This window comes from Salvia hispanica, chromosome 4 (genome assembly GCF_029641045.1).
Source record: "Salvia hispanica isolate PSC_SH4W2 chromosome 4, Shi_PSC_v1, whole genome shotgun sequence".
Lineage (NCBI taxonomy): Eukaryota > Viridiplantae > Streptophyta > Magnoliopsida > Lamiales > Lamiaceae > Salvia > Salvia hispanica.
The window spans coordinates 37,447,206-37,508,153 of NC_142695.1; the positions used below are offsets into that span (position 1 = coordinate 37,447,206).

The window sequence follows — 60,948 nt, forward strand, 5'->3', positions numbered from 1 at the left end:
GTAATGAGAGAAAGAAAATACAAAGCACTTAGAATATCATAATGAGAAGAAAATTTCAGCCAAATTGTGCCGTCATGGTCTCCAATGTAAAGATCTGTAGAATAACTTATTTAAAAAATTGTTATTCTTCTCTTAACATTGTTTGTTTGGTGGATGGCCTCCGAACTTGTACTTCTTCCGTCTCATTAAAGATGATCCACTTTCTTTTTTAATAATTTGTTCCAACTAAGATGACTCATTACTTAAAAATGAAAATTCCTTTATCTTTATTTTATATCATCTCTCTCTTACTTTACTCTCTTCATTTAACACACAAAATAAAGTTACATAAAATCAATGTCACCTAAGAAAGGGGTCATCTTCCTTGGAATGGAGGGAGTATTACTTAAAAGTTAAAACAGGCCTAGTGATACCACGTGGAGCTAATTAACTCGATTTCTTTAGGAGTATTAGATTTTAAAAATTGGTGGCTGAAATTAATTGTACTAAGAATTTGTTGACAAATTAATGGAAATCCACATGGGAAACCACTAACTTGTCCATATATTTAAATTGGACCCAATCAGATTAATTAGCGGCACTGAAGTCGCACAATACCCTGTATGAGTATTTAACAATTTCTTGGCGTGTGTATTACTCCCTATTAATGAATATTACTATAATGAGAAAAGTTCTGCTTTATAATAAACTAGTATCACGCCCGTGCGATGCACGGATTGATTTAATTTCATCACTGTAACTTCATATTTTGAACTAATTAATTACTTAAAATCAGATACAACTATATGATCTCATGGTTAAAAAATCACAGATGTGTAATACAATTTAAATGAACCATCCTAAAACATATAATTAAACAACTTTATAAATCAACCAAATGCTTTAAAAATCATAGATGTATAAAGCAATTTAAATGACCATTTTATTCTATATCAAAAAACAATAATCATAATTTTATATTGTATTAATGTCTACCACAAAACAACAAACATAATTTTATATTGTATTAATAGACAATATAAATGCTTCAATACCATACACATCAATAAAAGTAGAGATAATCATCAATACTAAAGAGTCAATAAAATATAGAGATAAAGTAGTTAAGTATGGGGGACATAAAAAAATTTACAATACGAAGTTCATAAGGTTTGGAAAATTTATTTGCATCAATCTCCTATATACAAATTAAATTTTTCAAAACATTCACACAATCTCTCTCATGAAAAAAAAGACATGTTGCTTATAATAATTATGCATGAAAATTATTTCCAAAGTCAAACATAAAAATAGTTATAAATTAAACAAACAAACAAATAAATAAAACATTAATCTAACGTAAACACATTGTCAAATCTTCATCTTCACTCAGATGTTAATTTCTTTTGCAATATACTTCTGCCGCAGCTTATGTATCCATCCCATTTTCTTCTTATTCTCGATCAATTGGAGATTCGACATTAAATTCATTATCTCAAAAGATATAGTGTTACTTTAAGTTTTAGATTAATAATTAAATAAAGAAAATATTGGTAGCTCAATATCAATTATCGAAATAAACTACAAATCTCAAACTTACATGAAATGATTTAAAATTTATGCTTAAACAATTACCACTAACACCGCAATCCACGTAGTATGTATATTCCCTGCATTTACATAAATAATGATAATTAATCAAATCTATCCAATCGAAAGATGAATCCAAAGAATAAAGTTTATCGAAAATTCAGTGACATGTAATAGAAAATAAAGAGTGAGTGAATTTATAACACCACATGTCATATTTTTATAGTTCAAAAAAAGAATACGGATCTTAATTTAAATGAAAAAAAAAATATCAAAAAAGACGTTATAGATATAACTAATCACAAGATGTTATTTTTTGTTGATTACTTTTTCCACCCAAGCTTCCTTGAACTCGACGATGAACTATAGCCAAGCAATTAGGATCATCTACACACCCAAAGACCATCATAATAAGCTCTCCATTTACATTTTACATACAAAATTCACCCTCCAACGTATCAAAAAATATGAAATGTAGGGGTTGCTTGAAAATTCTTGTCACACAATTACAATACTCAACTATTGCAATGAGGACAACTTCAACGACCATTCTCTTTTCCTAAACTTGTGGTAAGAATTTTGCTGAATACAATATGGTATTTGCACCTATGGACCATATATTTATAGCCATGAATTTAAATAGGATAGGTTAATTCTCTAATTATGTAACGGTGCTAAATTTACATTATTCAATGCTAGTTAATTTCTAAAATTAAACGCTAGTTATTTGTATGCAATTTAATATTTTAATTAGTGGAAAATCGTTACAATAATCATTGAGAATTTGAATGAAAATTAGTATTACTTTATTTTATGGTGATTACAATTACGTTGATATCAAATTCATAAGAAACGTTCAATAACAATGAGTATTTAAAATTTCACCCAAAACTTTTAAATATTCAATATTTAACCCAAAACTCGCATTTTATATATGTATAGATAGATAGATGCGAAATGAAGGTGATTAAATAATGTCCTCACACCATATATTAAGGTCTACAATCGGCAGTTACATGATTTTTTCAATTATGGATTTGAATTAGGTGTAAAACGGTTGTAATTTAATTATTTTTCAACACCAAATATTAAGGTAATTCAATGGAGAACGATTTCCATAATCATTAAGAAAAGAGACTATTGAGTGCACGACCTCTTCAATTTTTTTTGTTCTGTAGAGCGGTTACATCATTTAAAGATAATAAAATCAAGGAAAAAATGTTACCAAAACTTATAAATATTAAAATCTATACTCAAAACTTATAAATATTTCAAAAGAAGGCTGAAACTCGCTTTTTATGTCATTTATTTATTTAGATTTTTGAGGGGACATTTTTTGCCACACTATCATTTTTGGTCCTTAACACTTGAATTTTTTTTTTAGGTGGAACTTTGGACGTTTTTTAAAAATAACTCACAAATTATTCTCTTTGGTGTGGTGACAATGTAACGTAAATATACATATATACAATACGGTGATAACTATGTGTTTCTGCATGTAATAGTCATTGGAAGGAATTAGTTATTCCATAAATATTCAAATTGATCCCATAACTTATTAATATTCCTAAATGAGGACAAAACTTATAAATATTTCAAAAAAAAAGCCAAAACTCGCCTTTTATATATGTATAGATTGTGAGTGTGTGTGAGCGACTAATCTCACCTAGCCTAATTTCCATAATTTTAGACGTTTGTTAAGAAACCCACAATTATCTTTCATTTATTTCCATTTCATCAATATCATTTATTTTCCTTTTTATCTCTCCCTTTTCCTTTATTTATTCATAATACATGTGTTTCCCTAGGTTTTTATTATAATTTTCATATATGCTTGTTTGAGGTTAGTTTTTTTAGCCTTTGTTCATATATGCTTAGAAAGAGTCCCATTATCCACAAATCCATTCTTAAAGACCGAATCACCGAACCCTACTAAATTAGGGCTTTTAGATCTAGTTTTTTATGGATAAGATACATAAATTTATAAATTATTTTCGCCTTCATCACGAGCCTATTTTAATTCATCCGAAGGTAAATAAGTCATACTAACATGTTACGAAGATTTAACTTCGTCCAGAATATATTACTTCATTCTAGTAGGCTTTTACTTCATTCTAGTACGTAAATGTGGTTTCGCCGTCGCGTGCCGTTCTTTCTCTCTACGATATCTATCACCACCGCCATGGTGCTAATATGGTTTAATAAACACATGGAATAATATAATAAATTATTGGAATGAAGTATGTGTAGAAACATTTGAAGTCCTACTGGAATGAAGTAAAAATCTTATCCAATGAAGTAATAACGTTTCTGAATGAAGTAATAAACTTATTTGAATAAATTGCATATTTAAATGTTAATCAAGCAAAAACCCACGTCAATGAATTTGAATGAAGCATATGTTGAATCATTTCAAAACCTACTGGAAGCAAGTAAAAACATGTTGTAGTTTCAATGTATTACGTACAGAATGAAGTAATAAACCTATACAATGAAGTAAAATGGGCTAGTAATGAAGCAGAAATTTTTTTCACAGCAGCACATCTCATCAAAAAAACTAGATCTAATGGCCCAGATTTGGTCTCTAGTTCGGTCTTTAAAATTGGTTCGACATTGATCACAACTCCGTTTGGAAATGCTTATACAATTTACATATATTTTTTTTCTACTTTGTTTATTTCATTATGCTTGATTCACTTTTTTACATAGTACTATATGTAATAATTTGTTTCTTCGCATTTTAGTTGTCTCTTGATTAAATCTATGCTTTTAATTTTACCAATTAAAAACCTCTGCTTTATTATAAAATTCTCAATTTTTTTATTATTATTTTACACTATTTTATAATCAAAAGTATAGAAAATAATGCTATTTTACTTTATCAGAAACTAACAATGAAATAGTGTAATTTAGACGAAGAGAGAGAAAATTAATAAGAAGTATTGATATTGGGGTAGAAAAGCTTATTTACAAGAAGTAAGATAACAAGAGGCAGAAAATCCAAAAAGAAAAGATAAAAAAGAAATTTAATAAAATTGATGACTTGGAAAATAATATACGATAATTGGTTTTATGTTAACAAGCATCTAAAATTAAGGATAATTGGCTTTCTATTAACAAACATCTAAAATTAAGGAAATTAGCCTACATGGGATTATTAGTCGCTCACAAATGCTCATAATTGTTATGCAGCAGATCTTTTCTCATAAAATATATATAAGTCTATGTTTTTGTTGAAGTATGGATCCCACGTAAATTCGAACTTTTGTAAATAAAGAAGGCAGATATAGTACCGAACAAGATTAACGATCATAAGAAATACCTAGAGAATCGTGTAATAACCCGTCAGCCAAAGAGCCCCGAAAGACGAACCTCTGGAGCATGAACTATGAACACCTTTATTGTCACACTCCAATCCCTTTAACATATATACTTATAATAAATTTATTCCAAAATTTGAAACAAAGAAGACACAACTCAGTACATAATCGCATCTTTTATTTCACATCACAAATATCAAATATATTCTTTGGGCAATACATAGTTTAACAATGGGTAAATATCATACACAATTCCATATACATAAGCATGTCACTTTGACCAGTTTATTATTCTGTGACAAATCAAGTTTGGTATCTGCCCGGGATTCCATTGCACATGACCTGAAGGTCCCATTGTCTTTGTACATATATATATATAGGTTTGTGTTAAAATAATAACCATTCTTAAAGTGACACCGTGACACCACTTATACAACAATATTATAAACGTTACACAGCAATATTACAAACACTACACAACAATCTATAGATTGCTGTATAGCGTGTCGGATATTGCCGGACAAGAAAAATTGCTGGATAAAGACCAGCAAATTGCTGACCGAGTTTTTCAGATTTTTTTTTCTTTTTTTACCACGTGGCAGCTTATTATTCGTCCACGTGTACAAATGATTGGCTAGGATTGGTGGTATGGTGTTATTTTAAGGGGTGGTGGCACCCCAACATGCCCCTATATATATATATATATATATGTATATATGACCCGAAGATCCATTGTCATTGTATATATGACCCGTAGGTCCATTGTCATTGTATATATAACTCGTAGGTCCATTGCCATTGATATCAGACCCATGACATGACTGTCACAGATCATATTTAATCCAATGATTCAAGTATTCCATTACCATATAAAAACATATCAAAAGCACCACTCACATATCTATTGCACCAATCGCATATCCATATCATATTCCACTATCAATATCAAATAACACATAATCATTTTAGTCTCACATCATATCATTCAAATATTCACTCCAATCTAACACATAGATCAATCACATAAAATATGTAAAATTAAAAGTGTGATTTATACCCACCTAATTATTGTAAGTGTTCTAACCGAACCCCTAACTCCTCTTCTTTTCAACCTTGATCCTTTCCACCTTCGGACTTTTTTTTCTTCCTCTCGACTCCAGATTCTCGTTTCTTATTATATTTTTTTAACAAAATACACTAACGGCTTATAGAATTTTCTACTTGGTTACAAGAATAGGATTTACACCTATTCATTTTCTTTAGCCTATGCTAACTCCAAAATTTCTACACGTATCAACTAAAACTAAAACATTATAATATATGCTAGTATTAGATAAAATTCTAAGTAAATATATAATATAAAATTGCAATCCAGTTGATTGGAATTACACGTCTTTACGTATACATAAATAGACATATGCATGTGACTTAAGTAAATATTATGTGTATAACTTAGTAATTAGAAAATCACTCATAGTCTAACACGTACATGTACATAAACACCTAACACATAATTCAATTATTCTAATTTAAAACTCAATTACATGTAATTATGTGATACAAAATTGCTAATATAATGAAAGTATATTTCTAAACACCATATTATATAGCAACCCACTCATATAATTTTAATAAAAAATGTATATCATGTAATTATAAAAAATATATAATTATGAAATATGACGTATGATTTGGATTACGGATGTCACATTTATAATAAGAATAAGAATGTATAAAAAAAAAGTGTTAGCAACAAAATTGACATGGTTTGCGCCATTAGCATAATATTATTCACTAAAGTAAGAACCATTAGCTTACAAGGAGGTTTGCGCCATGGTTGATACTCCCTCCGTTCCATTTTAGGAGTCCCGATTTTCTATTTTTGGATGTCTCACTTTAGGAGTCTCGATTGGAATATTCCATAAATGATATTAGGCCTCACATTTCACTAACCTTTTCCTACTCACATATTATTATAAAACTAATATAAAATAGTATGATCCACATTCCACTATCTTTTTTCACCAACTTTCCTTTACATTTCTTAATACCCGTGCCGAACTCAACCGGGACTCCTAAAGTGGGACGGAGGGTGTCACACCTCAACCAATCCCTTTTTGTCACATATTCTATAATTATATAAACAATGAAATTTTTAAGCAAATAACCTACATGTAAAATTCGTAAAATACCAATATAAGATAAACTCAGAAACCAACATTTATCTGTTACATATTTTAAAACATTTTGAACTGTATTGAGATTCTCTCGCCACTCTATATGTTATACATTGGTCTACATGCAAAATGACAAGGAAGAGGAGGTTGCTATAATGCATCAGCCGCTAACCCTGATAACACGTGGACTTTCTAAAACTCATATCAACCAAAACATCAACGATATCTTTGCCTGAAAAATATTAGTGGTTTATATGAGCCACAACTCAGTGTATATAAAATTCACCTTTAATTTCACGTCACAGGAATATCAAGCATATTCTTTAATTATAATATATATGTAACCAAAAACAATAAATATCATAAACAATTTCATATCCATATGCATATGCATATGCCTCTGTTCTTTTCATTATTCTGTGATAAATCAAGCCTGTGTATCTGCCCGGGATTTTCATTGTATACGACCTGCAGGTCCCTTTTAATTATTTGACCTTTCCACGAAGGCCCCTATTTGCATTTTGACCTTTCCACGAAGACCCCTCTTTGCATTTCGACCTTTCCATGAATGCCCCTCTTTGCATTTTGACCTTTCCACGAAGACTCCTCTTTGATTTGACCTTTCCATGAAAGTCCCTCTTTGCATTTTGACCTTTCCACGAAAGCCCCTCTTTGCATTTTGACCTTTCCACGAAGGCCCGTCTTTGCATATTTTCTTTGACCCGTAGGTCCATTATTATCGTATATGACCCGTAGGTCTATTGTCATTGATATCAGACTCAGGGCAAGACTGTCACATATCTTCTTTAATCCCATGATTCAAGTAATTCTAATGCCATATAAAATTTATCAATTGCACCACTCTTATATTCATTTCTAATGCCATATGAAAATATATCAATTGCACTACTCACATATTCCACCATCAATATCAAATAATACATAATCATTTAGTCTCACATATGATGCATAAAATATGTAAAATTAAAAGTGTGATTTATACACACCTGAAGAAAGATGATAGATAATCTAACTAAGCATCCATTTCAGTTTTCCAATCCACAGTCCTTGATCCTTTGACTATTTTCCTCCCTTCTATGTTTTCTTGTCATTCTCTTTGTTTTTCTATTGACTCTCTCTTTCGTTTTCTTTTTTATTTTTTTCTTTTTTTTTCTCTCTTTGCAATACAATGACAAATATTTATATATATATATATATATATATATATATATAGGGGTGCGTTAGGCTCCTTTGCACCCTAAGTGTCCTATTTCCTTCTTAATCTCAGCCCTTGGATCCTTGAATTGGATGGTTGTGATCAATGCATTATTAGTCTATAATGTTGCATTATTAGCCGTTGTGCATTATTAGAATGAAAATGTGCATTATTAGTCTATAATGTTGCATTATTAGCCGCTGTGCATTATTAGAATGAAAATGTGCATTATTAAATGACACATGACATTAATCTAACCGTCAGATGACAAAATCGTGGGGCTAGGATTAAGAAGGAAAAGGGACAAAAGATATGAAAAGGATTTGAATACATCCCTATATATATATACCTACAACTAAATTTAAAGTCGGCTAAGCCATCGTAAATGGATTAAATTCATCCACCTAACCAAGGCATATGATGCATTACTTCCTTTATTTATACGTGTCATTCCCTTTCCAAATACACAAAGAAAACATTTACTCGAATTTAAATTAAATGATATTCCTTTCGTCCGTGAATAGAAGTCCCTTATTTTTATTTTAGTCCGTCCGCGAATAAGAGTCCCAGTTCACTTTTACCATAAATGGTAATAGAGTCCCACTCTTCCACTAACTCATTTTTAAAACTAATATATACAAGTGGGACCCCTATTCCACTAACTTTTTCCACCTACTTTTCATAACATTTCTTAAAACTCGTGTCGTCTATGAATGAGACTCCTAATGGCGGACGGAGGGAATAGATACTATAAAAGCTAAAGTTTTGTTGACAACTTAAATGTTACTCCCCTCGTCCCCCAAATTTTGACACAGTTTACCATTTCGGCCCGTCCTCGAAAACTTGACAAACACTTTTACCATTTTTGGTAGTGGACCCCATATTCCACTAACTCATTCATACTCACATTTTATAATAAAACTAATACTTTAAAAAGAGGACTCACATTCCACCAACTTTTTCAACTCACTTTCCATTACATTTCTTAAAACCCGTGCCGAGTCAAAGTGTGTCAAAAATTAGGGCACGGAGTAGTATTTTATAATAATCATTCAAATAGAATAATGCGTCCATTATGCATATTCATGCACAACTTATATACTACGTAGATACGTATTTTAGAAATTTATGAAGTATCAATTTCTAGTTCATGCATACATATATTTGTAGGTGTCACGTGGATATGCACACACATATAATTATTTACAAATACTTATATTCAACTACCATTACTGTAATTATCAACTTTATCTTTTATAATACACATATGGTATATAAGGGTCCTGTTAGGTTGAGATTTTTTAGCCTAATTGAGAATTGAAATGCAATCACAGCCACCAATTCACAATTTTCATGTGATGTCAACAGAGTCTGGTTTGTGTCAACAGGGGGGGTATTTTTGTCATTTAAATTCTAAAATGTTTCAGTTGTATTCAGAACATTTTGTAAAACTCTTGAACGTTTCTCTGAGTTCTCTCCCAAGTTTCTGATACAATTCTGCATCTTCTCTTCTCTTCGTCGCGATTCATCCCCTAATCTTAGACTTCGTTCAGTTTTCTACATCAATTATTTTCCAAAAATGAGGATCGAAGAAATAGTTGAAGCTGAAGCACCGATTGTAGCCAGAAAAGGCATTCCAAATTGACGCATTTGAAGCTCACGCTAGACGACACTAGTGTGTGGGTGGTCACTGTGTGCACAGAAAGAATATAACAGGTTCCCTAGGTCCAGCAAATCCGCTAGATCACACGGTCTAGGAACTCGTTGGTCGTCGGAAATCCTGGTCGTCGGACACACAGAGCACTCCTTCAAAAACCCTCAACCACTTTACTAAAACCTAGCACAGAGAAGTAGGGATCGATCCCACAAAGATGGATGCGTAATAATCATGCTCAAGGATTTGGGGATTGTTTTTGGGTTGAGGAAATTTAACTTGACTTGGGATTTAAACTGCTACGCTAACAGCTAGATCTAGGTGGAACAACAAAAGCATGCACGGAAACTAAACCGAACAATCACTAGGTCTAAGAAACTACTCTAATTACCTAGATCTGGGAAACAAACTGACGGTGGGGACCATAACTGAAAAAAAAAAAGCAGAATACGGACGAAAAGCTGAAAAAAAACAACTAACTAAGGTACTAACTAACAACGACATCATCTTCTCCAACCAATTTGCATAAAAAAAAAACTCAGAAGAAAGCAGCATGAACGAAATCGAAACAGAGCAGACTGGATTTAAACAATTTTAATGAGTAACAATTAAGAACTAAACAGATCTACGGAAGCTAGACGAAGTAAAACAGAAAGCAAGCATAAAACTCAAAATCCATGCATAACTCGACTTCCCCTGTTCAGATCCAACTTCGAACGCTAAATCCACTCCGGATCCAAGCGTCCGACACAAACTCCAGCCAAAAGAAACATTTCATAACTTCAGATTCAAACAGCAACCTCCGATCAACAACAACACCGCAAATCTACAACCAAATTCCCAGATCGAACACCAAAGCAACAAAAAAAAAACAGAGATCAACATGTAACTTGCCGAAATAAAACTCTCAACAGCAGGCTCAACGTAAATCAACTTGAAATAATACAAATAATACGAAAACTAACAGAAGTGCATAGATAATCAGTAACATCAACAGCCCAATCGACATCCAAAAGTGAAGTTCGAACGAAAAGAGTGCAAAACAAACTGAAAATAAAGAGATTGTATCTTCGCCCTCACGCGGACGGTGTTACGACTGAAACTTTCTGAAGAATTTACCCCTTGAAACCGAAACTACCCCAGAACTCCCATTTCCCAAGTGTGTGTTGTGTGTGAGCTAAGAGTGAGCGGAAAAGAGTGATATCTTGTGTGTTGCATGCTCCTCTATTTATAGGCATTGAAGTGGGGCCCAGCGAGGTATAGATAGACTTTGTTGCCCTCAGCTATTGACTCCCTTCTTCAAGCCTTCTTTTTCCTTAGATTCTGCTCATTTCTACTTCATTCCTTTGCTAGACTATTTCCTCCAGCATCTCCTGGATCTAGCGATTCTGTCACACACCTGGCCTAGAAACCGTGTTAGACCCAGCAAAATGTAATGTTTTTCACTATATAACCGATGCATGAAATTAGCCTTATCAAACTGCCCACACTTAAACCATACTTGTCCTCAAGTATAAAGACAAGAAAAGAAAAAGAATAAGGCGAATTTCAAGCAAGGTTATCCCCTGACCGACTCTGTAGACTCTAGACAGACTCCTAGACCTAGACACAATTTGAAACTAAACACTTAAAGAAAGAAAAAAAATCTACAAACACATAAACACACAAACACATATGCATGAGCTAGCTTCAACTTTTAGGCAGCCGTCCCCACAAGATTAAGGTCAATCCAACAGGTTGCATTCACTCGATCACTCATTCCTCATCAGGGATGTTAGGATCGATTCTCTCTTAAGTTATTGCCACACCACTGAAGCGTCGGGTTATGAGAGTTCCTCCTTTTTTCCTGGGTCAGGTTATTATTGTTCCTACCCTTTAAATGACTCCCTCTGGACTTCGTCCAGCTTATTCCTCCTATATATATATATATATATATATAGGGATGTGATCAGGTCCATAAGTGAAATTCTGTCAAAAATCAAAGCAAATCTCAACCATTGGATCTTGTAATGTAATTATTAGATTAATGCCACGTGTCACCTAATAATGTAGATTGTGTAGTCTAATAATGTAGCTTGGCTAATAATGTAACAGTTGTAGTCTAATAATGTAGATTGTGCAGTCTAATAATGTAGCCTAGTTAATAATGTAACGCTTTTAGTGTAATAATGTATCTCGGGTATTATGATCACAACCATCTAATCTGAGGATCCAAGGGCTGAGATTTGCTTTGATTTTTGACAGAATTTGCCTTATGGACAATAATGCGCCCCTATATATATATATATATATATAGAGAGAGAGAGAGAGAGAGAGTCCCATTATCCACAAATCCACTCTTAAAGACCGAACCACCGAACCCTACCAAATTAGGGCTTTTAGATCTAGTTTTTTATGGATAAGATACAGAAATTTATAAATTATTTTTGCCTTCATCACGAGCTTATTTTCATTCATCCGAAGGTAAATAAGTCATACTAACATGTTACGAAGATTTAACTTCGTTCCAGAATATATTACTTCATTCTAGTAGGTTTTTACTTCATTCCAGTAGGTTTTTACTTCATTCTAGTACGTAAATGTGGTTTCGACGTCGCGTGCCGTTCTTTCTCTCTACAATATCTATCACCACTGCCATGGCGCTAATATTGGTTTAATAAACACATGGAATAATGTAATAAATTATTGAAATAAAGTATGTGTAGAAGCATTTGAAGTCCTACTGGAATGAAGTAAAAATCTTATCCAGTGAAATAATAACGTTCCTGAATGAAGTAATAAACCCACTTGAATAAATTGCATTTTTAAATGTTAATCAAGCAAAAACCCACGTCAATGAATTTGAATGAAACATATGTTGAATCATTTCAAAACCTACTGGAAGCAAGTAAAAACATGTTGTAGTTTCAAGGTATTAGGTACAGAATGAAGTAATAAACCTATACGATGAAGTAAAATGGGCTAGTAATGAAGCAGAAAAAATTTTCACAGCAGCACATCTCATCAAAAAAACTAGATCTAATGGCCCAGATTTGGTCTCTAGTTCGGTCTTTAAAATTGGTTCGACATTGATCACAACTCTATATATATATATATATATATATATATATATATATGGATGTATTCAAATCCTTTTCATATCTTTTGTTCTTTTTCCTTCTTAATCCTAGCCCCACGATTTTGTCATCTGACGGTTAGATTAATGCCACATGTCATTTAATAATGCACAACGGCTAATAATGCAACATTATAGACTAATAATGCACATTTTCATTCTAATAATGCACAACGGCTAATAATGCAACATTATAAACTAATAATGCATTGATCACAACCATCCAATTTAAGGATCCAAGGGCTGAGATTAAGAAGGAAATAGGACACTTAGGGTGCAAAGGAGCCTAACGCACCCGTATATATATATATATATATATATATATATATATATATATAGAGAGAGAGAGAGAGAGAGAGAGAGAGAGTCCCATTATCCACAAATCCACTCTTAAAGACCGAACCACCGAACCCTACCAAATTAGGGCTTTTAGATCTAGTTTTTTATGGATAAGATACAGAAATTTATAAATTATTTTCGCTTTCATCACGAGCCTATTTTAATTCATCTGAAGGTAAATAAGTCATACTAACATGTTACGAAGATTTAACTTCGTTCCAGAATATATTACTTCATTCTAGTAGGTTTTTACTTCATTCTGGTAGGTTTTTACTTCATTCCAGTAGGTTTTTACTTCATTCCAGTACGTAAATGTGGTTTCGCCGTCGCGTGCCGTTCTTTCTCTCTACAATATCTATCACCAACGCCATGGCGCTAATATGGTTTAATAAACACATGGAATAATGTAATAAATTATTGGTATGAAGTATGTGTAGAAGCATTTGAAGTACAGAATGAAGTAATAAACCTATATAATGAAGTAAAATGGGCTTGTAATGAAGCCGAACAAATTTTCACAGCAGCACATCTCATCAAAAAAACTAGATCTAATGGCCCAGATTTGGTCTCTAGTTCGGTCTTTAAAATTGGTTCGACATTGATCACAACTATATATATATATATATATATATATATATATATATATTTTCTCTGGACTTTGTCCAGCTTATTCCTCCATTTTTCTCCTCTCTTCTAGACTTCGTCCAGCTTATAACACCTTACCCTGGACTTCGTCTAGCTTATACCTTCATAACCCAATTTCCCTATTTTTTCTCCTTCACAACTCTTTTCCCTAAGCATTCAGTGGCGGCCCTTTAACATGTGTTAGCTCGATGTTATTTAAGGCTTATAACTCGCTATTATAGTAGGGCTTCACAACTAAGTAAGTAAAGGCATCCTCTATCGTTCTCGCTTCACTCAGATTGACTTGGCTTATTAAAGGAAAAAGCTTCTAAGTTGAAATACCTCCTATTTTCAATTACTTTCACTAAGGGGATCATGCCGTATTATATTCACTGGCTCATGCGACACAACAAAACTAGACCTAAAAAAAACTCTTATCATGCAGACAAATTCATGCATTGACTCCTCTCCCCCTCCCACTTCACTTAAGCTTGTCCTCAAGCCATCGTCGTGAAGGGGGGAAACAGAGAGATCAATGCAACAACAACAACAGTTTATATAAAACAAAAGCTTCTCACACTTAGACCAACCAGTGGGCTAAGTGGGAGAAGACACAAACAAAACGGAAAATACAAACTTCTCACACTTAGACCACGCAGTGGGCTAAGTGAGAGAAAACATAGACAATATAAAACACAAATAGTCAACAAAAACAAAAACATATAACTGAAAGCAAGAAAAATAAAAGTTACTTGGTCATGGGGGTGATTCACTTCTGGGGCTGGCTCCCTCGAGAGCCAGACTGGGGTGGGATTCCGGGTCGGTTCATCTTCACTTTCTTTGTTGCTGGCTGCTCCAGCTCTTCTTCTTCCTGTTCGGGTACTGGCTTCTTCATTAGAGACTTTGATTTGGTTGGGGCTGAAACTTGCTTGGGAACGGGTGGGGAGATCAACTGCTTGAGCTATTGCTGCGGTCGCTTGACGGAGGGACTGCTCTGGATGGGCTGCTTGACCTCACTGCTGGACCCAGGAGTTACCTTCGACTGGGTCAAGGGGAGTGTCTGCTGCAACCAATTCAACATCTTCATTGAAAGCTCCACCGCTTTCGTCATCCGCTCATTTTGTTTGGCGCACTTCACCACCAAATCTGCAATATTGCCCCTCAGGGTCTTCACTTCCTCCCGATTCTCGTTCAATTCCTTTCTGATCCCACCAAGTTCCTTCATCATTTCCTTCCTCAGCAACTGCATCTCCTTCCTCACATCCTGGACATCCTTACGTAGCTCTTCAACCTCTTCACTTGGCATGGCTTCCTCGGCTTCTCCAGGCTCCGCTTTTACCTTGTCTCCTAACGAGTAGAAGAGGGTCTTGGTGCCATGAGTTTGTAGCAACCCCTTGTTGAAAAAATAATCAACACTGAAAACCTCCGAGGGGTCGCACATGACTACCAAAGGAGCGGCCTTGGCAATCTTCATTTCTATGTTCCGTTGGAGGTAAGCGACGAGGAGGTGGCAGGTATACATATGACGCGCAGGGTTGCTCGCCATTTGGTGGCATGCCTGAGCCAACCAATAACCTAGGTGCACCTTCACGCCCTTTTCCATGCACCAAGTGAAGTAAAGGTCGGTAGTTGTAAGAGCTGAATTAGTGGTTCCCATCAAGTTGTAGATGATAAACGTCTGAGCAAAGCGGAGGACTCGGTCTTCGATGTGAGAGGCTTTGGAGTAGCTGGACTTAAACGTTCCCGCCTTGGAGTGGGTGATCAGTTCCCATGCTGTCTGCACTTTGAAACCCGGTGTATTCTTCGGCACACCGATCATTCTCTCATTCCATACCCCCTCATCATCCTCGGCTTGGGTGAACAATCCCATTCGCAAAGACCATTCACGGATGCTCATCTCATACTCTTCATTAAAAAGCCTGAACGTTATGGAGTCCGCGTCAAGATCAGTGGTGTTTTTCAATCGAAAAGTGGAGAAAAACTCCCTTGGTAGGTCCACCGGCACCCTCTCCTGGCTGTGCTTCATTAACCACTCAAATCCGATCGAATAGATACAAGCGCGGAAGTCCTTGTCACATGCAATCATTTTGAGCTCTCTGGGGCTGTACTGCTTCCCAGACTTAGCCATCTTCCCGGCGCTACATCTTTCCTTGTACACCGTGGTTCTCTTCTGATCGTCGAACTGCCTCATCTCCTCTAGCAGCTCTTTAGTCAGCCAGACTTCCGGACGTCCTGGAATAGGCTCTTCTTCAACTTCTTCAGATTCGTAGTCGGGCTCAGGGGTAGGCTCGTCTTTTTCCTCGGCAGAGGGATCCTCGGTCACTGGGGAAAGGGTCTCCTCAACCTCCTTGACGGAGGGAGATTTCCTTGACCGGGTAGATGGGGTCGCCGCCGCCTTTCCTTTTCTCGCCCTCTCCTTGGCCAGGCGACGGTCCTCTGCCTCCGCAGCATCAGGAATTAAGTCATCAACTTCATCGAGGAGACTCCTCCTGGTTCGTCTCCTTTCTGCCCTCTCGTCTATCTTGGGTTCGGCTTCCTCCTGGTCATCCACCAGGTCCACAATCAAGTTCAGCCCTTCCTTGGCGGGCTCCGGTACTCCAGTCGCAGGTAGATCTGTTTCTTCCATCAAATTTTTCGGGGTTTCCCCCTCGTTATCCACTATCGGGGTTGCCCCCTCAATATAAACGGGGTTCTCCCCCCAGACACCACTTGGGGTCGCCCCCTCTTCCATGAGTTCAGGGGTCGCACCCCTGAAATCAGTTGGGGTCTCATCCCCAGTTTCCATAGGGATATCCCCCTCAGCAACATCTTTCACAATAGGGGTTTCTCCCTCAATCGTATTGTCCACAATAGGGGTTTCCCCCTCCACAACGTCATCCAAAACAGGGGTTTCCCCCTCACCATCTTCCTTACCCTCAGAACTAGGGTTTTCGTCATCTTTCTTCTCGGTTTCCACCTCTGTTCCGATGTTCGTCGGTCCACCATCCTCCGGCCGTTCGTGCACCGCCTCTTCTTTCTCCGCCTCCTGTGAAGCGGTTTCTGCATGTTGAGATCCAGAGTCTCGCGGCCCTTCTTCACGAAGAACTGTCGGTTGTGCCGCCGGATCTGCCGGAATCGTCAGTGGTGGTATGACCGGCGCGGACGTCATTATGCTAGCGGAGAACAGGGCGTACACTTCCTTTGCTTTCTCGATGCTCCCCAATCTCTGCGTCAATTCTGCCAACAGGGCTGGGTCGTATACTATTTGCTGCGAACTTCCGGTGAGTTGGTTCGAATCCATCACTGCAGATCTGAAATTAGACAAAAAAACTGGCCAAATTTTTGGTTAGGGTTTGTATTCTAGAGAGAGAGAACGAAAGTAGAGAGAAGGGAGAGTAAATTCGGGTTTTTTTTCGTCGATTTGGGATTATTGGAGAGAGAGAAGCGACGGTTGCTTTTCTGATGAAAGGATGGTCCGGTTGCAGGCGTGATGTAAGCAACCGTACAACTCCTATAAATATCGGCCAGATTTTGAAATTCAAATTATCTCCATCCCTCCTTGACCTCTTCCTCCAAGCTTTCCTTGACTTCTTCCTTCAGCTTCTTCTCTAGCTGATTTCCCTGACCATGAACCTATACTACAAAAAATTGAAGGTTCCAGACTCCCAGGTCAAGGTTAGAGTATAAGGCATCGGTTTCCCTCGGAGTCTGGTGCTTCGAAAATATTTTTGAATTTTCTTTAGTTTGAAAAACAATTAAACTATTTACACATTTCTTTAGAGTATTCCCGAGATTCCCTGGTTCAGTTCGTATTTTCAAAAATGTCAACCTACCACCTGACCCAGGAATTCATCGAGAATACCTCCTCGTTCGTCTAGGCGATAGTAGAGAGGGCGTGTAGTGGAACTTCGTCCACCACACACAACTCGGAATTATCCCTATAGACCTTCACTCTATGACCATTGACAAGAAAATGGATAGAGTTAGAAGCACTTCCCTGGATCTCCACTGCTCCGTTTGCGCGGATGCCGACGATGGTATATGGGCCGATCCATTTAGACTTCAATTTTCCTGGCATTAGCTTGACCCGGGATTGGAAAAGGAGCACCTTCTGTCCCACATGAAGTTCCTTGACCCGAAGATTCTTGTCATGCCATAATTTCGTTCTTTCTTTGTACCACATAGCAGACTCAAAAGATTCCAGCCTAAGTTCCTCCAGCTCTTGTAATTGTAACTTCCTCTCTTCTTCGCAAGCTGTAGGTTTCATGTTCAACTCTTTCACTGCCCAGTACGGCTTGTGCTCAATACCCACAGGTAAGTGGCACATCTTGCTAAACAAGCTTGTAAGGCGACATTCCAATAGGCGTTTTGAAAACAGTTCTGTAGGCCCACAATGCGTCACCGAGCCTCTTGCTCCAGTCCTTCCTTGACGGATTAACTGTCTTCTCCAATATCGCCTTGATCTCGCGATTAGAAATCTCCGCTTGGCCATTAGACTGAGGGTGGTACGGAGTCGACACTCTATGGTGAACACCATATTTCTTCATCAGAGCCTCGATGGTACGATTACAGAAATGAGTTCCTTGATCTGAGACGATGGCCCGGGGAACTCCATATCCGTAAAAATTATTGGCCTTCAAAAATATTGGCCTTCAAAAAGTAATATTTGGCTTCGCTTTTAATCTTCATCCTCTGGGCTCGGGAAACTTCGTCTGGACTTGGCACCTCTCCCGTGACCAAGTAGTTGGCTAAGTCAGCAAACCACGGTTCTGTGTTCATTGCGCGCTTCCCTTTATCCAATTCCCCTGGACCGGTTAAAGCCAAAACTGCTTCCCAGTTAATTGGTCTAGGAAATTTCTCCAGAAAATACAAATGTTCCTCAGGGAAGGCATCGGGTATGGCCTCTTCTGTTTCCCCTTGATATATTCTGCTCAAGTGATCGGCTACTCTATTCTTTGTTCCTCTTTTATCTCTTACTTCCCAATCAAACTCCTGCAAGAGTAACACCCAACAGATTAATCTTGGCTTAGACTCCTTCTTAGCCAGCAAGTACTTTATTGCTGCGTGATCCGTGAAGACTATAACCCTCGACCCAAGGAGGTAGGGTCGGAATTTTTCAAACGAGTATACGACAGCCAACATTTCCTTCTCCGTGGTGTCATAATTCTTCTGAGCCTGATTCAGCGTCTTGGAAGCATAGAAGATCACATAACTTTTTCCATCAATTTTCTGTCCTAGGACAGCTCCTACAGCAAAATCACTCGCGTTGCACATTATCTCAAAAGGATGATTCCAGTCTGGCGCCCTGATAATTGGTGCTGACACTAACCTGTCCTTAAGCAACTGAAATGTCTTTTTGCATCCTTCGTCAAAGAAGAATTCCACATCATTGTGTAAGAAACAAGTGAGTGGTTGCGCGATTTTCGCGAAATCCTTGATAAACCTCCTATAAAACCCTGCATGACCTAGGAAGCCTCTCACCTCTTTTTGGTTCGTAGGGTACGTTAACTTTGATATCACATCTACCTTGGCTTTGTCTACTTGTATCTCCCTCTCAGAAACCACGTGACCCAGGACAATGCCTTCAGTCACCATGAAGTGGCATTTCTTGAAATTCAATACTAAATGCTTCTCTTGGCATCTCTGTAACACTAGATCAAGGCTGGCCAAACAAGTATCAAATGAGTTCCCGTATACGGTGAAATCGTCCATAAATATCTCAATGCATACTTACAGCAGATCCGAAAAAATGCTCATCATACACCGCTGGAAAGTTCCTGGTGCATTACACAATCCAAACGGCATTCTTCGGTATGCATAGGTACCAAAGGGGCACGTGAACGTGGTTTTCCCTTGGTCCTCTGGGTTAACGTAGATTTGGAAATAGCCACTGTATCCATCAAGGAAACAAAAGTACTGCTTGCCAGCCAGTCTTTCTAGCATCTGATCAATGAAAGGTAGGGGGAAATGATCCTTCTTCGTGGCTTCGTTCAGCTTCTTGTAGTCGATGCACATCCTCCACCCCGTCACTAGTCTAGTGGGCACCAGCTCATTCTTTTCATTCTTAACAACCTGTATTCCAGATTTTTTTGGTACCATATGGACAGGACTGACCCACTCGCTGTCCGGAATGGAGTAGATGATTCCTAGAGCAAGCAATTTTAATACCTCCTTTAGGACCTCCTCTCGCATGTTCGGATTCAGTTTCCGTTGTGCATCTCGATGAGCCTTCGCACCTTCTTCCAGACGAATGTGGTGCATACAAAGATCCGGAATTATTCCTACCAAATCCGAGAGAGTCCACCCTATTGCTTTCTTGTTTCTTTTGATGACTTCCAACAACCCCTTCTCTTGCTCCTTGGTCAGGTTACTGTTGACTATCACCGGGAATGTCTCATTCTCCTCTAAGTAAGCGTACTTGAGGTCTGGTGGAAGTGTCTTCAGTTCCTTCTTTGTTCCATTCGTCTCCTGGGGCAAGGGATTATTGTCTGCAATTTCTGGTAATGCCTCCTTCCCAGACCCAGGAGAATTCTCCAGACTAGCCACGTGAGCCGATCCCTTAGATTTGGCTGACTGGGGACTTCTGCAAAACTCCATAATGGCCTCCGTGAGCTCCTCATCTGTCAATTCTATTGTGTTCATTACTGCACACCATCCTACAACTTCTCTGTCAACTGAATGGCTCAACTCCGAGTTGTCAATTTGTTCATGTATCAATTCCGTCTCAAGATATTCTTGGACCAGGGGGTTAATAACATCAATAGCATAGAGATTTCCTCCACATCTAAAGGCCTTTTCATCCCCTCATCTATGCTAAAAGTATATTTTTCCCTATTATAATCCAAGCAAATTGTTCCATCGAAGACATCGATAATGGTCTTAGCAGTACGCAAAAATGGTCTCCCTAAAAGTACACCACTAGACTCAGCAGACTCATTATCATTCATCTTGATCACATAAAAGTCAGCAGGATATAGAAAATCATGCACTTTGACTATAACATTTTCCAACACACCTTCAGGACAAATGCAAGTTCTATCTGCTAACTGGATCACTACCTTGGTAGCAACCATCCTTACTCCAGTCAATTTCTTATATATCGAAAGCGGTAAAACATTAATGGACGCCCCTAGATCACACATAGCATGCTCGACCTTGATGTCCCCTAGAGAGATGGGTAATGTGAACATACCTGGGCCGGTGCATTTTGAGGGCATCCTTCTCTTTTGTATCACAGCAGACACACTCTCCCCGATCACAATCTTTCCGTCTGGCTTGGTCTTCCCTGCAATGAATTCCTTGATGAACTTGCTGAAAGCAGGCATTTTTAGGGCTTGCAAAAATGGCAGGTTGATTTCCAACTTGCTAAAAATCTCCATGAGATCCTCCGTATCATCCTTTTTTTTCTTTGCTTCCCCTGGTATGGAAATGGCTTTGCTCGCTTTACTGCATTTGTGGAAGTCCCAGCCTGGGTTTCATCAACTCCCTTGTTTCCTTCCTTGTTCACTTCTTCAGGTTCTGGGTCTAGGAAGAATGGGTCTCTTGGTCGAGGTAGGGATCCCCCTAAATCTCCCTTCTGGAGGTCATCCTGAACAAGGATTTCCCTGGGTCTAGGGCTATCCCCTTGATTCATCTGACTTTTCTTTCCTTCACTAACCTGCATAGGTACCTCCTCGTCAATTTCCAAACTCGGTCCTTCATAACCCCGCCCAGATCTCAAGGTGATTTGACTAATGTTTGCTCGGTCTGGTGGTTTGACAGTTGCAGGAAGTTTCCCTTCATTTCCCCGCATTTCATTCAAGGAAACTGCGATCTGGGACAGTTGCTTTGCCATCATGTCCATGGCGGCTTTATGTTCAGACTGAGCGTCCTGCAATTTGTGCACCATGTCATTATTGGAGTGCAGGTTATTCTGCATGAATTGTTGTGAATTGACTAGGTCGTGGACCATGTCATCCAAACTCCTCTGTGGCCTGGAGTTGAATTGATTAGAATTTGGTCCTTGACCTTGGTTCTGACGATAGTTCCCTTGATGATTGTTGTACTGGTTACTAGACCCTTGATTCCCCTGATGGTTGTTGTACTGGTTACCAGACCCTTGATTCCCTTGATGATTCGATTGGGAATTCTGGTAGTTCCCCTGGTTATTTCTCTGATGAGGTGGCACATAGGAGCTTCCTGGATTGTTCTGATTCCTATTTCCCCAATTAGTATGGTCCTGATTCCTGTACCCCAGTTGCAATTATCCCTCTTGACTTTTCTCTAACCAGTTGGACTGCCTCTCCGGAGGGTGTGCATAATTCGTGAGCTGAAATGGGGGTGGCTGGCCTTGATCATGGTCAGTCCACCTAAAGTTTGGGTGAGTCCTCCATGAAGCATCCCTCTGTCTTCCTTGGTTCCAACATCCGTCGGGATTCCAACTTCCCATCGAATTTGCCTGAGCTTGGCACTCCCCTTCACAGGGCTGACTGTAATACGGCTGAAGTTGTCTTTCCTCTGGACCAGGGGGTTTCTCAATTTCTACTGGAGCATGCTGATTGTATTTCTCAATTGCATTCAGCAATGCTTTCTCCAGTTTATCGATCTTCTACCTTCTTGTCATCTTGTTCCGTTACTGCATTGGCTGACCCTCTCCTCAATATGCTTCGCGGGTTATCATAGGCCTTCTTCGCTTCTATCATCCTGTGGTTCGGACAAGCATCCAGCAACCCCTTGAACCGGGACCAATAAGAACTCAGAGACTCATCATATTCCTGCTTGCACTCCTGAATCTCTTTCTTCAAGGCATTCGTCTTGTTGGAAGGGAAAAAATAATCCAAGAATTCCAGCTTGAAATCTTTCCATGTGTTAATCGAGTCTGGTGGAAGCCTTAGTAACCAAGTATTGGCTTCCCCTTTGAGGACAAACGGAACTGCACGTAAACGGTAGTCCTCCTCAGTCGCCTCGTTAGGTCTCTTTTGAATGCTGCACAACTTACTGAACTCGTTTAGGAATTCGTAAGGACATTCGTTCCTTCGTCCAGAGAATATGGGCAAAACTCCGAGCACATTTGCCTTGATATCAATAGACCTCCTACGCGGGTTTGAGACTATGGCATGGGCCGGCTCGCCGTCTAGATGCGCGGTGAGCGAACCTATTTCCGGATCGGGGTCCACAATGTGTGCTATATTCACGTCCTCCTCTTCCTCAGTCTCGGATTGCTCTGTTTCGGTGGACGACTTCGGGTCCTCTTCTCCTGATGAGTTCCACTCCTTCTCACTTTCTGATTCGAACGGAAATGGGTCCCTCGTCCTTAAACCTGACCTGGTGGTGATGGTAGACGTAGATTCCTTGACTCGCCACTTGTATTGGCCGCTCCCTGACCCAGATAAGCTCGCCCAACTTCCAGAATGGAAGCCTGTGTTCATAAACTGTCAAGGAGAAAGAGAATAACAGAAATTAAAATATTTACACCAAATCCTTAAACGCAATAACAATAAACGCCATCCTTCCCTAGCAACGGCGCCATTTGAAGCTCACGCTAGACGACACTAGTGTGTGGGTGGTCACTGTGTGCACAGAAAGAAAATAACAGGTTCCCTAGGTCCAGCAAATCCGCTAGATCACACGGTCTAGGAACTCGTTGGTCGTTGGAAATCCTGGTCGTCGGACACACAGAGCACTCCTTCAAAAACTCTCAACCACTTTACTAAAACCTAGCACAGAGAAGTAGGGATCGATCCCACAGAGATGGATACGTAATAATCGTGCTCAAGGATTTGGGGATTATTTTTGGGTTGAGGAAATTTAACTTGACTTGGGATTTAAACTGCTACGCTAACAGCAAGATCTAGGCGGAACAACAAAAGCATGCACGGAAACTAAACCGAACAATCACTAGGTCTAAGAAACTACTCTAATTACCTAGATCTGGGAAACAAACTGACGGTGGGGACCATAACTGGATAAAAAAAAAGAAGCAGAATACGGACGAAAAGCTGAAAAAAAACAACTAACTAAGGTACTAACTAACAGCGACATCATCTTCTCCAACCAATTTGCGTAAAAAAAAACTCAGAAGAAAGCAGCATGAACGAAATCGGAACAGAGCAGACTGGATTTAAACAATTTTAATGAGTAACAATTAAGAACTAAACAGATCTACGGAAGCTAGACGAAGTAAAACAGAAAGCAAGCAGAAAACTCAAAATCCATGCATAACTCGACTTCCCCTGTTCAGATCCAACCTCGAACGCTAAATCCACTCTGGATCCAAGCGTCCGACACAAACTCCAGCCAAAAGAAACATTTCATAACTTCAGATTCAAACAACAACCTCCGATCAACAACAACACCGCAGATCTACAACCAAATTCTTAGATCGAGCACCAAAGCAACAAAAAAAAAACAGAGATCAACATTTAACTTGCCGAAATAAAACTCTCAACAATAGGCTCAACGTAAATCAACTTGAAATAACACAAATAATACGATAACTAACAGAAGTGCATAGATAATCAGTAACATCAACAGCCCAATCGACTTTCAAAAGTGAAGTTCGAACGAAAAGAGTGCAAAACAAACTAAAAATAAAGAGATTGTACCTTCGCCCTCACGTGGACGGTGTTACGACTGAAACTTTCTGAAGAATTTACCCCTTGAAACCGAAACTACCCTAGAACTCCCATTTCTCAAGTGTGTGTTGTGTGTGAGCTAAGAGTGAGCGAAAAAGAGTGATATCATGTGTGTTGCATGCTCCTCTATTTATAGGCGTTGAAGTGGGGCCCAGCGAGGTATAGATAGACTTTGTTGCCCTCAGCTATTGACTCCCTTCTTCAAGCCTTCTTTTTCCTTAGATTCTGCTCATTTCTACTTCATTCCTTCGCTAGACTGTTTCCTCCAGCATCTCCTGGATCTAGCGATTCTGTCACACACCTGGCTTAGAAACCGTGTTAGACCCAGCAAAATGTAATGTTTTTCACTATATAACCGATGCATGAAATTAGCCTTATCAGCGGTTAAAACAGATCTTAGTGTATTGCTTCGATTTTAGTGTATTAAAACAGATCTGGATTTGTTTTCTTATGAATTCGATTTTTGCTGATTTTTTTTGTTGATTAGCGATGGTAGAATCAGAAGAGATGGAAAGAACAATGTTGCTGGAAAAAACGGAAGAGAACATGCATCTGCTTCCAGTTAAGGATTTGTTTAAATTTTTAAGATTATTGACATTTCATATAATAGCTATTGACATAGTTCTGATAATAGACTTGTGTTTCTATAAACAACATATACTTGTCATTGAGATGATATTGTATACTGTTGACATAGTGTATGCTTGTTTGGATTGTTGTTGACATTATAAACTATAACAATTGATATAATAGTAATAAGATAATTGTGCTTGTTTTAAACAGGACAATAACAGGGTATACTTGTTATTGTATGATTGCGATTGTTGTTTGTATACTTGCTGTTGACAGGGTATACTTGTTATTGACTTAATATTGTGCATAATTGATATTGATTTATTATGTTTGATTATAAACCAGAGAAAAGAAAAATATCAAAGCAAACTAGGAGTGATATTGACATTAGCAGTGTAGACCAATTTAAAAAATTGTAAAAACAATAGAAAAGTATAGAGGAAATACGAATAAACAATGAAGATGAAGAGATGAACAATGAGAATAAAGAACAGACTCACGTAAAGAGGAATGACCTCCTTGTTAGCAGAGTTCACCTTAAGGACAAGGCCACTGTTCGAGGCCTTCGCCCCAATGTCGTTTATGGCAAATTTCTCGGTATTATTACTCACTTTTAGTATTTTCTATGATATTCTCTTTTTTTTTCTTGATTTTGTATTTTCATGTCACAGTTTTTAAGAGGCCATTTTGCACTGATTTTCTCAAGTTCTGCTTTGAAGGATTTGAGGTTGTTCTGTGGTCTTCTGCAAGAGAGTAATTCTGATCTTCATTTATTTTTTTATTTTCCATTCATGTTTAGTTATTTATGAAAAATGTTTTACGATTTTGAATGCATGATTGCTCAGGCATAACATATAAGGTGTTTTAACCAATATTACTGGTGGGAGTGCAAACAGAAACAAGTTGCTATTCGTATGGGCAAGTAATGTAGTCACAGACCAACTTTGCATCACAAAAAATGATTATAACAATTTATTAACTTTCCTTAATTACATGAACATGACCAAATGTATCTCTGTCGTGGGCTACTAGGCTAAAAGTGGCACAGGATGCTGCAAAAGGACTAGCATATCTTCATGTTCATGAGGCATGGAAATTCAGGGATAACTACTTTATCTCTGTCGAAATTCGCCTCAACGTACCTTAAGCGTAACTTTATATAAAGATATGGCTTTTCGTGTAGATTATATTCAGAGATTTCAAGTCTTTAAACATTCTTTTGGATGAGCAGTGGAATGCTAAGCTCTCGGATTTTGGTTTGACCAAATTAGGCCATGCTGACAGATTAAGTCATGTCTCTACTGCTGAGGGGGAGATCACCCAGACATTGGAGGAAGCGGATGAATATCAGGTGTTATTGTACAGGACAAAGGAGCGTCTTTCCTTCACCCCCTCGCAGTTGAGGCCTCACCGCGAGTGGGTCAACAAGAGGTGGGTTCTCCCTTTGGATCCCTCTAAAGGGACTGGCAGCGGAAGCGTGCGCCGGATTATCATAATATAATAATTATTAATCGAACAAATAAATCACATAATAATTAGATCTATTTAGCAGATTATTTAGACAAAATCTATTCGCGTAATTTTCACATGTATCATGCTCATAACTTGAATTAATCATGCTTTAAGAATATTGAAACCTAAAACATGCTTTTCTACGGAGCATAAATAATACCTAATTAATTCTCCAAAGAATTGATGATGGCTAGGGACTTCACCCCGTGACGCTTTGAATACTAGATCACGGATCTTCTCTCTGGTTCCCGAACTGTACTCCAATATCAGTGTGGGCTGTTCTCACCGGAATACTAGAACTTAAATAAAGAAGACAGAAATTCTACTCCACGGAGGAGAAGGAAAAAACGCCCAGCTCCTATTAGGGGGGGACAAAATTTTTAAGAGAAACATAAAGTGTTGTGTTATTTTTCTGTCTCATTTATTCTCCTATTTATATTAAGCTCCTTTTGGGCCCAGACAGGGATCTATGGAAAGTTTTGGATATGGGCTCATCCAATTTACTTTTTACTAATTAAATTGAACCCACAATTTAATATAAGCTTTAATTGGAATATTACGAGCAGCCACAACAGAAGTAATATTGAACTCTCCTCCATCCAAATTCAAAATTATAAGTAATCCGGGTTTCCATTTTAACTTTCATTATAAGATAAAAATGTCCATTAATTAATTAATGTCTGCTATGGACTTAATTGATTAATTTCTTATTAATTCCAAGAGTGGACTTAGCATGAAACGCTTATTTATTATTCATAGAGTGATCAAACTCCAACTAGCTAGGTTCCGAATAATAAAACCTTGTTTCGCGCTCCTCTTGAGGACATTATCAAACGAGACTCACCTCGTGCACGATTCAATATAATAGCAATCCTAGCACTGCTAGATATTAATCACCACTACCCAATATATCAGGATTATTGGGTTACGAAAAACCCGCACCATTTGATAAGTCAAAGTAACGCATAATCAATAGAGTATGCTCAATGCTAACCTACATTGATTAAGAAACAAATATATATCAAGACCTCGTCTTTCAGTAGATAGCCCAAGGACGAGTCTTGCTGTTAGATCCGTTCAATGCTTTACCACACTAATGTCATCTTATTTCAGTAAGGCTTAGAAATATGCGGACTGACATTGCAACCTTTCACGATGGATAGTCTAATTCCATCTAGGTTATGAAATTCTTCTTTTTCTTTGTTTAGGACTGACCGCTAATGCCTTCATTATGGCTCTCAAACGGCTTGACCGCTAATGCCTTCGTGAAAGGATCTTTCAGGTTGTTTTCTGACTCAATCGTGACAACTTGTATGTCTCCTCTCTGCACTATATCTCGAATGATATGATACTTTCTCTCTATGTGCTTGCTCGCTTTATGAGCCCGTGGTTCCCTCGAATTTGCTACAGCACCAGAATTGTCACAATAAATGTTGATGCTCTTGGGCAAATTCGTAACCACACCTAAGTCCAGAAGGAAGTTCTTAAGCCATACAGCCTCTTTTGCAGCCTCCGAAGCAGCCACATATTCGGCTTCCATGGTAGAGTCTGCAATGCGTTTCTGCTTTACACTCTTCCAAATTACAGCTCCACCTCCTAAGGTAAACACATATCCGGAAGTTGATTTTCTCGAATCTACATCAGCTTGAAAGTCTTAATCTGTATATCCTAAAGGACAGAGCTCGGCTGCATTGTAAAATAGAACATAGTCCTTAGTCCGATTAAGGTACTTGAGTATGTTCTTTACGGCAGTCCAATGTCCTTGGCCCGGATTTGATTGATATCTTGCTACCATGCCAACAGCAAAGCAGATATCAGGTCTAGTACAAAGCATAGCATACATGAGACTACCAACAGCCGAGGCATATGGTATCCTTCTCATCTCTGCTATCTCAGATGCTGTCTTTGGACAAATCTCTTGAGATAGATGGATGCCATGTCTAAAAGGTAAGAAACCTTTCTTGGCATCTTTCATGCTAATGCGTCTAAGTACCGTATCGATGTAAGATTCTTGGGATAAGCACAACGTTCTCTTTGCACGGTTGGGAAGAACCTTGATACTGAGAATGTGTCCCGCATCACCCATATCTTTCATCTCGAACTGGCTGGACAACCAAGTTCGTACTGATGGCAACATCTTTTTATTGTTTCCAATTAGAAGAATGTCATCCGCATATAAAACTAAGAACACAAAATTTCATTTTTCAACCTTCTTATACACGCAGCTTTCATTAGGGCACTTTTCAAATCCAAACTTTTGAACAGTTTGATCAAAACACTGGTTCCATGATCTAGATGCTTGCTTGAGGCCATAAATGGTCTTCTTAAGCATCCAAACCATGTGTTCCTTTCCCTTTACCACATAGCCTTCGGGTTGTTTCATGTAGATGGTCTCCTCAAGACTCCCGTTTAAAAACGCAGTCTTAACGTCCATCTGCCATACTTTCCAATCCATGTAAGCTGCTATAGACAAAAGAATACGGATCGATTTGAGCATAGCTACTGGGGAGAAGGTCTCATCTTAATCGATGTCTTCCCTTTGGGTATACCCCTTAGCCACTAGTCTTGCCTTAAAGACTTTAACTCGTCCATCGGGTCCACGTTTACGTTTGTATATCCACTTGCTCCCAACGGCGGTACAACCTTCGGGTAGGATAGAAAAATCATAGACGTCTTTGTCTACCATTGATTGTAGTTCCGAATCCATTGCTTTCACTCATTTGCAATGATCGACATCTGCATGCGCCTCTGCAAGATTCCAGGGCTCAAGTACATTGCTGCCCGAGGAGTGATCCATGCACTCACCCAAACCAATGTATCTTTCGGGCTCATGAGACCCTCCCACTGCGACGCGACACTACAATATTTGGAGTAGTAGTTGAAGTTTCTGGAATTGTTGTTACACTAGGTAATTGTTCTTGGATAATGGAACTTGTGACTGAAGTTAGCTCTTCTAGAGCTATCTCACTGCTGGACTTATGATTCATTACAAAGTCTTCCTCTAAGAATGTGGCATGTGTGCTCACAATGACTTTCTTATCTCGGAAACTATAGAATTCATAAGCTTTCGATCCTTTAGGGTAACCTATAAACACACATACCTCCGTCCTAGGTTCCAACTTAGTTGGATCCTTTTCCAATACATGAGCCGGACACCCCCACACTCTGAGATGTTCCAGATTGGGCTTTCGCCCAGTCCGCAACTCATATGGAGTAGTAGGAACTGATTTAGAAGGTAAGTTGTCTAATATATAGCTTATTGATAGCAAGGCATGCCCCCAAAATGAAATTGGTAACCGTGCATAACTCATCATCGATCGGACCATGTTTAACAAAGTCCTATTCCTTCTTTCAGCTATGCCATTCTGCGGGGGTGTACCCGGCGCAGTCAATTGGGATTGAATTTCCGACGCTGATAAGTAGTCCAACTCGGCACTTAGGTACTCGCCTCTGCGATCAGATCGCAAGCATTTGATACTCTTACCATGACGTGTCTCTACTTTAGCCTTAAACTCCTTGAACTTGTCAAAAGTTTCAGACTTGTAGCGCATCAAATAGACGTATCCAATTTTCGAGAAGTCATCAATAAAGGTGATAAAATATCGAAAACCGCCCCTTGCCTCGGTTGACATTGGACCACACACATCAGTATGAACGAGCTCAAGTACTTCCTTGGCCCTATTACCCTTTGACCTAAAAGGTCTCTTGGCCATCTTGTCTTCCAAACAGGATTTACACTTTGAAAACGGTTCCTTCTCAAGACCTTAAATAAGATCTTGATCAACCATCGCATGAATCCTTCTCTCGTTGGCATGACCAAGTCTAAGGTTCCATAAGTATATTTCGTTCATTGAAATTGAAGGTTCTTTTCTTTTCTTAGAAACTTCCGATGTAGTATTGAGTTCTGATTTACGTTGATTAACCTGTGTAGAAGTGATTGTGTACAGATTGTTTTCCATGATACCACGACAGATATAAGAACCATCTTTCTTAATAACACAATTGTCATTAAAAGAAATCGAATATCTATCAAAAGACAATTTAGAAACTGAACTTAAATTTCTTCTAAAAGAAGGTATCAACAAAACATTCTTCAAAATAAAAAATCTATCACTAGAAAAACGCAAATAAACGTCTCCCACTGCAACGGCCGCCACTTTAGTGGCGTCGCCCAGCTGGACTTCGATCTCACGATCATGTAACCATCTTGTCACCTACATTAAGTCAGGATCAAAACATATATGATTAGTTGCTCCAGTATCAATAACCCACGTATGAGTAGATGTCGAAGCCAAACATGACTCGACTACTAGAGCATGGTGCATACCTGTAGCCTTACCCTTTTTAGGACAGTCTGGCTTCCAATGACCTTTCTCTCCACACTTGAAGCATTTTCCAGTAGGCTTCTTATCGGCCTTCTTCTTCTTCTTTCCCTTAGCATTCTTAGCTGCCACTAGGTTCGGTGCCTTTTCCTTTCCTGCGCGAGGGTTAGAGCCAGAGGAATTAGGTGCCAAACTCAGCATAGCTACCTTAGCTTGAACCATAAGGTCCTCCACCGACTGAAGTTCGGTCAACAGCTCAGCCAAAGTTTAATCCCGCTTGTTTATCTCGAAATTGAGCTTGAACTACTGGAAGCTAGGGGGAAGACTCTGAAGGATTATAGTAATCTGGGACTCGGGATCGATCGTCCCTCCCAAAACCTCAATCTGGTTGAGATGGCTCATCATCTCGAGGACATGTTGCCTCACAAATGTGCCTTCCTTCATAGTCTTCGTCATGATACTCTGAAAGGCTTGAGACTTAGCCGTTCGATTCTGAGTACCAAAAAGATTTGCAAGATTTTGCATAATCTCGGCGGCAGTCGCCATGGCAGAATGCTGATGCTTGAGTACTGAAGACATAGATGCCAACATATAGCACTTAGCCATCTCATTCGTCTTATGCCACCGTTTATGCGCATCCTGTACTCCCACCGATGCGTTAGCAGCGGGAACTGGAGGCTGTGGAGTAGTGAGCACAAACTTGTACTCTTCTACTGTGAGAACGATATCCAAATTTTGTTTCCATTCTATGTAATTTTGGCCCTCGAGTTTGTTTTATTTGAGAATTGCAGAAAGAGGATTAAAAGACATCTTGACGGATTTTATTGCACTGCAAACAGAAAAATTTACTATTTGTCATAAACTTATGTAAGGAAATTGAGTAGATTAACTATAAAACTTTTCAAAATATTACAACAGAAAAATTAAGAAATTGTACCCTCCAAAGGAGGTTTATACGCATTAAAATTTTGACAATTTTACTGGTCACAACACCGACGAATAGTCCAGAGACCACAAAACATGGCATGGCCGCCTAATGTTGCCTAAGCACGACCATCAGATTTAGCATTACAAAATTTTATTTCTAACACACTCCCATGACAATGTTTATGTGCTGATAACAAAATCAAGCTATCTCATAAATTTTGATTGAGCCCTGAAACTCGTAGTTCCTTAGGATTATCGTCCCCACAAGGTGGGTGGCGATAATATTGGGAACCACTTTCTAGTTCATTCTATTTATTGTGTGAGAAGTCCGCCCTTATGAACTTACTGTTTCGTAGGATTATTGTCCCCACAAAGTGGGTGGTGATAAAATTAGAAACTAGCTTCACAAAATTTGGCAGTCCAACTGATGGAGACCATATATAAAGTTTAAGTTCATAATTATCGCTTAGATATTTGGGTTATGGTTTTTCATTAATTATCCTTTAGCCTTAAGGAAGATTAAGACTAATTAAATTCTGTTGGTATTTAATTGACTAGATAATTAAAGCTTTTATTATTTTTAGTATCTTAGTTTAGGAATTAATTAATCTAGAATTTAATTCTTATTCATGTCATATTATAAGATATATCTAAAATAAAGTACATTATTTAAATCTTAATTAGACATGAAAAATTAAATTCATATATTATCCTTGTTCAAGATTAGGATGAAAATAATTATATTATTTAATGTAATCTTACATATCTATCCTATTTAGGATTCTAGATATATATAATATTTAGGAAACTATTAAATTATTCTTATCTATATCATCTTGGATATAAAATATTCCATAGATATAGAAAATAATCAAAATATTCCTAAAATTTAGGAAAATCTCCCCAAAATATTTTATTACATTAAATAATATTATTTTTTTAATTTGGGAATTAAATAATCATTAAAATAATCTTTCATCAATATCTCGTTGTTCGAGGTTAGCACGAATCAACTCGACGAAGATTCACCGGCGATACGCTCGCCGGAATGGCGAGTTCGCCGTCCAGCGTCGCCGGCAGCCCGCGCCCGAAGGCGCACCGCTTCCTCTTCCTTTTCCGGCGTGGAAACGCCGCGATCCCCCCCCCCCCCCCCCCCCCGCCGAGACCAACCAGCCGGCGGCTATTGCTGCGATGTTGACTTATCTCTGGATGTTCTTGCCTTTTAACACAGCAGTTGTCACCTGAAGTGAAAGCAATGATTGGACATGTCTTTAACTCAGGAGACCATGTTGAAGCCATGATTGTGGAAATGGTTTTTATGGTTCTTGGTTCCCTGCAATTGTTCTTATAAAAACAGAGGCTCACAACTACTATATGATTGAGTACAAAAATTTGATGATGGCTAATAATTGTTGTTGACATGACTAGTATGTTTAGTTGAAGAACATACATCAATGATTTGAAAGTGTAGTTGACATGGCTTATAATTATTGTTGACATGGCTTGTACGTGTAATTGACATGGTTTGAAAGTGTAGCTGACATGACTTATATAATTGTTGTTGACATGGCTTGTATGTGTAGTTGACATGACTTATAATTGTTGTTGACATGGTTTGAAAGTGTAGTTGACATGACTTGTAATTGCTGTTGACATGGCTTTGTACGTGTAGTTGACATGGTTTGAAAGTGTAGTTGACATGACTTATAATTGTTGTTGACATGGCTTTGTACGTGTAGTTGACATGGTTTGAAAATGTAGTTGACATGACTTATAATTGTTGTTGACATCGCTTGTATGTTTAGTTGACATATTATGTACCGTAGTTGACATGACTTGTATGTGTAGTTGACACGATATGTACCGTAGTTGACATGACTTGTATGTGCAGTTGACACGATATGTACCATAGTTGACATAATTATATTAGTTGTTGACATGACTAGTATATGTAGCTGACATGATTTTTAATTGTAACTAACCTTAAAGAAGAACTTGGTAGATATTTTAGAAAATATTAACAAGTCTACAATCAATGTTCTGCCTTTGGAGTGGGCCACAAACTCCAACAAAAAGGACTATGGTGTCTATTTGATGAGACACTTGAAACTTATGTTGGTAAAAAGGGCAGTGAATGGATTATTGGCTTCTTTCCACGCAGCATAAAGATTCTCCAGGTACTCCGTGGAAGGTATTGCTACAACTTGATAGCATCAAGTTACAACAACCAGAGGTTGCCAATGTTACAACTAGCTGATGCATGGATTGAAGAAATCAAGGATAGTTTGCTTGACCTAAACAACAAGTACAACAAGTGGTTTACTCGTAGAAACAAGAAGTGAAACAAATTGTGGATTTAATGTTTGATGTTAACTTTTTTTTGGATGGATTTCAAAACAACTACAATTAAGGTTTCTGACTTTTGAACTTATCAGAATGTGGATTTTGTCTTAATTTTATTATTTGAAACAAGTTCTTGTATCATGATCATACAATACATGTTAATGGCATGCATATCAAATATCAACAACTTATAGCAAAAATGTCAACAACTTGTATATCAAATGTCAACAGTTTGTCATCCACTTGTATATAATGTCAACAACTCAAAAACAATTCTTGTAATTAAAAAATAACAACTATTTTATCTTAATTTTTTTATTTGACAGAAATTCTGGCATCATGATCATATAATACAAGTCAATAGCATTCATATCAAAATGTCAACAACTTATAGCGAAATGTCAACAGCTTGTCAATACATGTCAATAGAGAGCAAAATCAAATATCAACAAGTAATAAGAATATGTCAATAACTTGTAGTGTATGTCAGCAACTAAAAAACAACTCTGATTATAAAAAAGAACAATCATATCTTCTTTTTGCCACAACTTCTGGCATTATGATCAATCACTTTATGACACTTTCCACAACCCCTATGAGGTTTACTTGCTTTTTCAATTGCTTTCTCTATGCCCGACTTAATTCTGCTTTTCTTGTCACTTGCACCTCCCTTTGTACTAACCACATCTGGAGCATGTGCAAATATTTCTTCAGGTACAACAACACCGTATATGTTCATGATTGAATCATTTTTATCAATTGACGACGATCCAATAGTTTCATCAGTAAAAATTTGAGGACCAATACCCGCAAGCAAATTATCCAAAGCAATCAGATGATCTTTATTCCTAAAAGCACGTTGATAGAGACCAAAGTAACGTCCATGACACCTGTTACCAATCTGTACTTTGTCATCTTTGTTAAAACCTGCAAAACATATAACATGTCAATAGCCTATATAAGTTGTATGAACAATAAATATGTAACATGTCAACAGCCTATATAGTTTATGTCAACAACCTATATAAGATATGTCAACAGCTTATACAACATATGCCAAAATAAACTAAAATATCTGTTGAAAATAGTTCATATACCTTTGTCAGACGCACTTTCATCACTCGTGAGACCATGAACTGCCTTTAGTAATTCACTTTTCAGCCACCGGTACCTGTTAGAGTTTGTATACTAGAAATCACCTTTCGAGTGATTGAATACTGTTAAAACTCTTATTTTATTTTCCAAAGGAATAAAAAGATTATTTTTGTCATAATGTTGTTATGTTTTACATTTAATGGATGTTTATTACATGTTTAAATGTATAAGTAACTTAACAAAGTCTAAGTCTTTGTTTTAGTAGACCGGTTGTGGGCGTCGTTCACTTTAAGGTAACATGATCAGTACTGAACAAAGAAAAAGAAGAATTTCACAACCTAGATAGGCTTAGACTACCTATCGTGAAAGTTTGCAATGTCAGTCCGATTATTTCTAAGCCTTACTGAAATAAGATGACGTTGGTGTGGTATAGCACTGAATTGGATCTAACAGTGAGACATGTCTTTATGCTATCTACTGAAAGATGAGGTCTCGTAAATTATTGTTTCTTAATCAATGTACGTTAGCATTGAGCATACGATATTGATTATGCACTACTTTGACTTACCAAATGGTGCGGGTTTTTCGCAACCCAATAAGCCTGGTATATTGGGTAGTGGTGATTAATATCTAGCGGTGCTAGGACTGCTATTATGTTGAATCGTGCACGAGGTGAGTCTCATTTGATAACATCCTCAAGAGGAGCTTGAAATAAGGTTTTATTATTCGGAACCTAGCTAGTTGGAGTTTGATTACTCTATGAATAATAAATAAGTTTTTCTTGTTGAATCCACTCTTGGAATAAATAAGATATTAATTAATTAAGTCTATAGCAGACAATAATTAATTAATGGATGTTTCTATCTTAAGCGCGGGAAATAAATATCAAGTAATGGAAACCCGGAGTACTTATAATTTCGGATTTGGATGAGGAGGGCAATATTACTTCTGTAGTGGCTGCTCGTAATATTCCAATTATAAGCTTATATTAAATTGAGTTTAATTTAATTAGTAAAAATCTAATTGGAGGAGATCATATCCAAAACCTTCCATAGATCCCTGTCTGGGCCCAATATGTGACTTATTATAAATAGGAGAATAAAGGAGACATAAAATACACATTATTTTCTTCCAAAAATTTCGACCCCCTCTCTACATAGATAAGGGGCGATTTTCTCTCCTTCGAGGGATATATTTTCCGTCTTCTTTATTTAAGTCCTAGTATACTGGTGAGATCAGCTCACCCTGATATCAGTTTACAGTCCGGGAACCAGACAGAAGATCCGTGGTTTAGTACTAAAGATCTTCACGTGGAGAAGGCGCTAGCTATCTTCGATTCTTTGGAGAATCATCAAGGTAAAATAGCTAAACCGTAGAAAAGCATGTTTTAGGTTTTAATTAATTTAAAGCATGATACATGTGATAATTACGTGAATAGAATTTATCTAAATAATCTGCTAAATAGATCAGGATTATTATGTAATTGATTTATGTGAGCACTTCCGCTGCCAACCCCTTCATTACCAACATATTTCTCTGGAATATTGTTAACATCTTTGTTTTTGAGGACGAAGAAAAGGTGGCTGCATAGATAACCACAACTTGCAAATAGTTTACACTCACACTCATATGACTCAGTCTCTATATCATGTGTAACTGTGAAAGTCTTCTTTCTAGCATCAGAAACTTTAAAGACCTCGATGTTCTCCAAAGTGGACATGATAATCATCCGACAACTCTTATCAGCCTCAGAAATTAACTCTCGAACTACTCTAAACATCCTATCCACCAAAAAACTCCTTTAATAAGTTGAAAGTTGAAGTAAGGCCAATGTTATATTTGGTGCAATCTTCAACAAACTTGTGATGAACATCATTCATACTGCAATTTCCTTTCATAAATCGCTTATGACCTTTGTCAACCATAGCATGATTGCGTCCCTCAATGAATTGATGCACAACATAATAGTTAACACCAAAATCAGAATAAAACCTGAAACTGATCCTCGCTCGATACCACACCTTTTTTGGACCACGTTTGTGTTTCTTCTTTGAAGAAACTTCATCATCATCTGACACATACCCTTCCTCAGATACACTTCTAGCGACATCCAACGGATCAACTGTATGAAAACCTTATCTGTTGCAAACAACATACTGAAAAACAACAACACCACCACTAGACCTATTTCCAAATCTTCGACAATCAAAACAAGCCTCCTGAGCATACTTTTCATAAAGAAAATTCCCTCCTCAAGTGAAGAAAATGTTTGACCTTCATAAGGCCTCAACTTAGCATTGCAAATTGGAATAACAGATCCTACAACATAATGGGAAAATATGACAACAAGCTGAAACAAATAATGTCAACTAGCATATCTTAACTGACAACATACAGAGTTTCCAAAATCCAGGATCAAAATCTCAACACTATATCTCAAAATATGCAACAGCATATCAACTAGCATAATGTCAACTAACATATCTTAAATGACAACATATCAACTAGTATAGTGTCAACACAGCATGATATAAACTAACATCCAAATATGTCAACCATATATCTTAACTGACAGCATAAAGAATTTCCAAAATCTCAAAACAACATCTCAAAATATGCAGCACCAAAACACCAGCACCAACATCTCACACACCGTACCATGGACTCTCAAACATATCCAAAACCCCTTCCTCCACCCAGCAGAGGCTTTTGATTATTTTGTATGTCAACAAAATGTCAACAAAGAGCATAGCTAAATAGAATATTTAACAGGTAACATACAACATGTCAACATATTTGCATTTATGTCAACAGAACATCAATTCAAATATCAACAGATTTGCATTTAAGTAAACAAGAAATGAACATCATAGTAGCAGAGAGTATACATGATATTAATAGAATGTCAACAAATCTACATTTATGTCAACAGAGTATAATTCACCAACAAAGTACAAAAAAAGTCATGTTAATGAAAATCAAACCAAAATACCTTCAACATTCGTCAACGTCGACTCTGAATATGATGAAGAATCCATCAGATAACACCTTAGGCTTTGATTATGAACTGACCTCGAAGCTTAAGATGAAAAGGCAAAAAAATTTGATTAGGAACAAATTTGACTGGGCATCAACAAATAAAGCATAAAAACAGAATTAAAGTCGATAAAATCAACATAAAAACTTCAGATTCAACCAAACTTCGTCGAATTACTAGACTTTTTTTTAAAAATTTATCAATTTTCAGAATCAACGATGTTAACAATAATAAACAAATGAGATTCCTTCATAAATACATCACAAAAACCTAAAACTTAGAAGAAATAGGAGAGATTTTGATTTGAATCGAGAAAATCGCGTGAATGCTGAGATCTCACAGAAATCGCCAAACGCTGAAGAACATTGACGCCAAACGCTGAAGAAAGCAGTCGAAATTACCATTCTGCCCTTTCGTATTTAATTAATCTGAAAATATTTTCCATGTGGCAAATTCTGGGCCCCTCATTTAATAAAAATGAGTGGCTGATATTGCATCTCATTTCTCAATTACCCTAAAAAATCTCAATTGATCATGAACCTATAGTATAATATATCTATAATGCTAATGGAAACGCATATATATTAGTACATAATAACAATTAATTATGCAAATATGAAATTAATGCATATTTCGGGATAGGGATGTCACATAGGGAGTACTATACATTAAATCAAATGATGTTCGTTAAGTTAATATTTTTAGTTTTTCAATTTACTTCTTTTACAGACCAAAATGAAAAAAAAGGGATGATGCACTAATAGAGGCTTTTTCTCGAGTTATTTAGCTTATGCATTAATAGAGTTGACACAATGAATTCCACCTGAAGCAGACCTAATCCTATACCTCTAAACCAAAAATGTAATTATTTCGTGTTATTACTAAAAACCAAATTCATATATGTCATTTCTTCTCTAAAGGATCAGCCAAAACAATGAAATATTAATTGAGGATCGGACCTAAATTGATTCCTTCCATTGTTATAACTCAATCAACAATTTCATAGCAAAATTTTTAAAAAAAAATAGATACAACTGATTTCATTCTACAATGTCGATAGCATACCCCATCAAATATCTCCAAACTGGAACCAAAAAGATAAACTAAAAATGCAGAAATTGTTTACCTATCAACTTTTCCTAAATTGTGCTATTTAAGAATGTGGATATTTTGAGTGAGATGAGGAGAGTGCTAATTAAACTGAAGCTATTAAAACTGATTTATGTGAGCAAACACAATCTATATCTATACTCATATAGGGAGACTTGTTTGAAAAATTTACAAGAGTGCCACTGGGCCCACATTTGGGCAGCACCTTGGCTTAATTTTTATTATCTTATTGTAAAAGTCTGTTTGTTTAATGTAAATCTTATGTTTGTTTAGTTTTGTGTGGACCAATAAAACTCTGTAGGTTTGCAGCCTATTTCTGTTAGCCTTCCATAGCTATTTTATTACAATAATCTATTTTTTCATTTCTTCCAAAGCTAAAGTTGTGACTGATTACACAACAATTAAAGAAGTCTTCAATGATTCCAATGTTGTTATCGAATATTTTTTTTTTTAATCTATTTGTACCTAAAATAAATTTAATTTGGTCACTGCTATAATGTTGAAATAATTCTGGAATTATTACAATAGAAATTTACTAAATTGAAAAAAAAGATAATACTAAATTTTTCAGTATTAAGTCAGATTTATAGGGAACTAATATAATTAATTAAGAAGTATAATATAATTAACACTAAAACATGGTTTATCTTTGAATCTTAGAATTTATCTTTCATTATTTAAAATCTTACTCCCTCCGTCCCGGAGTATTAGACTCACTTCTTTTGGGCATATGTTTTAAGGAATTGATATTTAAATAGTTAAAGTGGAGAGAGTAAAGTATGAGAGAGGGAAAAAGTAGAGGAGAGAAGAGAGAAAAAAGTAGGTGGAGAATAAAATAAGATAGATGCTTTTTGCTAAAAAAGGAAATGAGTCTAATATGTTGGGACATCCCAAAAAGGAAAGTTGGTCTAATACCTTGGGACGGAGGGAGTATGTTTTTAATCTACTTTTAGAATTTATCTCCATTATTTGAATCTTAAAATTTATCTTTATTATTTAAAAATATTATGTCCCGTGCATAGCACGGATGATAACACTAGAAATGCTAAATACGATTAATTTCATTAGTTGTAAACTCTCATTAATTTAAGCAGCTACAAAGTGTAATTATTTTAATTGTTTAAATGGACTAATGTTTTGGGCCATTTGTATGTATAATGTTTGACCCATGAGTATTATTTATTTGGGCTGTTGTGTGTTCTTATATTTTTTGGGCAGGCATGTTTTCTTTTATTGGGCTCTTTTTTGGAGCTTTTTGGATTTCTAATTCTAATATAATTAAAATTAAATTCTTATATTAATTATTTTATTTTTGTAAAATATATTTCTATTTTGCTTTAATTTACATAAATTAAAATTTGAATTATATTTTATTTATTTCGGTAGTACTAATAATTGTTTATTTCGGTCGTACTAATATTTCTAAGTTTTTGTACCTATTTATGAATATCTATGTTTTGTTGAACAAAATTGTTGAACTATTTATTTATTCAAATTATATGTTTTTTTTCCTTTTGGTCCTTAGTCGCACATTTTCCTTTATTTGGTCCTTAGTCGCACATTTTCCTTTATATCTTATTCTAACTAGTAGGCCTGTCAAAATGGATATCGGGTATTGGATACCCGATATCCAAACCCGAAAAAGTCGGATAATTGGATACCCGAAATCCAATTTTTCGGATATCGGATCGGGATCGGGTAGTGAGAATTTTAGATTATCGGGTATCGGGTTACCCGATATCCGATCGGGTATACCCGAATTACCCGATTTATCCGATTTATTTTCTAAAATTAATAAATTATATTTTTATTATAATTAAATATAATTTAATTTCTTAACTATAATTTAATTAATACTTAATAGTTAGCATATAAGATATGTAATTTAATTTTTTTAATTATATTTTAATTTCATTGACTTGTGATATTTTGAATTTTTGATGATATTATTGTTAGATCTTGATTCTTATGAATTATTGAATTGTGTATTTATAAAGGATGAATGTTTGAACTTATGAATTTTGACGGTTATTGACTTATTGTGGATGGATAAAAGATGTTAATATGGTTATAACTTATGAATTTTGTATTTTTCAATGTTTTTAGTTATTTTCTTTTAAATTCGAACTACTACAAGAATTTTGTATTTCTAAAAATTTGTAGTTATTTTCTCTTAAATTCGAGCTACTATAAGAATTTTGTATTTCTAAAAGTTTGTAGTTATTTTTACTTGAATACTAGTACTTCAACTTTGTATTAAATTTGAATTAAAATAATATTAAATAAATTCTAAAAGTTTGTAGTTAATTTTCAAAAATAAAATAAAATAAATTCAAAATCACAATTGGGATTGGATACCCGATTTTTCGGGACTGGATACCCGAGTCGGGTATCCGGGTACCCGAAATCAAATTCGGGTCGGGTATCGGGTATTGGATTTTTGGAATTTCGGGATCGGGTACCCGAAAATTTCGGATCGGGTATCCGCGGGTATCCAATTTGACAGGCCTACTAACTAGCACATACCATTTAATCTTTAGTTGTACATCTCTCTCTTTGTAATTTGTTTTATTTTATTTTACTCCACTCATATCATAAATTAAAATTGTATAAAATCGTTTGCCGAATTTGCAATGTTTCATTTAGAATCCGGATTTGCAATGTGTCATTTAGAGTGAGTTGAGAGAAGTGCATTTCTTTTTTTGTTATTGTTTATAATATTTTTAATTATTTATAGTGTTTCTGGATCCGAATTTGCAATGTGTCATTTAATTTAACACATATTTTTTATCTATAAATATCATTATATTTTCTTTATATCTCTTTTTTTATCTACTTACCTTAGAATTTATATTCATTATTTGAATCTTAGAATTTATCTTTCATTATTTAAAATCTTAAGTTTTTAATCTATTTTTATAATTTATTTCCATTATTTGAATCTTAAAATTTATCTTCATTATTTGAAAATATTATGTCCTGTGTTATGCACGTGTGTTATGCAGGGTGATAACACTAGTTAGGTTTAATCTCAATCTTCACTAGACACAACAAACGCAATCAACACTAAGAGCATCGCTTCTCCACCTGAACCAATAGGGCTTAAGCTTGGGCTCCTCATATTTATGCAAGCACTTTCGTACTATTCCCGGCCCAATCAAATACTATTGTCAAATAGTTTGGGGTTTAAAAACAGAATGAAATTTATGAATCTATTTAAACAATAATGCACAGTAATCGGAAGGCTATCTCCTCACTTTTGTAAATTAATTAAATATTAAAAAAAGTCAGTGATTGCGAATTTCTAAATTATTAAAGAAGATCCCCTCCAAAAGAATTTGGATGTTTGTACGCATAACAAATTCCATATTATAGTCAGTGGCGAAGCTAGGATTTTTATGTTGGGAGGCTCACATCACGATTAATAGATATAGGGTTTGTTCGATGTAGGTGACGCCAGAAACTTGAAATAATTAATATTTTTCGATTTCAAGTATAATGGATGGAAAAAACAAATTTTTTATAATGTTTAAATATTCATCTGAAGTCGGGGCATCCAAATATAAGACGGCGCTTACAACCAATTGAACCATTGAAATAACATGTAAAGGGTAGTTTGCATTTATAACATAAATTAGTTGGGGGACTATGGGCCCCCCGCCCCAACGTGGCTTCGCCACTGACTATAGTACTTACTACTCTCTCCGTTTGTGAAATATTATCCACTTTTGTCATTCGGTTTTTCATTCGTGAAATGTTATCCACTTTGTTTGTTTTTTTCATTTTTGGTAAATGGAGTCCACTCTTCACTAACTCATTACACTCACACTCTATTATAAAACTAATATATAAATGTGAAATCCACATTCTGCTAACTTTTTCTACTCATTTTTCTCAAAACACACGCCGAATCAAATACGGACAACATTTCGCAGACGGGAGGAGAGAGAGTATTTAAAAAGGCAGAAAGGATTAACCACCATCAGGTCTTAATACTTGCCTCCTTCAAAATATATTAGACATTTCATATTGTTGGTTGGTTTGCTTTCCTTACTAAAATTTTTAAAAAAAAAAGTAGTAGAAAAAATAAAAAAAGGTAGAAAGGCAGTGGTCCAGATCACATAATTCTTTTCCTACATTATCTCCTGCTCCACTCCTCACAAACATAAGTAATGGGTCCATGGTCCATCATTATATTTTATGTTTGTAAGGAGTGGAATAGGAGATGGTGTAGGAAAAGAATTAAGTGATTCGGACTAGGTAGAGAAAGAAGGAACTAAAGAAAAAAGTTCTTGAGGACATTTACGTCATTATATATGAGTTAAAGCCACGCGACATAAGATTTGGGAATGGATGGCTCACAATCGTTACACTGGAATTACCAATACAACATCATCATCATCATCCTTCTCTGCGCTTATCCGATTGGCCCCCAAAATCCCTTCTTCTTTCCTTAAATCTCTCTCTCGATTACTCCTAAATTCACTAATAATTTTCTCCGCCCAGCTCGGCAATCATTTTAATTTCATCTCTCGCAAGGGGATATGTTGCATTTGTGCTTCGTTCTTAAATCCGTTTGACCTCGTTGGAGCTGCGAATCTTTGTTTATTGGAGGCTTCAAGTCTCGTTTCGATAAGGTAAATTTCATGAAATTCAATCTCTTTTACACTGCTTCTCTCTGCTCTTATTATTTTTTTTTCTTCTTAACAGATTCTTTGCGTACTAAATGATTCTGCTTCGAATTTTTGAATATTTTGATTGCTGCTAGTATTGTTACTGTTAATCAGTTGTTTCAATACTTTGCCAATATTGTTAATTTGAGCTACTTCTTTTCTTCTCTAACAACTATTTAGATTCCTAATAATTATGTGATTGATGAAAGGAAAATAGGAACCAGTCACTAATATTTACATTATCTAATTGAACCACTTATATGTGAAGTTGTAGTTATTTACAATTACAATGGGATTGGATTGCACTTTGCCAATTCATAAGGGTCATGCAGCTGCTGAATAGAACATAGGAAAGGATTAATAGTTAGCCAATAAGCTAGAATACTAACCAGAGCAAACATTGGACCTCCACACTCAATGAAAGGTTTATGAACTTTCATTATATTTGGTTTTTCTAAAGATCCAGTAGAGGCAGAGGTTGGAGATTCATACAGAGACGCTTAATAAGTATCCGTTCTCACCAAAATTGTGGACAGATTGTTAAGGTGCTTGTGAAGTGGAAAGAGGTCCAGATGATATTAGCAGTGGAATGTGCAATAGATTATTTCTTTAACAAATGGTGTTTTGTGCTTCAAGTAGGCCAAATTTGATATTTTTAACTACTACTGGATTTGTCTCCTTCAACAAGTAAATAACAGTAGCCCTTTACATGCTTTGGTATTTGAATTAAATTTATTTAAAATTGGTGTGTTGTTAGTTTACAGTTTTAAGTGGTCAAGCCTTTCTGAACATTTTGTGACCCTGTCCTTCATTTATGGTTCTCTTTGCCGCTTTTGACTGAAGTTTATCTAAAGAATTCATTTGTACTCACATGCAGTTATCATGACAAGCATTAAGGATTGGGTTTTCTCTCAAGTGATATCCAAGTCAGTAGGTGCCACCAGACCACTGTCAGCATCTGAAAGTTTTTTGTCACAGGACTCGCAAAATGAATTGTCACAGGACGCTCAGGATGAAGAGCTTGCTAGTAGAGGTTCCGCATGTCATTTCATTATATAATCTCCAATTTTTGCGTGTTTCACACATGATAAATAAAATAGTTACAGTGAATATCCTTTTTCGTCTATCTTGTACAGTTGTGCTACTACAATTTTTATAGGTTTTGTGCTAGCTAATAGAGTTGTTGTCTAACAGCAGCCGCTTGCTATTTCATGCATCAGGTTTTACTCGAACCAATGCCAATTTTATTTCACGTCCAGTTTCAACTGAAACATCTCAGCCATCTAGTGATCTTGAGATGGAACGGAATAACATGCTCCCACAAGTGGAAAGTTCTTCTGGATCTTATCGCAGCAGTAGTGAGGAGAAGAAGAGTTTAGACCCTGTCGCCAAGGTTGAAGCTCTGAAAGTTAAATTTTTACGTCTTGTTCGACGGCTTGGCCCATCAGTAGATAATCTTACAGTGGCAAAAGTTTTATATCGGATCCACCTGGCAACTTTGATACGTGCTGGGGAATCTGATCTAGAAAGAGCTAACCTTAAAAGTGACAGTGCTCGGATTATAGCTGCTGAGCAAGAAGAAATAGGTCAACCAGAACTGGACTTCTCTCTTAAGATTCTTGTTTTGGGTAAAACTGGTGTTGGTAAGAGTTCCACAATAAATTCCATACTTGGTGAATCAAAGGTAGCCACGGATGCATTTCAGCCTGCAACAGATCAGGTTCGTGAGATTGTGGGAAATGTATATGGCATGAAGATATCATTTATTGACACTCCTGGCCTGTTGCCTTCTTCAACAAATTCTGACACAAAAAATCGGAAAATCCTGCACTCTGTGAAGCGGTTTATTCGTAAATCACGCCCAGATGTAATCTTGTACTTTGAACGCTTTGATTTGATTCACATGGGTGATAGTGATTTTCCATTACTGAAGCTTGTTACAGAAATTCTTGGTCCTGCAATTTGGTTCAGCACCCAAATTGTTATGACTCATTCCTGTGCAGCACTTCCTGAAGGTCAAAACGGGTTTCCTGTAAGCTATGATTCATACGTCAGTTACTGCAAACAGGTGGTGCAACACCACATTCATCGGGCAACATTGGATACGAAGCTTGAAAATCCTGTAATTTTGGTGGAGAATCATCCTTACTGTAAAGTGGATAACACTGGGAAAAAGGTTCTTCCTAATGGACAGGCATGGATGTCCCAGTTCATGTTATTGTGTATATGCACCAAAATACTTGGTGATGTTAATGCTCTTTTGCAATTTGAAGACAGCATACAGTTGGGACCATTGGGTAATACCCGATTGCCTTCTTTACCTCATCTGCTCTCATCTTTACTTAAACATCGTCTCAAACTGAGCCTGGATGGAGCAGATTGTGAACTTGATGAACTCTCTCTCTCCGACATGGAGGATGAAGATGAGTACGATCAGTTACCTCCTATCCGTATTCTGACTCATGCTCAGTTCCAAAAGTTAGAACCTTCTCAGAAAAAGGATTATCTTGATGAGTTGGATTACAGGGAGACCCTTTACATGAAGAAACAGCTGAAAGAAGAATGCATCAGAAGAAAGCAGAAAGGTGATGTTGTAGCCTCTGATGATAACCCCGACGATCAACCTGGATCTCCCGAGGCATTTGAGCTACCAGAAATGGCTATCCCACTGAGTTTTGATTCGGATTCCCCCGTGCATCGATTCCGCTGTGTTGTCACGAGGGACCAGTCATTGGCGAGGCCGGTTCTGGATCCTCATGGATGGGACCATGATGTAGGCTTTGATGGAATCAACATTGAGATGGCTTCGGAAGTAAATAAGAATGTGATTACCTGTGTTGCAGGACAGATGAGCAAGGACAAACAAGACTTCAACGTGCAGTGTGAATCAACGGCGGCTTTCTTAGACCCTAGAGGGCCCATCTATGCCATAGGTCTTGATGTCCAATCCGCCAATAAGGAATTGATATATACACTTCGAAGCAACGCAAAGCTAAAGAGTTCCAACTGCAACGTTGCTGAATGTGGCGTCTCTGTGATGTCTTTTGGGGACAAGTATTACTACGGTGCCAAGATTGAAGACAGTATCTTCACCAAAAAGAGGCTGAACTTGAAGATGAACGTTGGTGGGATGACGAATGTTGGGCAAGTGGCTTATGGTGGAACGATTGAAGCCACTTTGAAGGGGAAGGACTACCCTGTGAGAGACGAGAAAGTGATTCTATCCATGTCGATTCTCTCTTCCGGAAAAGAGATGGTGCTGGGTGGGAATGTACAATCCGACTTTAGAGTGAGCCGTGGCACAAGAATGTCAGTGAACGCCAATATGAACAGCCGAAAAATGGGTCAGGTAAGTGTGAAGGTAAATAGCTCCGAGCATATGGAAGTAGCTTTGATTGCTCTTATCTCGGTGCTAAGAAGCCTGATGAAGAAAAAGTCATGTAAAGAACCTCGGGAAATAGGGTGATATTTGTAGCTAACATCGATGATCGATGTTTTTGGCAAGCATCTTTGAGACTAACTTTCGCCATGCATAGATGAAAAAGAGAAAAAAAAGAAAGAAAAAGAAACTGCAAATGTGATGTTGACAGGCGATAGAGATGATCTCTGTGCAGAAGTTATTCAATTTTGTTAGCTGTGATGAGAAGATTTTGTTGGAGAAAATCGTTGTACGAAATACAATAGGAAAACTTTGATGTATCTTTTGTTTTCCTTTGTTTATGGAGTGGGCATCATTCGCAAAAATGGACAGAGGAAATTTAGGAGTTTATATAAAATAAAAATGTTTCTTTGCATGTTTATGGGTTTTGAATTTCTTTATCTGTGATGCTTACGTTTGATATTTTCATAAATTCGTCTCATTCATTTGGTTTACGATAAACATAGAACGATTTAACTCTTTTCTTTTGAGATACTACACTACTAGTAGTAAACAAGTTAACTGTGACTCGGTTAAATTTTTGTATGCTTGTGTTAGTTGTTGACCTGTTGGGCATCTTCAAATCATGTCATATATTCGGGATTAGACCTGATTTGATAATAATTCATTCATCAAAAATACTTCATTCATTTCATGTCTATATCTATTTATGAACAAAAATTTCTCTCTCTTTACTTCATATGTCTGCGAAGGAGTCTCGTTTTTCCATTTTGGTCCGTCCACGAATAGGAGTCCCGGTTCATAATTACCATAAATAGTAAAGGGCCGAGGTCCCACATTCCACTAACTCACTCCATTCACATATCATTTAAAACTAATATATACAAGTGAGACTCATATTCCACTAACTTTCTTCCATTCACTTTTCTTAATATTTCCTAAAATCCGTGCCGGATAGGAATGAGACTCCCATTCGCGGATGGAGGGAGTACTTTACTATCATTTTTCTCTCTATATAAATGACTAAATGAGCAACCATATAAGTATAGATATTTAGTTTGACGCGAATTTTAATGGATAACTAGTAAAGTAAGAGAGATAAAAAAAAATATAATAAATTATTTTAATAAACAATATAACCTATTTTAAATTTTTTTTAAAAAGTTAATAAAATTAAAAATTTCATATTGTCCGCGACGACTAACAAGTGGACCAACAACTGGATCATTAAAGAAAAAACTCGGCCGACAAGTGGGCCGTTAAAGAAAAAACTCGAAAAAAAGGTGACATCTTTTATTGAATGTGGTTCAGTAATTGGTCGTCCACTAGGACACACAGAATATACTCCTACTACTCCACAGTATTATTACTCCTACGTTGATTTGATATAAGTATACAGCTTTTCTGGCGAATTCAAGTTTGTACAACAATGAATTCATTGCCAACTTCTTATCTGTAGTTGACAACTTGACATAGGCATAGACATAGTTGAGGCATTTATTCAGTAGTACTCCCTCCGTTCCATAATAATGGAGGCAAAAATTTTCGGTACGGAGATTAAGAAAAATTGTGTTAGGTGAGTTAAGTAAAGGGAGAATAAAGTGAAAAATGAAAAAAAGGTAGAGAGATAAAGAGAGAAAAAAGTAAGAGAGGGTAAAGTAGATGTGGAAAAATGTGTTGACTTTTACTAAAAAAGGAAATGACTCTATTACCATGGAACGTACCAAAATGGCAAAATGACTCTATGACTATGAAACGGATGGATTACTATAATACTCTCTCCATCCAAGCTAATTGAAATATATTTTTTACTCATGAGATTTGAAAAATTGACGTGTTAAGGTCATGTTTGGTTGCCAGGATTCTGTCTGGAAAAGTAATCTGATTCCTTAAATTTTAAATTTCTGCGTTTGTTTCAGTTTTTGATCAAACTGGGAAAGTAATCAGAATTTGAGAACAAGGAAAGTTAGTACAACTTTCCAGGATTCTGAATCCTAACTTTTCCTAAGTATTCTTTTCCCCAGTTTTAGGATTCTTACATATTTAAGCAATATAGTATAGTTTTATTATTATTATTATTATTATTATTATTATTACTATTATTTTAAAATAATTTAAAATTATAAATTATACTTAATTTCACTATAGTAAATAACTATAATTAAAATTATTATAATTATAAATATATTTTATAATAATTCATAATATTAATTAATAATTTATTAATAATTAAAATATAATTATATAATATAAATTGTATAATGAATAATAATTATTATATTTTATAAACTAATTATTAATCAATAAAGTCATAGTGCAATTTTAATTTATAAATTTATTCAATTATAATATCTGTAAATGTTATAATTATAATATAATAATCATTATATTTATTATTATAATAAATGAGTATAATACTCCATGTAACTATAATTATAATTATATTATTATATATTATGATGGATAATCCATATTTAAACTATCCATCGTAATGATAAATAAAATAATATAGTTATAATTATTTATAATTAATAATTTATTAAAATTTTTACAATATTATTCTTTTTTATAAATAAAAAAATAATAAGTATATTTTTAGTTTGGTGTTTAAATTAAGTATAAATTTAAAATCTTGATATTTCTCCAAACACAGGAAAGTAATGTTACTAGGAATCATATTCTCGGGATTCATTTTTCCAGGAATCATTTTCCTTGCCAACTTTACTTTCCCGCCAACCAAACATGGCCTAAAAGTTAAAGTGAAAAGAGTAAAATAAGAGAAGATAAAGTAAGAGAAATAAAGAGAGTAAAGTATTAGAGAAGATAAAGTATTAGAGGAGATAGGAAATGAGTCAACTACCTTGAGACAATCCAAAAAGAAATACGACTCAATTATACTAGGACGGACAAAGTACTACTACTTTTTAGATTAATCATCTCTTTTGCTTACTACTAAAACAACAAATCTCGGTGTTATTTGTTAGGATTTTCCTTACAGAAGTCATCGCATACTACAAATTTTCTCTTTTATTATGTGTATAGCTTTCATAGAAAAGTTCATGTTTTGGATGGCACTCTGCTAGTACTCCCTTCGTTTTATAGTAATATAGTCATTTTGTCATTTTTGTACGTTCCATAGTAATGAAGTCATTTCCCTTTTTAGTAAAACTCAACACATTTCTTCTCATTTACTTTACTCTCTTTTACTTTATTCTATCTACATCTCTCTACCTTTTCCATTTCCTACTTTACTCTTTACTTAATTCACCTAACACATTTTTTCTTAATCTTCGAGATGAAAAGAATTGCCTTCATTAATGTGGAACGGAGGAAGTATGAATATTTGGCTGCTATATAATAGATTAAGTGTTTCTTATTTGCGACAAATTCTTCAGTTTTCTTAATTGTGCCCAGCTTGTTTTATATAAAAAAAAAAGTTTAAAACGTTCCAAGTAATAAATAATGCTTGCAAAAGTTGGGGTAGTCATATAAAGAGTAAGAAATACTTTTTTTCTTATTTAAGTAAGATCAAGAGGTAAATATAATATCATGAATCATAAATCCCAAATCCCAAATCCACCAAAATTTGTTAGAACTTAGAAATAAAGTTTAGACATGCCCCTAGAGCTAAAATATGCCAAATTAATGACGTGACACATCATGTAAGTGTAAAAATTATAAATGAAAATGTTGTGAGATATTCTAATAAGATATGGTAAACAAAATGTACGTACATATTTATTGTTGGAATTGAAAACTCAAACTGAACACGTGATCCATGATAGCGTGGTAGCTATATATAGTGACTGGATATATATTTAATGGGCCACCGGCAATATAATTAAAATTAAATTTTCATAAAAGTTTTAATAAAATACTCCGTACAAAACTAAAATACAATTACAGTATATCTCAAGGGTATTAAGTGCTCAATTTTTTTCTTTCTGGATAACCATATCTACATTTATTCATGATCTGTCAAATGCGAGATACTCTAGCTCAGCCACTTTCTTGCTCAACCGTTGGATTTTGCCATCGCATATATCAGTACATATTGAATTTTTATTAATTAAAATTTTAATACACGCCAATAATTAAAATATAAAATAAAATAAAATATCCCAATATGGAGTTTAATGAATATCACTTGTTCTTCCATAATATCCCAATATGGAGTTTAGAAAGATAATGAAAGCAACGTTTTTAAAGGTAAGACCTGACTAATCATTAGAACTCTTGCTCTAGAATCTAGATTATGGAGTAATAAAACATAATGATGACCGCATTTAAATAAGATCAAAATGGAAAATATAGTTATTTTATTGAGGTGTTAAAACATGGAAAATATAGTTATACATTAGTAGTTGTTAATACATTTCATTTAGTTCGAATTGAGTTCAGATTTATTATGTAAAAATGAATGAAATAAATTCTACTCTCTCCGTCCCTGATTAGGAGTCTTTGACTAGGCACGAATTTTAGAAAATATAAATAAAAGTTGGTTGAAAAAGTTAGTAGATTGTGGGATCCATTTTTTATATTGATTTTACAATAAAATATGAGTGAATTGAGTTAGTGGAATATGAGACATACTTACTATTTATAGTAAAAATGAAGTGTGACTCTTAATTGGAGACAGACTGAAATGGAAAAGTGTGACTCTTAATCGGGGACGGAGAGAGTATTTCTTAAAGGCTTAAACAATATTAGTGAGCTTTTATACGCCTCATGGCGTGAATTTTCAAGGTAAAACTATACAACTCATATATATTCATACAATTTTGATAATAAAACCCTAATGTTTAATATCTACAAATCAGCAGACTTACATGATTAACCAAGTACTCGTAAAACCCATTGTAATTTGTAAATCACTCAATGCGGGTGGGTATCTCCATCTGGGTCTATGCATTTGCCTAAAGATTATCATGCAATATATCAAATGCAAAATAAAGCAAAATTGGAATGTACTTAATTAGCACTCAGCGTGACAACAAAGTGTAAAATACACGAAAGATTGATATAGGATTCATTGTTCAAAGTGACAACAAACAGATGGAAAATGTAATGAAAAGTGGAACAGAAAAACTAAAATAGTATAGTACTGGGTAAGCTAATCGAGTAATATGAGTATACTTGATACCCCAAACCCTATCAATTTTAGCATCTAGTCCCTTACTTGAAACTCGTATTTACAGAATTAAATAACCGAGAATCTATATATCGGGATGGTCCGGGTAAGAGCATCTTCAACCATTAACACTAAGCTCAAATCCATTTTAGTGTAAATATCACATCAAATATGATTTTACTCCAACCATTTACACAAACTCAAACTTAAAATAACATTCTCTATATTATTCTTTTTTTACTCACAAAGTTTGAAAAACTTTTGGATTTGAGTTTAGTATAAACCTAAAAATAGGTAGTATTTTTTTTCCCAAAACCAAAAATGTGATTGGCTTTTTAGTACTATTGGAACTAATTATCTATCCTATTTTAAATTTTTATTTGCCCTTGGAGATGGTCTAATACATGAAACCCGATATTTGAATTACAAGCCCTGATCTCAATCTCAATCTTTGTTTTTTTTTTAAATTTCATTTATGACAAGTAAGATAAATGCACTAAAATACGTGAACTTTGGAGCGATTCTCATTTTTTAAATAAACTTTCAATTTTTTCAAAACATATACGGTATAAACATCATAAATTCTCTATATTTATGTGATTTGCAACTCTCACCAATTGTAACTATTGTCACCTCTGCTTCCTAAAAACATCTCCAACCATTTACACAAAACTCAAACTTATTTTAATATAAATGTCACATCAAATGATTTTACTCCAACCATTTACACTATAAGAATATACTCTCTATTATGCTTTTATACTCACAAATATTTTAGTTTTGGTTTAATGTAAACCTAAAAATATATACTCCCTCCGTCTCACATTTGTAGTAACATTTAGTTATGACACGGACTTTAAGGAATTGGTGGAGTGCATAATTAATGAGGTGAGAAGTAGAGTGTGTAATAAATGAAATGAGATGGTAGAGTGAAATGATGAAGTGTGTAATAAATGAAGTGAGATGATGAAGTGTATAACAAATGAAGTTAGTTGGTTGAAGGTGGGTCCCTCTTTGACTTTTTGGTTTTTTATTTTTGTTTTGATTTAATTTAATGTAGATAATGACATTTGGGTGTAATTTTATTGAATAATGGGGTAAAGTTTTATGTGCAAATATGGTAAATTCTAAATGTTACTCCAAATATGGGACGGACTTTTATGGCAAAATGTTACTACAAATTTGGGACAGAGTGAGTATTTTTTACTCAGAAACCGAAATCAATTGGTTTTGAAGTACTAGAAGCTAATTATCTATCTTATTTTAGGTGCGAGATACAAATGCAATTGTATTAAAATTTTAATTAATATTTAGTGTATCGTTGGAGATGGTCTAATTACTGCATTTGCATCGATATTAAGTGCGAGAAAGAGATTTCTTTTATCTTGAATTTGAATTAAATCTGAAATTCTCTTTCTTATACTAAAATCTTCAAACATAGCTTTTCTGTAATATACAAGAAAACAATGAAGTCGCGTTGGATATGAAAATATCTAAATCACTTGACAGCAAATAAATCATCCATTTACGTTAGGAATATCTGAAGTCAGTGAAACAAATTAGAGAAGTTGCAAGAAAAATAAAATACTACTACTCCTCATCATTTTAACCATTAAATATCTTATATATTATCGTTACCATCTCATTCTACTTTTATTTTAGAGTAAAAGCTAAAATTAATCCTGAACATATGATCATTTTATCTTTTTTGTCTTAAACTTTATCTTGTGAATTTTTTGGTCCTGCACATATGACAATTTGATCATTTTGGTCCTCCGTCAAAAATTCCGTTAAAAATTTAACGGCCAACGGATTTAATCCGATTTTGACCAAATTAGTCTTTTAATCCTGATTTTTAATTCACTAATTATTCCCTAATTATTTTAACAAATATTCCAGGTAGCTTTCCTGATCGAAAAACGGCGAATTTCGATTTATCCGAATACTGATACTCAATTCCATTACTCTGCAGGAGCCCTTGGATCAAATTCATGGCTTCATCGGGGTCGGAGCTCTCGCATTCGACCTCATAGCTCATGCCGAAGCTGTAGAGCGTCTCATCGAGCTCCAATTTGAGCCCATTCCACTCGTAAACCCCTCTCACGTTCCTAAAACCCCCCAAACAGACCAAACCCTTCCTGCCCAAACCGAACTCCTCCCTCACCCTCCTGATTATGTCGGACGGCTCGATGAGGAGGAGCCGCGATGGATCGGCGGCGCAGTGGCGGCCGACGGTGGGGTCGAGAGGCTCCTCCTGCTCCTCGATGCGGCTGATTCCGCCTGAGATTTGGGGCTTCGATTTTAGCGAGAGAACGCAGCGGGAGTCGAGGTCGTAGAAGCGGATGCGGAGGGCGGCGAAGTTGGATGCCAGCTCCGCGTTGGGGCCGTCGAAGAAGAGGTTCTCTTGGAGGTGAGTGCGGCGGTGGTAGGCAGAGAGAACGGCGGAGAGGCACTCGTGGGCGGCGGAGGATGAGAATAATTCTAATTATTTATTTAATTAGGGAATAATTAGTTTTAAAAGATATTTAAATTATTTATTTAATTCTAATTTTAAAAGAATATTTTGTTAAAATAATTAGGGAATAATTAGTGAATTAAAAATCAGGATTAAAAGAATAATGTGGTCAAAACCGGATTAAATCCGTTGACCGTTAAGTTTTTAACGGAATTTTTGACGGATGACCAAAATGATTAAATTGTCATATTTGTAGGACTAAAAAATCCACAAGATAAAGTTTGGGACCAAAAAGGTAAAATGACCATATGTTTAGGACCAATTTTGGCCTTTACTCTTTATTTTATTATTATTATTATAATATGAAAACTTAAATCATATTGTATTATTTATTTACATTTATTATTATTTATATTATCTTATTACTACTATAAAATGAAAACTTAAATCATACTACTAGGAGTATTCTATTATTTATTTACATTCATTATTATTTAATAGTAATTCATTCATCCCACAAGAACGTGCACTATTTCCTTTTAATCCATCCCCTAAGAATATACATTTTCTAATTTTAGAAAGTTTCCTCTCTCTAATGAGGTGGAATTCATTCTCCACTAATTTTACTTACTTTTTTTCTCCACGGCTCTCTTACTTTTCTAATTATTAAAACTCGTGTAGTCTACAAAGTGCGTACTATTATTTAGAACAGGAGGGAATAGTGATTTAAAATTCATGCTAAATTAATGTCATTGACAAATGGAAAATAATACTCCCTTTATCTCTAAAAATTTGTCACTTATTTCCTTTTTCGTCTGTCCCTAAAAATTTGTCATCTTTCACTTTTATCATTTTTGGTAGTGGACCCTAAATTCCACTAACTCATTCTCACTTATATTTTAACCCACTTTCTATTATATTTCTTAAAATTTGTGGCGGATAAGACGGTGGCAAATTTAAAGAGACTTAATGTTGTAGCTCTAAGCTTGAGCCACTAGAATTATTTCAACAACTATGTAACCCAATTCCTCTACACAAACAAACAAACAAAAACAATCATTTACAATTTACACATTTACAAACGTCACCCAATAAAATAAAAATATAATTAAAAAATGAATCAAGGCGAAGAACCCCAAAGAACTTCCGCAACAATGGTGGCGCATTCCGCTTGCGAAACACACGCTTGGCGCACTCTCTCCAATATGCGCTGCTTCATCGCCCTCTTCTCTCTCTGCCGCAGTCCTTCCCCCACCTCCATCTGCACCGCCAGCCTCGCCACACACCGCGATTCCGAGCTCTGCAGCTCCACCAGCTTCCCAATCACTCCTCCCTCGATCATCGCCTCCACCGCCTCCTTCCTCCCGAAGTAGCCGATCTCCATCACGCACTCCATCGCCGCCGCCCTCACCTCCGCCTCCTCCGCCGACAGATGCGCCACGATCTCCGCGATTCCGCCGCAGATCCTCATCTCATCCACCAGCGGGCTCTTAATCGCCCTGATCAGCGCCGATACAACTTGCAGAGAGCACACCGAGCTCATCGACACTATCGCCTTCACGCTCCCTCCGATTAAAACCGCTGTCACAAACACGTCCTTGTTGAACAGCACCAGCTCCTTCATCGTCACCGCCGCCTTCTCCCGCACCTTAATCGCGAAGCCAGGATTGCAGAGGATCCCCTGCAGCTGCGAGAAAACGCCAGATTTCAACACGAGATCCTGCAGATTCCTGTCGAAGCCGCGCGAGAGCCGCTCCTGCAGCTCTGAAATTCCGTCGAACACCTCATCCTCGTCCTCATCGCTCGATTTCGCGCCCGATCGGGGCAGCGACGATAGGGTTTTGGTCAAATTAGAGACGATTTCGCGGTCGATCAAGGCGTGGAGCTCCGATTCCGCCTCCGCGGCGAGGCGAGAGACCTCGTGCGACCGGAGGCGGCGGGTGACGAAGGAGACGACGCCGCGGCGCGACGGCTTGGAGTCGTGGAGCTCCTGCGCGGCGTCGGCCAGCTGCGAGAGGCGCTGTGAGAGGGAGAAGTGGTTCGGATTCGCCGCCAGGATCGAGCTCGAAGCTTTTCGGAGCTCGATAAGCAGTTTAACGGCGGAGGCGTCGCAATCCGGCGAGTCGAGACTGAGGCAAACGCGGTCAAGTGATTCTAGAATTTTGAGTAGTTGTTGATGATGCGTATCCATTTTTGCCATTACTACTCTCTCTCTTTCTCTGCTCTCCTCCTCCGTTATAGAGAGAGGGAATGGAAACGTGTGCTAATAAGGGATCAAGGAATATACGCATTCAACATCCATCCCATGGTTGATCTTGAACTTGAAGTCTTTCTTCAAATAATTTATATATTGACAATTAAAATAAAAGGAAAAACACACATATTTAATATTTGGACGTTTCTGAAAAGAAATTTCAGTGAAAGGAAGATTTGAGGAATTAGGTGATTGCATTTCATCGCCAAATTGGACAAGTAAAGCCTGTTGGTTGGCTTAATCGTGGCAAAAAATTTCTGGTACTACAAAATGATAACGTTTGTCCCCACTTCTCATTCTTGGCTATGATTCGTAGTATTGATTATCAAAGTTAGTAAAATGCAAAATTGGATGCTAGTTTTATTTATTTATTTCAATTCCAGCCTAAATTTGAAGGTTTTAAACTAGAATTTGAACCGTCTAAACTTTAAATGCCCTCTAATAGAGGTTAATCAAAACACAAATTAGCAATTTAGTTTTATATGGTTATCTCCTAACAGCTTGAATCGGTTTTGCTTTAGTAGATTGATTGTTTATATAATTATACATATTACACATTCATATGGAATAATAACTAATAAGTAAAATTAAATAATAATTCCTATAAAAAAAATACAGATAAATAAGTTTGACTGTTTGAGGATGCTTTATTAAAAAAGTTTCAAGTAGTTGCATTATTGGATAACAAATTAAGGGTCAAGAAAATGAGTTTTACCGAACCAAATATATAAAATTCAATTCTAAGTGAAAATATGCATTTCAAAGTCGATTATGGGAGAAATATTATTTTCTTTTTAAAATGGAAGTCATGCATGCCACATGTGCTTATTATAAGCTTTTTTGTGTTTAAAATAAGAAAAATAATAGATAATGGTGTGTTCGTGACAAGTGGGAGAGAGGCAACATGGGTAAGTTCACTTTAAATAGTAATAGTATCATAGTATGATTTTTTTATAAAAAAATCTGAATTATAAGAAATATACGTAGTAGTTAATGTAACGATAAATTATCCGCTTTGTATCAAAAACACTATGCTTTCATTTTGGGCTCTGGAATGTTGGCTCAACTTGTCAACGCGACGTTTTTTGTCATGATTTTAAAATTAGAAATATAATCTACATTGCGGAGACCAAAAAGGCAAAGAGAACATTTTAGAATTTAATTAGATAAGTATATACATTTCACAGTTCAGACTTTAAAGTGATATTTATCCAAAAAATAATGAAACGATTAAAAATAACCATACAAAAATGTAAGGTTGCGTTCGAAATCGAGAAATAAAAACGGCAAGGTTGTGTTCGAAATTAAGAAATAAAATACGAAAACTGACTTGGTTAGCGTATTTGGTTACATAACATGTGAAGATTATGTCGACTTTATTCTTCTGGGCTTGGGTAATTGTTTCAGCCCATTGGGTTTTAATTGTTGGCCCAATACTTCTGGCCTGCTTTGACCGAGATCTGAGATCAATGGCTGAGATCTAGCCACGTCGCAGCTCACCCGGATCATTGATTGCAGCCGTTGTATCCAGGGTTTCCTGTTGATATGTGTGAGGTATGTGAGAGTTATTCTCATTCCAGTTTTCTCTCTCTCTTTCTCACTCTCTCGACGGCGATCTGTCTTCGACCTTCTCTCTTCTCCGTTCTCCGACGACTCTCCGATGACTTCTTCCGATCAAAACCTCGGTATTATTGAGTGTTGATCAGTGACGGCTTCGGCGGCGGTAACAACTTTGGTTTCCAGCGGTGACGACGGTGAATGGCGACGATCTGTGAGATCCGTGTGTGAGACCTAATTTCAACGGTGAATTGGTGATAGATCCGGTGTTTGAGGAGGCGGTGTGGCTAGATCAGCTGTGTGACTGTGTCTGGGTGTCTGATCTTCGGTGTTCTCCTTGGATCTTGATTCTGGTTGAATAACTCGGTGCTATCGGCGGTGTCTGAGCCGATAGTTTGATTTCTTGAGATATTCTTAGTTTCATTCTTAGATCCGAAAGGATCATTTTGTTGTTTTTACTAACTATTTTACTTAGTGTGCAGGAGCTTCTATTCTAGGGTTTCCAGAGGTGTCTCGGAACAAAGTGACCGAAGCTATGTCTGTAACTTTGTAATAGTTAGAGGCTTCTTGTTGTAATTGAAATATTCCTTTCTTGTATTCAATTACTTGTAAATAAGCCGTTTGGCTGAGGGTCTAGCTTAGCTCTCTTGTAGAAGAACAAAGAGGTCCTGGTAAATAGTGAATCCAACTAGTACTTAGACCCAACAGTGGTATCAGAGCCACGGGATACTAGTTGGCACACCAGGTCGCATAAATAAAAGGAGGTGGGCTTTTGGGATCCTCGTCGAGAGGCGATCCGCTTCGGTAAATTGGCTAAAACTCACAGCTTTTTTTTTTATAGTGCCAAATATAGGCTTGGTATTTTGTTGCTGGTAGATAGCTTGTGGCAAGGCTCTAGGTCCTTCTTGCTCTTACCTGAGGTTGTGACACTTGGTGGAACGACGAGCTTTCTCGGTGCGCAGTTTGTTCAGTAATTGTGTTCATCTAACCCACCTTTAGCTCACATATTAGAAGTCCAGTAGGTTTTTTCTGCTTTCTTCTGTGTTTCTGCTTTTCTTTATCCACTGCCTGAAGCTCTGTGTGGTTTTTCTTGAAAATCTTGAAGCATTAAGTCTGAAATATATTACCACTTTTTTGGATTACCTAACCACTAGGTGTTATAACTGCCAAAATGACCCCCTGCACCCTCTGAAAGTGAGTGTGTGAACTGGGATAGCCTTTGCCAGTGTGTCTGTGACAGCCAGGGATCTTGTGCTTGGGTGATATATCCTCAGGGTGCTTGCTTGTTGTGTTTTTTCCTCTATAATCCTCTTGTGTGCTTGGTGGTGTTTTAAGTGGTTCTCTGTGTGTTAATGTGGAGTCCTAGACTAGTAAATCCTTGCATATCTGCTTTTGGTGGTTTCTGTGCTTTGTTTGCTTTAAAATCCACCCCTTGTGCAAGCAAGGTTGTCTGTTGTGCTATTACCTGCAGCTGTTGTGTTAATTTCCTGGTGTGTGTAAACTCTGTTCTCAAAATGATGACAATTCCTCTGTTCTAGTGCCTTTTAATGGCAAAGGTGATTTTGCTACTTGAAAAAAAAGAGTCAAATTTATTTTGATCCAGCAAAAGGTTTTCAAAATTGTTGATGGCACTTTTCCTGATAATGTTCCTGAGGATAAAAAGGAAGAAATTAATGGGATGGCTAGGTGCACTATCCTGATGAATCTTACTGATTCTGTTATGAGAAAAGTAAATGATCTTGAATCCTCTGCTGAAATATGGAAAAAGCTTGAGTCTCTGTATATTGAAACTTCTATGACCTCCAGAATGTATCTTCTTGAAAAACTTTTCAAATTCAAGCTTGATTTGTCCAAAAATATTGATGACAATGTGGATAGATTTAATAGGCTTGTTCAAGATATTAAGAGGTCTGGTGACAAATATATTGATGAATATACTAATATTGCTTTGATGAATGTTATACCTGCTACCTA

The 60,948-nt window shown here is 36.4% G+C and overlaps 2 protein-coding genes across 2 annotated transcripts; one reads left to right on the forward strand and one right to left on the reverse strand.

Moving 5' to 3' along the window:
• Positions 1-34,809: 34,809 nt before the first annotated feature.
• Positions 34,810-38,416, reverse strand: LOC148928587 (uncharacterized). The gene is made up of 6 exons (XM_089056716.1): positions 38,371-38,416; positions 37,608-37,697; positions 37,371-37,500; positions 36,892-37,177; positions 35,381-35,471; positions 34,810-35,210 (listed from the first exon to the last, which is right to left on the reverse strand). The coding sequence occupies exons 1-6, from the start codon at positions 38,414-38,416 to the stop codon at positions 34,810-34,812; spliced, it is 1,044 nt and encodes a 347-aa protein (XP_088912842.1).
• Positions 38,417-43,881: 5,465 nt separating this feature from the next.
• LOC125194287 (translocase of chloroplast 90, chloroplastic) lies at positions 43,882-47,992 on the forward strand. Its single transcript, XM_048092427.2, has 3 exons — positions 43,882-44,162; positions 45,076-45,231; positions 45,419-47,992. Exons 2-3 carry the CDS (start codon positions 45,081-45,083, stop codon positions 47,662-47,664), a joined length of 2,397 nt encoding a protein of 798 aa, XP_047948384.1. The 5' UTR covers positions 43,882-44,162; positions 45,076-45,080; the 3' UTR covers positions 47,665-47,992.
• Positions 47,993-60,948: the final 12,956 nt, after the last annotated feature.

Coding starts and splice junctions, on each gene's coding strand:
- LOC125194287 (XM_048092427.2), top strand. CDS start 45,081: ATGACAAGCATTAAGGATTGGGTTTTCTCTCAAGTGATATCCAAGTCA. Junction 45,232..45,418: donor TGAAGAGCTTGCTAGTAGAG/GTTCCGCATGTC, acceptor TTCATGCATCAG/GTTTTACTCGAACCAATGCC.
- LOC148928587 (XM_089056716.1), bottom strand. CDS start 38,416: ATGGATTCTTCATCATATTCAGAGTCGACGTTGACGAATGTTGAAG. Junction 37,698..38,370: donor GACGTTGACGAATGTTGAAG/GTATTTTGGTTT, acceptor ATTATGTTGTAG/GATCTGTTATTCCAATTTGC. Junction 35,211..35,380: donor TGAAAGTGCGTCTGACAAAG/GTATATGAACTA, acceptor TATGTTTTGCAG/GTTTTAACAAAGATGACAAA.